The 72,089-nt window shown below is 45.9% G+C and overlaps 1 long non-coding RNA gene and 1 pseudogene across 1 annotated transcript; one reads left to right on the top strand and one right to left on the bottom strand.

The window, feature by feature from the left end:
* The first annotated feature begins 11,075 nt into the window (after positions 1–11,075).
* On the top strand, positions 11,076–19,889 carry LOC116269453. Its single transcript, XR_004176980.1, has 3 exons — positions 11,076–11,911; positions 15,175–15,282; positions 19,546–19,889. It is a non-coding gene; the product is annotated as an uncharacterized LOC116269453 (long non-coding RNA).
* A 40,153-nt stretch (positions 19,890–60,042) lies between these two features.
* On the bottom strand, positions 60,043–67,583 carry LOC110744127 (annotated as a pseudogene).
* Positions 67,584–72,089: the final 4,506 nt, after the last annotated feature.

Consider the following 72,089-nt stretch of genomic DNA (forward strand, 5'->3'; position numbering starts at 1 on the left):
ACATGTGCATAACGTGCAGGTTTGTTACATATGTATACTTGTACCTTGTTGGTGTGCTGCACCCATCAACTCGTCATTTACATCAGGTATAACTCCCAATGCAATCCCTCCCCCCTCCCCCCTCCCCATGATAGGCCCCGGTGTGTGATGTTCCCCTTCCCGAGTCCAAGTGATCTCATTGTTCAGTTCCCACCTATGAGTGAGAACATGCGGTGTTTGGTTTTCTGTTCTTGTGATAGTTTGCTAAGAATGATGGATTCCAGCTGCATCCATGTCCCTACAAAGGACACAAACTCATCCTTTTTGATGGCTGCATAGTATTCCATGGTGTATATGTGCCACATTTTCTTAATCCAATCTGTCACTGATGGACATTTGGGTTGATTCCAAGTCTTTGCTATTGTGAATAGTGCTGCAATAAACATACGTGTGCATGTGTCTTTAGAGCAGCATAATTTATAATCCTTTGGGTATATACCCAGTAATGGGATGGCTGGGTCATATGGTACATCTAGTTCTAGATCCTTGAGGAATCGCCATACTGTTTTCCATAATGGTTGAACTAGTTTACAATCCCACCAACAGTGTAAAAGTGTTCCTATTTCTCCACATCCTCTCCAGCACCTGTTGTTTCCTGACTTTTGAATGATCGCCATTCTAACTGGTGTGAGATGGTATCTCATTGTGGTTTTGATTTGCATTTCTCTGATGGCCAGTGATGATGAGCATTTTTTCATGTGTTTGTTGGCTGTATGAATGTCTTCTTTTGAGAAATGTCTATTCATATCCTTTGCCCACTTTTTGATGGGGTTGTTTGTTTTTTTCTTGTAAATTTGTTTGAGTTCTTTGTAGGTTCTGGATATTAGCCCTTTGTCAGATGAGTAGATTGCAAAAATTTTCTCCCATTCTGTAGGTTGCCTGTTCACTCTGATGGTAGTTTCTTTTGCTGTGCAGAAGCTCTTTAGTTTAATGAGATCCCATTTGTCAATTTTGGCTTTTGCTGCCGTTGCTTTTGGTGTTTTAGACATGAAGTCTTTGCCCATGCCTATGTCCTGAATGGTACTACCTAGGTTTTCCTCTAGGATTTTTATGGTATTAGGTCTAACATTTAAGTCTCTAATCCATCTTGAATTAATTTTCGTATAAGGAGTAAGGAAAGGATCCAGTTTCAGCTTTCTACTATGGCTAGCCAGTTTTCCCAGCACCATTTATTAAATAGGGAATCCTTTCCCCATTTCTTGTTTCTCTCAGGTTTGTCAAAGATCAGATGGCTGTAGATGTGTGGTATTATTTCTGAGGACTCTGTTCTGTTCCATTGGTCTATATCTCTGTTTTGGTACCAGTACCATGCTGTTTTGGTTACTGTAGCCTTGTAGTATAGTTTGAAGTCAGGTAGCGTGATGCCTCCAGCTTTGTTCTTTTGACTTAGGATTGTCTTGGAGATGCGGGCTCTTTTTTGGTTCCATATGAACTTTAAAGCAGTTTTTTCCAATTCTGTGAAGAAACTCATTGGTAGCTTGATGGGGATGGCATTGAATCTATAAATTACCTTGGGCAGTATGGCCATTTTCACGATATTGATTCTTCCTATCCATGAGCATGGTATGTTCTTCCATTTGTTTGTGTCCTCTTTTATTTCACTGAGCAGTGGTTTGTAGTTCTCCTTGAAGAGGTCCTTTACATCCCTTGTAAGTTGGATTCCTAGGTATTTGATTCTCTTTGAAGCAATTGTGAATGGAAGTTCATTCCTGATTTGGCTCTCTGTTTGTCTGTTACTGGTGTATAAGAATGCTTGTGATTTTTGCACATTAATTTTGTATCCTGAGACTTTGCTGAAGTTGCTTATCAGCTTAAGGAGATTTTGGGCTGAGACAATGGGGTTTTCTAAATATACAATCATGTCATCTGCAAACAGGGACAATTTGACTTCTTCTTTTCCTAACTGAATACCCCTGATTTCTTTCTCTTGCCTAATTGCCCTAGCCAGAACTTCCAACACTATGTTGAATAGGAGTGGTGAGAGAGGGCATCCCTGTCTTGTGCCAGTTTTCAAAGGGAATTTTTCCAGTTTTTGCCCATTCAGTATGATATTGGCTGTGGGTTTGTCATAAATAGCTCTTATTATTTTGAGGTACGTTCCATCAATACCGAATTTATTGAGCGTTTTTAGCATGAAGGGCTGTTGAATTTTGTCAAAAGCCTTTTCTGCATCTATTGAGATAATCATGTGGTTCTTGTCTTTGGTTCTGTTTATATGCTGGATTATGTTTATTGATTTGCGAATGTTGAACCAGCCTTGCATCCCAGGGATGAAGCCCACTTGATCATGGTGGATAAGCTTTTTGATGTGTTGCTGAATCCGGTTTGCCAGTATTTTATTGAGGATTTTTGCATCGATGTTCATCAGGGATATTGGTCTAAAATTCTCTTTTTTTGTTGTATCTCTGCCAGGCTTTGGTATCAGGATGATGTTGGCCTCATAAAATGAGTTAGGGAGGATTCCCTCTTTTTCTATTGATTGGAATAGTTTCAGAAGGAATGGTACCAACTCCTCCTTATACCTCTGGTAGAATTCAGCTGTGAATCCATCTGGTCCTGGACTTTTTTTGGTTGGTAGGCTATTAATTGTTGCCTCAATTTCAGAGCCTGCTATTGGTCTATTCAGGGATTCAACTTCTTCCTGGTTTAGTCTTGGAAGAGTGTAAGTGTCCAGGAAATTATCCATTTCTTCTAGATTTTCCAGTTTATTTGCGTAGAGGTGTTTATAGTATTCTCTGATGGTAGTTTGTATTTCTGTGGGGTCGGTGGTGATATCCCCTTTATCATTTTTAATTGCGTCGATTTGATTCTTCTCTCTTTTCTTCTTTATTAGTCTTGCTAGTGGTCTGTCAATTTTGTTGATCTTTTCAAAAAACCAACTCCTGGATTCATTGATTTTTTGGAGAGTTTTTTGTGTCTCTATCTCCTTCAGTTCTGCTCTGATCTTAGTTATTTCTAGCCTTCTGCTAGCTTTCGAATGTGTTTGCTCTTGCTTCTCTAATTCTTTTAATTGCGATGTTAGAGTGTCAATTTTAGATCTTTCCTGCTTTCTCTTGTGGGCATTTAGTGCTATAAATTTCCCTCTACACACTGCTTTAAATGTGTCCCAGAGATTCTGGTATGTTGTATCTTTGTTCTCATTGGTTTCAAAGAACATCTTTATTTCTGCCTTCATTTCGTTATGTACCCAGTAGTCATTCAGGAGCAGGTTGTTCAGTTTCCATGTAGTTGAGCGGTTTTGATTGAGTTTCTTAGTCCTGAGTTCTAGTTTGATTGCACTGTGGTCTGAGAGACAGTTTGTAATAATTTCTGTTCTTGTACATTTGCTGAGGAGTGCTTTACTTCCAATTACGTGGTCAATTTTGGAATAAGTACGATGTGGTGCTGAGAAGAATGTATATTCTGTTGATTTGGGGTGGAGAGTTCTATAGATGTCTATTAGGTCTGCTTGCTGCAGAGATGAGTTCAATTCCTGGATATCCTTGTTAACTTTCTGTCTCGTTGATCTGTCTAATGTTGACAGTGGAGTGTTGAAGTCTCCCATTATTATTGTATGGGAGTCTAAGTCTCTTTGTAAGTCTCTAAGGACTTGCTTTATGAATCTGGGTGCTCCTGTATTGGGTGCATATATATTTAGGATAGTTAGCTCTTCCTGTTGAATTGATCCCTTTACCATTATGTAATGGCCTTCTTTGTCTCTTTTGATCTTTGATGGTTTAAAGTCTGTTTTATCAGAGACTAGTATTGCAACCCCTGCTTTTTTTTGTTCTCCATTTGCTTGGTAAATCTTCCTCCATCCCTTTATTTTGAGCCTATGTATGTCTCTGCGTGTGAGATGGGTCTCCTGAATACAGCAGACTGATGGGTCTTGACTCTTTATCCAGTTTGCCAGTCTGTGTCTCTTAATTGGAGCATTTAGTCCATTTACATTTAAGGTTAAGATTGTTATGTGTGAACTTGATCCTGCCATTATGATATTAACTGGTTATTTTGCTCATTAGTTGATATAGTTTCTTCCTAGCCTCGATGGTCTTTACATTTTGGCATGTTTTTGCAATGGCTGGTACCGGTTGTTCCTTTCCATGTTTAGTACTTCCTTCAGGGTCTCTTGTAAGGCAGGCCTAGTGGTGACAAAATCTCTAAGCATTTGCTTATCTGTAAAGGATTTTATTTCTCCTTCACTTATGAAACTTAGTTTGGCTGGATATGAAATTCTGGGTTTAAAATTCTTTTCTTTAAGAATGTTGAATATTGGCCCCCACTCTCTTCTGGCTTGGAGAGTTTCTGCCGAGAGATCTGCTGTGAGTCTGATGGGCTTCCCTTTGTGGGTAACCCGACCTTTCTCTCTGGCTGCCCTTAAGATTTTTTCCTTCATTTCAACTTTGGTGAATCTGGCAATTATGTGTCTTGGAGTTGCTCTTCTCAAGGAGTATCTTTGTGGCGTTCTCTGTATTTCCTGGATTTGAATGTTGGCCTGCCCTACTAGGTTGGGGAAGTTCTCCTGGATGATATCCTGAAGAGTGTTTTCCAACTTGGTTCCATTTTCCCCCTCACTTTCAGGCACCCCAATCAGACGGAGATTTGGTCTTTTTACATAATCCCATACTTCTTGCAGGCTTTGTTCATTTCTTTTCCTTCTTTTTTCTTTTGGTTTCTCTTCTCGCTTCATTTCATTCATTTGATCCTCAATCGCTGATACTCTTTCTTCCAGTTGATCGAGTCGGTTACTGAAGCTTGTGCATTTGTCACGTATTTCTCGTGTCATGCTTTTCATCTCTTTCATTTCGTTTATGACCTTCTCTGCATTAATTAGTCTAGCCGTCAATTCTTCCACTTTTTTTTCAAGATTTTTAGTTTCTTTGCGCTGGGTACGTAATTCCTCCTTTAGCTCTGAGAAAGTTGATGGACTGAAACCTTCTTCTCTCATCTCGTCAAAGTCATTCTCCGTCCAGCTTTGATCCGTTGCTGGCGATGAGCTGCGCTCCTTTGCCGGGGGAGATGCGCTCTTGTTTTTTGAATTTCCAGCTTTTCTGCCCTGCTTTTTCCCCATCTTTGTGGTTTTATCTGCCTCTGGTCTTTGATGATGGTGATGTACTGATGGGGTTTTGGTGTAGGTGTCCTTCCTGTTTGATAGTTTTCCTTCTAACAGTCAGGACCCTCAGCTGTAGGTCTGTTGGAGATTGCTTGAGGTCCACTCCAGACCCTGTTTGCCTGGGTATCAGCAGCAGAGACTGCAGAAGATAGAATATTTCTGAACAGCAAGTGTACCTGTCTGATTCTTGCTTTGGAAGCTTCCTCTCAGGGGTGTACTCCTCCCTGTGAGGTGTGGGGTGTCAGACTGCCCCTAGTGGGGGATGTCTCCCAGTTAGGCTACTCAGGGGTCAGGGACCCGCTTGAGCAGGGAGTCTGTCCCTTCTCAGATCTCAGCCTCCGTGTTGGGAGATCCACTGCTCTCTTCAAAGCTGTCAGACAGAGTCGTTTGGGTCTGCAGAGGTATCTGCTGCTTTGTTATTGTTTACTGTGCCCTGCCCCCAGAGGTGGAGTCTACAGAGACAGGCAGGTTTCCTTGAGCTGCTGTGAGCTCCACCCAGTTCGAGCTTCCCAGCAGCTTTGTTTACCTACTTAAGCCTGAGCAATGGCGGGCGCCCCTCCCCCAGCCTCGCTGCTGCCTTGCCGGTAGATCACAGACTGCTGTGATAGCAATGAGGGAGGCTCCGTGGGTGTGGGACCCTCCCAGCCAGGTGTGGGATATGATCTCCTGGTGTTCCTGTTTGCTCAAAGCGCAGTATTGGGGTGGGAGTTACCCGATTCTCCAGGTGTTGTGTGTCTCAGTTCCCCTGGCTAGGAAAAGGGATTCCCTTCCCCCTTGCGCTTCCCAGGTGAGGCAATGCCTCGCCCTGCTTCAGCTCTCGCTGGTCGGGCTGCAGCAGCTGACCAGTACTGATCTTCCGGCACTCCCCAGTGAGATGAACCCAGTACCTCAGTTGAAAATGCCGAAATCACCGGTCTTCTGTGTCGCTGGCGCTGGGAGTTGAAGACTGGAGCTGCTCCTATTCGGCCATCTTGCTCCGCCCCCCCCACCAGCATTTTTTAAAAAACCTTTTTGATAATGGCCATTCTAACTGGGGTGATATGATATTTTATTGTGATTTTAATTTGTATTTCTCTGGTAATCAGTGATGCTGAGCATTTAAAAAATGTACCTGTTGACCATTTGTATGCTGTCTTTTGAGAGATGTCTATTCAGCTCATTTGCCCATTTTAAAATCAAATAACAATAATTATTATTATTTTGCTGTTCAGTTGTTTGAGTTCCTTATGTATTCTAGATATCTTGTCAGATAATGGTTTGAAAATGTTTTCTACAATTCTTCAAGTTGTCTTTTCACTCTGTTAATTGTTTCCTTTGCTGTACAGGGGCTTTTTAGTTTGATGTAATATCATTTGTCTATTTTTGCTTGTTGCTTATGCTTTTGAGGTTTTCTCTGTAAAATCTTTGCCCAGACCAATGTCTGGAAGCATTTCCTTTATGTTTGCTTCTAGTAGTTTCATCATTTTAGGTCCTACATGTAAGTCTTTATTTTAATTTTTTATATGGTGAGAGATAAGTGTCTAGTTTCATTTATTCTGCATGTGGATATCTAGTTTTCCTAGCACCATTTATTGAAGAAACTCTCCCTTCCCCAGTGAGTGTTCTTGGCACCTTTGATGAAAATCAGTTGGCTGTAAACACACAGATTTATTTCTGGGTTCTTGTTCTGTTCCATTGACCTATATGTTTGTTTTCTGTTTTTATGCCAGTACCATGCTGTTTTAGTTGCTATGGCTTTGTAGGATATTTTGAATTCTGGTATTATGATGCCTCCAGCTATGTTCTTTTTGTTCATGATTGTTTTGGCTATTTGGGGTCTTCTGCAGTTCCATACAAATTTTAGGATTTTTTTTCTATTTCCATGGAGAATGTTATTGATATTTTAAGAGGGATTGCATTAAATCTGTAGATTGCTTTTGGTAGTATGGTCATTATCACAATATTAATTCTCCCAATCCATGAATATGAAATGTCTTTTCATTTTTTTTTTTTTTTGAGACGAAGTCTTGCTCTTGTCCCCTAGGCTGGAGTGCGATGGTGCGATCTTGGCTTACTGCAACCTCTGCCTTCTGGGTTCAAGCGATTCTCCTGCCTCAGCCTCCTGAGTACCTGGGATTACAGGCACATGTCACCACACCCAGCTAATTTTTGTATTTTTAGTAGAGACAGGGTTTCACCATGTTGGCCAAGCTGGTCTAGAACTCCTGACCTCAGGTGATCCACACGCCTCGGCCTCCCAAAGGGCTGGGATTATAGGCATGAGCCACCGCACTCGGCCTGTCTTTCCATTTTTTAATATCCTCTTAAATTTTTTTCATCAGTGTTTTATAGTAAAAGATCATACAGATCTTTTACCTTCTTGATTAAATTTATTCCTAGGTATTTGATTTTTTGTGTAGCTATTATGAATGGGACTGCTTTCTTAATTTCTTTCTTAGCTAGTTTATTATTGGTGTATAGAAACACTACTGATTTTTGTATGTTGATTTTGTATCCTGCAACTTTGCTGAATTCATTTATCTGTTCTAAGAGTTTTTTTGGTGGCACATTCAGGGTTTTCTTTTCTGTCTTTTTTCTCTTTTTTATTGAGATTATCATAAAACAACATCTTTCCTTTTCTTTTCTTTTTTTTTTTGTTACAGAGACAGAGTTTAGCTCTGTTGCCCAGGCTGGAGTGCAGTGGCGTGATTATAGCTGTCTAACAGCCTTGATCTCCTGTGCTCAAGTGATCATCTTGCGTCAGCTTCCCAAGTAGCTGGGACTACAGGCATGCACCACCACACCCAGCTAATTTAAACCTTTTTTTTTTTTTTTTTTAAATAGAGATGGAGTCTTTTTTTGTTGCCCAGGCTGGTCTCAAACTCCTTGCCTCATATAATCCTCCTGCTTCTGCCTCCCAAAGTGCTGGGATTACAGGTATGACCCACCATGCCTGGCCAAGCTTTTCTATATATAAGATGATGTCCGCAAACGGGGACAGTTTGACTTCCTCCATTCCGATTTGGATATCCTTTTTTTTTTTTTAATCTTGCTTAATTGCCCTGTTTAGGACTTCCGGTACTATACTGAATAGAAGTGGTGCAGTGGGCATTCTTGTCTTGTTCCAGCTCTTACAGGATCTTTTCCCGTTCAGTATGATGTTGGCTGTGCGTTTGTCATTTATGGTTTTTATTCGTTAAGATGTGTTCCTTCTATACCTAACTTATTGAGAGCTTTAATTATGAATGAATATTGAGTTTTATCAACTGCTTTTTCTGCATCTATTGAGATGATCATATGGTTTTTGTCCTTCATTCTGTTGATGTGATGTACCATATTTATTGACCTGCTTATATCAAATCATCCTTGCATCCCTAGAATGAATCCAGGGGTTCCATGGTCACTTGATCATGGTGAACGATCTTTTTTTTGGGCTGCTGGATTTGGCTTGCTAATGTTTTATTGAGCATTTTGCATCTATATTCATCAGGGAGATTGGCTGAGAGCTTTGGTTGTTGTGTCTTTGTCTCGTTTTGGTATCAGGGTAACCTTGGCCTCATAGAATGAGTTTGGAAGAATTCTTTCTTCTTCAATTTTCTGGAAAAGTTTGAGAAGAATTTGTATTAGTTCTTTACATGTTTAGTAGAATTCTGCTGTTAAGCCATTGGGTCCTGGGGCTTTCTTTGATGGGAGAATTTTATTACAGATTGAATCTTGTTACTTGTAATTGGTCTGTTCAGGCTTTTATTTCTTCTTGAGTCAATCTTGATAGGTTGTGTGTGTCCAGGAATGTATCCACTTCCACTGGGTTTTCTAATTTGTTGGCATATAGTTGTTTATAATAGTCTCTAATGATCCTTTGTGTTTCTGTGGTATCAGTTGTAATACCTTTTTCATTTTTGATTTTATTTATTTGAATCTTTTCCTTTTTTTTCTTGGTTTGTTTAGCTAATGGTTTGTCCATTCAATTTATGTTTTTAAAAAACACATTTTCATTTTGTTAATATATTGTATTTTTTGGCCTTAATTTCATTTATTTCTTCTCTGACCTTTATTATTTCTTTGCTTCCACTAATTTTAGGGTTGGTTTATGCTTGCTTTTCTAGTTCCTTGAGATGCATTGTTAGGTTTTTTATTTGAACTTTTTCTACTTTTTTGATGTTGGAATTTATTGCTATAAAATTCCCTCTTAACACTGCTTTTGCCGTATCCTGTAGGTTTTGATATGTTGTGTTCTTAAAACTTTCTTCTTAATTTCTTCATTGACCTATGTTGTTTAATTTTCAGGTATTTGTACAGTTTCAAATGTTCCTCTTGTTATTGATTTTTAGTTTTATTTCATTGTGGTCAGAAAAGATACTTGATATGATTTCGATTGTTTTACATTTGTTGAGACTTGCTTTGTGGCCAAACATGCAGTCTGTCCTGGAGAATGTTCCATGTGCTGATGAAAAGAATATGCAGTCTGCAGCTGTTGGGTGAAATGTTCTGTAAATGTCTGCTAGGTCCATTTGGCCTAAAGTGCAGTGAAAATCCAGTGTTTCTTTGTGGGTTTTCTGTCTAGATGATTTGTCCAATGCTAAGAGTGGAATGTTGAAGTCCCCAACTATTTTATATTGGAGTCTATCTCTCCCTTTAATTTAATTTATTTTATTTTTTCAGAGACAGGATCTTACTTTGTCACCAGGTGAGAATGCAGTACCATGATCATGGCTCACTGCAGCCTTGAATTCCTGGGCTCAAGTGATTCTCTTGTCTCTCTTGTAGCTGGGACTACAGATGTGTGCCACCATGCATAACTCAAAAAAAATTTGTTTTTAGAGATGGATTCTCATTTGCTTCTTGGCCTTTTGGCTATGATCAAATGTAGAGATGAAGTCTTGCTATATTGCCTAGGCTGGTCTTGAACACCTGGCCTTAAGTGATCCTCCTGCCTCAGACTCCCAAGTAGCTGAGATTATAGGCACAAGCCTTGGTGCCTGGCTACTGTATCTCCCTTTATATCTAGTAATATTTGCTTGATATAGCAGGTGCTCCAGTGTTGGGTGCATGTATATTAACAATTGTTATACCCTATTGTTGAATTGATCCCTTTATCCTTATATAATGACACTTTTGTCTCTTTTTACTGTTTTCGACTTAAAGTTTCTTTTATCTAAGTATAACTACTTCTTCTTGCTTCTGGTTTCTGTTTTTTTTTTTGAATATCTTTTTCTAGTCCTTCACCTTCAGTCTATGTTTCTGTTTTTAAAGGTTTTTCTTTGTCTTTGAGCAGTTTTATTCTGATGTGCCAAAAGTGTGGGTGTAGTATTCTTGTATTTATTCTACTTGGATGTCTTAGCATTTTTTGAATATGTGGCTCGATGTTTTTTGTTTGGGGAAAATTCATAGTCAATAATCTCTTTAAATATTATTTTTGCTCTATTTTCTCTCTCCTCACCTTCTGAGACTTTAGTTACACATATGTGATGCCTTTTCACCATGTTCCAAATCTTTAATTTTGTCTTCCTTTTTTCTCCTTTTGTTTCAGCTTGTATGTTTGCTACTGATTTTTTTAGCTAATTCTCTCTTCAGCTGTGTCTACTCTGCTGTTAAGCCTATCTATCCATTTCTTAATGTCAGTTATTGTGTTTTTCAGTTTAAGTTTTTCTATTTGATTATTTTTAAAAACATATGTAAGTTCTCTTTGAAATTCTCCACTTGGAATTAATTTTCTTTTTTTTTTTTTTTTTTGAGACGGAGTCTCGCGCTGTGGCCCAGGCTGGAGTGCAGTGGCGCGATCTCGGCTCACTGCAAGCTCCGCCTCCCGGGTTCACGCCATTCTCCTGCCTCAGCCTCCTGAGTAGCTGGGACTACAGGCGCCCACCACCGCGCCCGGCTAATTTTTTGTATTTTTAGTAGAGACGGGGTTTCACTGTGGTCTCGATCTCCTGACCTTGTGATCCGCCCGCCTCGGCCTCCCAAAGTGCTGGGATTACAGGCGTGAGCCACCGCGCCCGGCGGGAATTAATTTTCTTTAACATATTAATGACATTTAAAAAAACTCTATCTGAGAACTCCCATATATAAGTCACCTATAAGTCCATTTTTATTATTTAGTCTTTCTCCGGTTTTTGGTCACTTGGTCTTATCTCCTGGTAAGTCTTATAATTTCTTATTACATGCTGGACATTATGCATAAGAAATTATAGTGCAGATTTGAGGCTCCAGGTAACACTTTCTTCCTCCAGAGAGGATTTTCTTTTGTCTCATGTCAGGGTCAAATCATCTTAATCTCATCTTGGATCAGGCTGGTTTAAATTTGTGCTTCAGCTTTTGCAATGGCTGATTTATTTATATATTCTAGAAATAAGGTTAGGCCTTATTTTAAAACTATATCCCATCAGGAGTCCCAGTGGAAAGCTGGAGATGCTTTCTAGGTTCCTATGCTTATGCCAGCCTAGAAGTCTTTTTTTTTCTTTAACCCTGAGTCCCAGGAGACTGCTGAAATCTCTGCTCAGCTTCTGGATCCTTCAACTATTTGTGTGCAAATCTGCAAATTACTTCTGGAGAAAAATGCAGTCAGATGTCTGCTTCACATGAATGATCTCATTTTCTTCATGATCTTTGTCTTCATTTCCCTGTTAACTTTTCTTCATTTTCAAATCAGATTTCCTAGTTGTTTTTGGCAAGAAGGCTGGTCTGATATGAGTCAATCCACCATATCCAGAAGCAAAATTAAGAGTATGGACTTTGAAATCAAACTTCAAGGATTCAAATCTCAATATTCCATCATTTACTTGCATTGTGATCATGAGCAAGGTATTAACTTTTCTGAGCCTTAGTTTTCCTATCTCTAAAATGTGGATAATACAGTAGCTACCTTACAGGGTTGTTGTGATAATTTAGAATGTATGTGTGTGTGTAAACTTAGAAAAGTGCCCAGAACACTGAGATGCAAAAAAATGCTATATTGGTGTTTGCTATCATTATTTTTACTTGACTAAATTTTCTTTCCAATTATTTTCCATTGTATAATTTCAGTGACACATCCTTAATGGCCTCCACTGGCTACGGGATAAGGTCCAAACTCTATATCTGCTGTTCTCAGTCCTGGTAGAATAGCAGGGTAATCTGTGGTGCTTTTAAAACTCTTGAGAACCCAGCCAAACCAGGCCAATTACATTAGAGTTTTTGAGATAGGATCTAAATATCAGTATTTCTAAGAGATCCCCAGGTGATTTCAATGTTCAGCCAAGATTGCAAACCTCTGGCTCTCAGGATCACTAACAGTCTAGTCCCAACCTATCTTTCTAACCATAGTTCTCCTTTATCCCAACATGGGCATTTCCTTGTAGTGAGCCTATTTATTCAAGGTCCAGACTTCCACCTATATGATCTCCTGGTGGCTCATGCAAGGCTCAGAAGCTGATGGTTTATCTCTTCTCCCCTGCTTCCATGGTGGTGTGGATGGGAACGCAGGCATGAACCTCTGTCTTTGTCCCTCCCTCCTGGCCTTCATTTCTGATTCATCATAACTTGAATCTGTTTCACAGCAATGTTTGCCATGTGTTCTTTTGTTTTCTGTTCTTCTTCCACTCCTCCTTCCAGACCTTTTGTTGAAGACTTTTCACCTTTCTCTGTCCAAGACTAAGACATCCCCCATTCCTCACTAGAAACACACTTTTCATCTGTTTCCCTGACATTATCAACTGGCAGCATGGCATGGTAACTAGCTTCCAAACATAAGGCTGGAGAAACCTGGCATACCCTCAGGAACTGACTTTGGCCAACATCATTCTCATTTCTACTTCTGTCTCTTTGGGCTACCTCAGCAGCCTAGAATATCTATTCCTTCCCGTCTCTCTGCTAATTTGCAGTCTATTCCACCTCAGAGTTTTGCTTCTTCTATTACGCCTACTAAGCATCTCCAGTGCACATTGTTCTTCCACTTTTCTCATGCTTCTACTCACCCTGTCTATTCACAATTTTAGGTTCAAATTATATGTTCCAATGGAGGACCTGGAAACACAGTAGAAACTCAATATTTAATTCTTCCTGGTTAGACCTACACAGAATTGTCAAAAAAAAAAAAAAAAAGCCTAAGCTGAAAATTCCCAAAACTGATTTTCAAATCATCATCGTTATTATTATTATTTGCCTTAGAAGTGAGGCACATGTTGCTAAATGTTAGGGAGCTCTGGGGAGGAGCATGGGTTGGTAGGAATAGGATAGGGAATTGTACTCACTTTCTTCTGCTGCATAACAGATGACCAGAACCACAGCAGCTGAAAACAACATCGGTTTATTGTGTCTCAGCTCTGTGGGTCAGAAGTCCAGGTGGCTTGTCTGATTTCTCTGTTTTGGATCTCACAAGGCCAAAATCAAGATGTTGGCCAGGCTGGGACCTTCTTGGAGGCTCTGGGGAAGAATCCATTTCCAACCTCATTCAGGTTGTTGGCAGATTCAGTTCCTGGTAACTATGGGACTGAGGTCCCCATCTTCTTGCTAGCTAGGGGGTCACTCTCAGTCTATTGAGGACAATCTGAGATCCTTCCATGTGGCCCCCTTAATCTCAGCAACAGAGAATTCCCATGCATTGAATTCTCCTGACTTATTTTTCTGCTACCAGCTGGAGAAAACTCTCTGCTTTTAAAAGGCTTGCCTTACTGGGTTAAGCCCGCCCAGCTAATCTCTATCTTAAGGTCAACTGACTTGAGTCTTTAATTATATCTGAAAAATTCTGGCTGGGTGCAGTGGCTCACAGCTGTAATCCCAGCACTTTAGGAGGCCAAGGCGAGTGAATTGCTTGAGCCCAGGAGTTTGAGACCAGCCTGGGCAACATGATGAAACCCCATCTCTACAAAAAATATAACAATTAGTTGGGCGTAGTGGTGCGTGCCTGTGGTCCCAGCTAATTGGAAGGCTGACTTAAGGTAGGAGGATGGCTTGAGCCCAGGAGGCTGAGGTTACAGTGAGCTGAGATCGTGCTACTGTCCTCCAGCATGGACAACAAAGTGAGACCCTCTCTTAAAAAAAAAAAAAAAATTATCGGCGGGGCACGGTGGCTCACACTTGTAATCCCAGCACTTTGGGAAGCTGAGGTGGGCTGATCACGAGGTCAGGAGTTTGAGACCAGACTGGCCAACACAGTGAAACCCCATCTCTACTAAAAATACAAAAATTAGCTAGGCGTGGTGGCAGGCATCTGTAATCCTAGCTACTCAGGAGGCTGAGGCAGGAGAATCACTTGAAACCATGAGGTGGAGGTTGCAGTGAGCCAAGATCATGCCACTGCCCTCCAGCCTGGGAGGCTGGAAGTCTGCCCTCCAGCTAGACTTCATCTCAAAAAAAAAAAAAAAGAAAAGAAAAGAAAAAAAAATTTCTCCACAGCAGTACCTAGATTAGTGTTTGGTTGAATAACCAGGGTATGGGACTCTTGGGGAACCATCTTTAGAATTTTGCCAACCACAGGACTGATGAAGCAGAAAGCCAGAGAACCAGTAAGGAAAGGACCACTTAGGTTCAGTGGACCAGTGGCTTGCAGAGCAAAAAGCACCCTTCAGGATCACCTAATCCAGGGCTTTTATTCTTTGGATTGGAACACCAATACCTAGAGAGGGGAAAGGAATTTATAATTAATCTTCTACACATCCATCCTGGGCCAGATGTTGTACTAAATGCTTACAGAGAATATAGAGATAAATAAGACCCAGCATCTGTCCTTAGGATTTTATTACCCATGCATCCAAGGTCCATGGAAGTGTATCTTAAGAAAACAGCTTACTTAATCCTTGGAAATTATAGAATTGTGTGCTAGAAATGGACCTCAGAGATCAAATGTTCCAGTGTTTCTTAAGAATAGAAACAGTGACTTTAGATGACGTGTAGACCAACATTTTAAATTGTGATCATAATGTCTTTATGTTAATGTTACCTTCTACTTATGGCAAATGATGCTATTTCCCCTGTATTACAATGACATAAAGTTTCCTTCTGCCCTCTTTCCCTCACTCTCTCTCTTTTCCTTTTTTCACCTTTTTTCAACTCATAAACCTCCTGAGTTTATGGAACACTTACTGTAGAAGACAACAGAAGATGGTACTTAAGGCTTTGGCTCTGGGAAAAGAGATACCTGGATTCTGATCCTGATGCCTCTCACTTAAACTCTACAAGTCTCACTTTCTCAACAGGTAAGTTAGGAGAAATCTATTATTTCAATGACATCATGTGAGAAAAGTGCTTAACAGAGGGCCCGAAACATTGTAAGGATCTAATAGATGTTAGCAATTATAAAATTAACCCTTTTCTGGTCCAAGGGGAGAGGGGATTTCTGCTAAGGGGAGCTGGGCCTTGTTTCCCTGACCTCTCTGGGGAGTGGCAGCAGTGCTCAGGGCCCTCATCCCTCTCCTTCCCTCTCCTGGGACTTTTGAGAGTTTGGGAAGGTGCCTGAGATCTGGAACTTTCTGGAGAGAGAGCAAATGGATACAAAAAGTAAAGGAAGTAATGGAAGATGTCGCCATAGGGACACGCCTGTGGGAATTATCCATTCTTTAGGGAAGCAACAAACACAGATTGGGCACCAGCAGTGTGCCCTGCTTCGAGAATCTTGCCAGGAGTGAGGCAGCTGCAATGGTTCCCATTCTGTCTCTACCCTAAGCCTCCTCCCAAGTCACTCTCACTCTTTGCCTCCCTCTCTTTATTGAAAGAGTTGTTGAAATATCTCCTCCCTGTGAAATATCTTCTTGCTCTGTTTGGAGAAGGAAGGTGTTTCTCTCGTTTTAAAAAAAGGACTTCAGGTGGCCGTCAGAAGAGGGAAAAGAGGGCTAGAGTCAGGCATTCAGATGGCCAAAGGCACCAGGGTCACTTGGCAGTAGGTGAGAGGGGAGCTTTGGAAAGAAGATGGGAGAGCCTCCAAAACACTTATTAGCTCATAAAATGTCACCTGAGACAACCTCTGAATGTTTAGAAAACTGCTTAGTATATGCCGCCAGTGGCAGTCATTCAAGGTGCTGTGACACGCTGGTGGGGGAGATATTTTGTCAAGAGCTAAAGAGAGAGCCCAGTGATAGGTGCCTATTCTGCCAACACACAGGGCGGGTGTCTGCCAGCGAGGAGCCAAGCCACCTGTGCCTTGGTGATGCCTTCAAGGAGGCAGAGTCCCTGGGGGGAAAGGAGATTGTGGGGCAAAGGTGAATGGTATGGTAGAAAATGGCTTTATACATCTTGATGCTATTTAAGTTATGGAGACATAGCCTATAGGTCTTCTGCCAGCCAACCATTGATTCGTCATAGGAAATGGGTTGTGAGACTCTCTGGTTCAGAATGTTTTTCTGGGCCATCTCTCTGCTTAGACCAGGGAGTGGAAACAAGTGACATAGATTTAAAATAATAATAATCAACAGGGCACAGTAGCTCATGCCTATAATCTTTGGGAGGTAACGCGGGTGAATTACTTGAGCCCAGGAGTTTGAGACCAGCCTGGGCAACATGGCAAAACCCTATCTCTACAAAAAATACAAAAATTAGCTGGGCATGGTGGTGTGCGCCTGTTGTTGCAGCTACTCAGGACACTGAGGTGGGAGGATCGCCTGGGCTGCAGTGAGCCGTGATCACACCACTGCACTCCAGCCTGGGCGACAGAGTGAGACGCTGTCTCAAAATAACAACAATAATAATAATAGTCACACATAGTGCAGTGAAACAAGACTTTCAGCTCCACTGAGGGAGTGTAAATTTGTCTGGTCTTTCTTGAGGCATTTGGGCAGTATCAAAAGTCTTAAAAATGTTCATACACTTTATCCCAGCAATTCCACTTCTAGGAATGTGTTCTAAGAAAATAGTTGGACAAGTGCACGAAGATCAGCATATAATGATATCCTTGAGAGTTTTGTTCACAGTCGTGAACAACTGAAAACAACCAAAATATCCAGCAATTAGAGATTGGGTAATAAATGAAGGTAACTTCATAGAATACCATGCATCTATTGAAAAGGACACTGCTGCTGTCTCTTTTTTTTTTTTTTTTTGGAGACAGAGTTTCACTCTTGTTGCCCAGGCTGGAGTGCAATGGCATGATTTCAGCTCACTGCAACCTCCACTTCCCAGGTTCAAGTGATTCTCCTGCCTCAGCCTCCGAAGTAGCAGGAATTACAGGCATGCGCCACCAAGCCGGGCTAATTTTTTTTTTTTTTTGTATTTTTAGTAGAGATGTGGTTTCACCATGTTGGTCAGGCTGGTCTCGGACCCCTGACCTCATGTGATCCACCCACCTCGGCCTCCCAAAGTGCTGAGATTACAGGCGTGAGCCACCGCACCCCACCTCATATTTATTGATAGGGAAAGATGGTTGTAATATTTTACGTGAGAAGAGCAGATCTCAGGACAATATATTCATTCTGATCCTATTTTTATAGATAAATGGAGATAAATTCCTCTGTTTTAGTCATTATTTCATTAAAGGTGACTTTTTTGCTGAGACTGCACCGTGTGGACACCCAGTTTTACACAGGTTACTGCTCCAGATTAGTTTATAGTGCCATGTTGTGAAGGTTACAGTTAGACTGCGTACATTACTTTGCATAGTGTCTGATACATAGTAGTGCTTAGAAGTAGAAAAAGTATTACTTTCAAAAACTCTCTCAAAGTTGTAAAGAGACTGCCCCTCTAGGACAGCTTGGTATTTTAATAGAATAGAAACTATAATATAAAAATTGGCAAAGTTTGGTATCCTGAATACATGTAGTTGATATGATCTCAGCCTTGAAAAAATAGTACATGCACCCGTAGGAAAAGTCTGTGAAAATATAAATAAAAATGTTAACAGCATTTGAGTAATGTTGGATCATGAGTGACTTTTGTCTCTTTTTTTTGCTGTAACACACCAGTCTCATGTGAATAGAACAGACAAGTCTTCGTTTACGTCTTCCTCTTCACTCAAAGTTTTTTTAAAAAGACTTTAATTACTGATATAAAGTAAAACAATTACTTGTGGGTTGGCTGAGAATTGCTAGAAATTAATAAATAGTTTGGAAATATTTAGTAAATTCTAATTACTTAGCAAAAGTAATTAAAATATTTATAAGCGAACACCCATAAACCACCACCAAGCAAATACATTACTCAATAAATGGTTTAATTAGTATTTCATTACTAGAAATTAATCTCAGTAACGAAACATTACTACAAATTACATGTAGGATAGACAACTTATTTTACTGCTATTAATGATTTCAATTACTAAGTTTGTGCAAGCCTAATTTCTTCCCGCTTCCCCCACTCCCTCCTCCCGCTCCCACGCAGGCAAGTTCCCACACACTGGGTCTGAGTTAGGATGTTTGGGGCTGGTCTGGAACTGCATTGTTGGGAATCCCTGGCACACAGATTAACAATTTCCCTTGGCTTATTTCTTGGTTGTCTTGCTGAAATACAGGCCCTGGGTGCCTCTTAATCAGCTAGAATCAAACTCCAGGGGCTGGTGGGCTTCTTACCACAGATATACTCTCCTCTGGAATCTTCTAAATCACTTGGCTGCAAGGATCTATTCCCTCCCCTCTCCTGTGCCAAGGCCTTTCTGGCACTGGCTTGTATCCCTGGTCCACCTTCTAGGCTGGGTGGGGTGGGGTGGGCCGGGCTACTATCAAGTCATCAGAGGATATTGTCATGCAGATTAGAAAAAGGGGTCCCATAGTATTCCATGGTGTATATGTGCCACATTTTTTTAATCCATTCTGCCACTGATGGACATTTGGGTTGATTCCAAGTCTTTGCTATCGTGAATAGTGCCGCAATAAACATACGTGTGCATGTGTCTTTATAGCAGCATGATTTATAATTCTTTGGGTATATACCCAGTAATGGGATGGCTGGGTCATATGGTACATCTAGTTCTAGATCCTTGAGGAATCGCCATACTGTTTTCCATAATGGTTGAACTAGTTTACAATCCCACCAACAGTGTAAAAGTGTTCCTATTTCTCCACATCCTCTCCAGCACCTGTTGTTTCCTGACTTTTTAATGATTGCCATTCTAACTGGTGTGAGATGGTATCTCATTGTGGTTTTGATTTGCATTTCTCTGATGGCCAGCGATGATGAGCATTTTTTCATGTGTCTGTTGGCTGTACTCATAGGTGGGAACTGAACAATGAGATCACTTGGACTTGGGAAGGGGAACATCACACACCGGGGCCTATCATGGGGAGGGGGGAGGGGGGAGGGATTGCATTGGGAGTTATACCTGATGTAAATGACAAGTTGATGGGTGCAGCACACCAACATGGCACAAGTATACATATGTAACAAACCTGCACGTTATGCACATGTACCCTAGAACTTAAAGTATAATAATAATAAAAAAAAAAAAGAAAAAAAAAAGAAAAAGGGGTCCCTTCCTCCAGACAGATGCGGTCACACACCATGGTGGATTTCAGCTCTCACTTGTTTTTTTTGGTCAGGTTCCCCACGAAACAGACTCGGGATTTGCATGCAGGAGTCTTATTGGGGAACGCTTTCAGGAACTACCACCCCTGTATGGGAGCGAGGGAAGCAGGACTGTGCAGAAGAAGTTGAACAACTCCATGGAAAGCTCTGAAGCTGGGAATCATCCTTCCAGAATGTCTTGAATTGAGACAATGGGTGGGGATTGTTATTTCAAATTGTTAACCACACAACGATGGCTTGGCAGGTGACAGCCCAATGACCACAGCCAATGAGGATTTAATAGGGGATTTCATTACTAGTAACAAGTAAAGCTGACACTGGGGATAGTTCTCAAAGCAGTGCCTCCCGGTGGCGGGGTGGGGGGTGGGGCAGGGGGCGGAGAGTGGAGAGAGGGTTGTGGGTGTGGTTTGCTGCTGGCTTTGATAGCTTTGGTGCACGAGTTGTTGTTCTGCTGGCACTGGGGGAGGTGTTGCTTTTGGTGTTAGAGTGAACCCTTGCTGGGACTTCTGCCTAGACCATAAGCTCCAGAAGGGCAGGCTCATGTGTCATGGTATCCCCAGACCTTAGCCCAGTTCACAGCTCCATTAATATTTGCTGATTGAATGTATAAGACTAAAGACAAACAGTCACTTAAATGCATTCATGTGAACTTGATACACTTGACGAAGGGAAACAGAGAATCTGATCTAATCTGAGCGGTCAGGGGAGGCTTCTCCAAAGACGTGACGCTTAAGGAGACCCAAGGACTGGGTAAGAGTGAACCAGGCAAAATGGGGGGCAGGTGGTGCTTCCCAAGCCTGCCCTGGACAGGCATTCAGCGTTGCCACCTCCTGTGCGTGTCTCCCAGGAGGAAACATAACTGAAAAGGCATGCTCACTGAATTTCTCCTGTTATCTGTTGCTGAAATGTATCCTTTGTCCGTATCACAGCCTTATCTTGTACAGGATTCATGTGTTCGCGAGCTCATTTCCACCAGAACTCAGCCCAGGCTGCTGTGGGATGGAATCACCTGCACCTGGATGTGCTTTCTGGACTGGTACATACAGGCAAGGCATCACCGCTGGAGGTAGAGGGGGCCTAACCCTGGGTTGCCCAGGGAGGGGTTTGCACACAAATGCTGCGTGTTGTGGAGGAACTGAGGGTGGAAACAGCTGGGCCACCCCACACCTAAGCCCGTGTTTCCCATCTGTCCTTATCTACTCTGCACCCACCCTTACCGCTCCGGGCTTGTCTTGACTCCCCACTGCCCTAGGACTGTGGCCTGTTCATTTCATTTCTTCTCCACACCTGTTCAGGGGGCCTCCCCTCTCTGCAGTGACCCTCTTAATGCACAAAATCCACCCAAATCCCCTCATTGGAGCCCTGCCCAGCGACTCTAGGTCCTGCTGTGCTCAGCCCTCCCTGGATTTCTACGGCCCTCAGCAGCAGATTCTTTAGGGCAGAGACTTGGTTTGTTTGAGAAATCCCATGCCTGGTGCCAGGCCTGCTCCAGAGCACAGAGATTGGGAAAAGGCTGCAGGAGAAGCTGAGCCCTGAAAGGAAACCCAGTATGCCCACCTCTGTTACACGATGCCCTGGTGGGTGCCAGGCCTTGTGAATTGTGCCGGAGGTGACATCTGCTGGGCCTCCCCATGCAGGCAGACTGTGAGGGGGCCACAGGCTTGGCTTCAGCTGGTGGTGGCAGGACTGGTGGTGGAGGGGAAAGGAAGAAGGAAAGTTCACATTTATCATGTCTGGGACTTTGCCTGCCTTGTCCTTAATCAGTCTATAGCTAATTAGCTGCCTCCCCAGCTTGGCAGAGCACCATTAATCACCGAAGGAGAAAGCCAGCAGCAGTGCCGTGGGGCTCAGGGGAAATCAGGCTCCTTGGGTGGGCCCTTCTTGTCTGTAGCACTGAGACGGCCACAGAGGCTCCTCTCTGAGGGTCCCTGGGGTGGCTGGGAAGGGGCCTTGGGGCCCTGTGGCAGCTGAGATGACTGTCAGAGGAAAGGTATGGCATCTCTTCTTCCTCCTTGCTTCAACATTCCACTTCCGTTCATGGTGAAAATGTGCCTAGCCCCAGACAAGAAATTCCAGACTCCCTTGCAGCTAAGGAAGACCAGATGGCACAGCTCAGACCAATGAGGCATAAGCTGAAACCTTCAGCCTGGCTCTAGGAAGTCTTTTCCTTTCCTCATGGAAGACATTGGATGCCGCTGGTCCTGCCCCTTCTTGCCCTTTCTGCTTGCTGCCTTGAATGAAGACTTGAAGGCTGGAGTTCCTGCAGCCATTAGCCTCTATGAAGGAAAGACCAAGAGAACTGTAGTGACACTAGCCCTGACATTGTTGCTGATAAACCAATGCCAGTAACCATTCTACCTCTAGATTTTGTTATATGAAAAGAATAAATCTCTATTTGTTTAGGCCACTATTGGCTGGGTATTCTGTTACCTGTAGCCAAAGACATTTCTTTCTTTCTTTTTTTTTTTTTTTTTTTTTTTTTTTGAGACAGTTTCGCTTTGTTGCCCAGGCTGGAGTACAGTGGCACGATCTCGGCTCACTGCAATCTCCGCCTCCCGGGTTCAAGCGATTCTCCTGCCTCAGCCTCCCGAGTAGCTGGGACTACAGGCGCCCGCCACTGTGCCCGGCTAATTTTTTTTTGTATTTTCAGTAGAGACGGGGTTTCACCGTGTTAGCCAGGATAGTCTCGATCTCCTGACCTCGTGATCCGCCCGCCTCAGCCTCCCAAAGTGCTGGGATTACAGGTGTGAGCCAACGTGCCCAGCAACATTTCTAATATAGAGGGAATTCTGGTTGGTGCCAGCCTCATTGCAGAATGTCCAAGGTCCATAGAGTACTTCAGACATCCCCAAGCTTCGCCAGCCATGGGGCATGAGAGAGGCTATAGTGGTAACAGTAACCCAGTGTCACCAGCTCTGCCCCTCCAGTCATGTAGCCTCTGCACTTCTTTGTTCTTTAAAGTCTCATTATCTAACCCCTTTAAGCCACCCATGTCATGAAGAAAGTTTCAGAAAGTATCTGGTGTGACATTGATATATCAGTGATGTTAAACTCTATGCAATGGAGCACCTGGTAAGGCAAAAGTAGATTTTCTGGCAGATAAACAATGTTTCCTCTCTTAGTTGTGTGACTTTGAGGTAAGTAGGCAAATGCATTGCTCTGGGAAAGGGGTGTGACAAGGAATGCTGTGATGCTGAGCAGGTTTGGGTGTGCAGAGCTGGTCACAGAGGTTGGGATATTTCACAGGGGCCAGGCAGTCTCCTGGCAGGACTGAGATCAAGACCCTGACTGATCTTTACCTGCTGGGGTATAACGTTACTAGAGCCTTTCTGATGAACTGAGTCAGTCTCTCTAAGACCCTTTGGCATGAAAAGGTAGAAAGGACCCCGCAGTGGCTCACACCTGTAATCCCAGCACTTTGGGAGGCTGAGGTGGGTGGATCATGAGGTCAGGAGTTCGAGACCAGACTGGCCAACATGGTGAAACCCCGTCTCTACTAAAAATACAAAAATTAGCCAGGCGTGGTGGCGGGTGCTTGTAATCCCAGCTACTCAGGAGGCTGAGGCAGGAGAATGGCGTGAACCCGGGAGGCGAAGATTGCAGTGAGCCAAGATCGTGCCACTGAACTCCAGCCTGGGTGACAGAGCGAGACTCTTTCTTAAAAAAAAAAAAAAAAAGAAAGAAAGAAAAAGGACCCCAGAGGGGAGCTCACCATCAGGAAATGGGGAGTGGGAATAGGTGAGCCAAGTTGATATCGGGCTTAGATGTTTGTTATGGGGGCTGGCGCCAGCCCAGCATGTGGCAGGGTAGAGATGCTCCTGGACCCAGGCGTTCCATGCTGTGGGAACAATGGCTACACATAGGAGTGTGAAATAAAGGAATTGTAGACTGGAGCGCACAGTGGGGCTCCACTGTGCTGTGTGCATCCAGGCATCTGGAGCACAAGAGCGTCACTTGCTGGTGGATATGGAGGGGGGTCAAACTGTGAGGGATCAGTGTTCAACAGTAACCTCTTGTGGCAGCCGACTGATAAGACTGTTCAGTTCTGTCTGCACCTGGCTTTTAGAAACAGCAGATCCTAATGAAAAGAGTAAGTGTCTCTTGTTCTTGGACAGTTTGGAGGAAGTGAGGTGAGGGGAGGAAGATCCTGAGAGGTAGAGGTAATATAGCCCAGTGGTTAGGAGAATGGGCTCTGGAGCCAGATGGCTTCAGTTTGGGTTCCTGCTCTGCTACTTACTGGTTTACCTTGTGTACAGGTCTGGCTTCACAGATGTGAAGGGCCCTGCCCTTAAATAGATCCCTATGCTTGGCTTGAAGTTTAGCGTCTCAAAAGTCTTAGTAATTTTTGAACAAGGGCTCCCTATTTCCTCCCCTCTCCTTCCCTCCCCTTCCCGTCCCTTCTCTTTTTTCCTTTCCTTTTCTCCTTTCCTTTCCTTTCCTTTCCTTTCCTTTCCTTTCCTTTCCTTTCCTTTCCTTTCCTTTCCTTTCCTTTCTTTCTGTTCTCTTTCTTCTTTTCTTTTTTTTTCTTTTTTCAGGGTCTTGCTGTGTCACCCAGGCCAGAGTACAGAGCTGCAATCTTGGCTCACTGCAGCCTCAACTTCCTGGGTACAAGCAATCCTCCTGCCTCAGCTCCCCCAAGTAGCTGAGACTGTGGGCACATGTCACAACGCCCAACTAGTTTTTTGTATTTTTTTTTGTAGAGATGGGGTTTTGACCTGTTGCCCAGACTGGTCTCAAACTCCTGAGCTCAAGTGATCTGCCTGGCTCGACCTCCCAAAGTGCCGGGATTACAGATGTGAGCCACCATACCCAGTAACCTCAGCCTCTTTGAGTAGCTGAGCCTACAGGCGTGCACCACCACACTCAGCTAATTAAAAAGATTTTTTTGTGTGTGTAGAGACAGGGTCTCCCTATATTGCCCAGGCTGGTCTCAAACTCCTGGACTCAAGCAATCCTCCCGCCTCAGCCTCCCAAAGTGTTGGGATTACAGGCATGAGCTGCCACGCCTGGCCAGGCCCCCCATTTTCATTTTGCATTGAGTCCTGCAAATTACATAGCCAGTCATGTCTGGGCAAACTATTTACTTCTCTTATGCCTCTGTTTTCCTATCTCTAAAACGTATTTTAAAAATATTATCTGCCTCGGAGTGTTGTTGTGAATATTAAATGAGTTATAGACACATAAAATACTTAGAGCAGGGTATGGCATGTAGTAAGCTCCGTGTAAGTGTTAGCAATTGCTATCATGCCTATTAATTGAGGCAAGTGAGGACTCTGGCAATTAATTTGCAAAATACAGGGATGTGACTACGTTCATGTCTCCAGCTAGTGAAGCAGATCAGATCAAGTACATAGGGAAACAATGAAGGAGAGGAAAATGTGACCCCTCGACTTACTTCTCACACCAGAAGACATGCCTCATTAATCCCACATCCATCTGGGCCCACGGGGCTGACAAGAGAGGAGAACGCAGAAGCCCGAGAAGTGTGGAGTCAAGGCCAACCTCCTGCCGGAGGGGCTGGCAGCAGAAGTCAGGCATGGCTCAGGGGGGTGGGATAGAGCACCTCCTGGAAGCAGCCTGCGTCCTCCCCAAGGGGCCAGGCTAGGGGGCAGGCTGTCCTTAACTCAGGCCTCATTGCCCTTCCCGAGATGGCACCGCAGTCAAAATGGGGGGCCCAGCCCCAGCCTTCTCTCCCCTCGAGCCTGTCTCACATTTCCAGATTGAGATCAGAGGACAGGATATTGTGAAGGATGGTTTATTATGATGATTATTCTAAATAAGCTTTTTGTTGACACCTAACATACACACACAAAAGAGGAGAAATAATAGGTTCCCACCTCAAAAATCCTCCCAAATACTGAGGTCAAGAAATAGGACATCCTGGAAGTCCCCAGTGAGCTCCCCGCCCAGTTACTCCCTTCTTCGCAAATTCACCACTACCTTTCCTGTTGTTATTATTATTTTTGAGATGGAATCTTCCTCTGTCCCATCTCGAGTACAGTGGAGTGCAGTGGCACGATCTTGGCTCACTGCAACCTCCACCTCCCCGGTTCAAGTGATTCTTTTGCCTCAGCCTCTGAATAGCTGGGATTACAGGCTCCCCCCACCACACCCAGCTAATTTTTGTTTTCTTTCTTTCTTTTTTTTTTTGAGACAGTCTCGCTCTGTCATCCAGGCTGGAGTGCGGTGGCACGATCTCGGCTCACTGCAACCTCTACCACCCAAGTTCAAGCGATTCTCCTGCTTCAGCCTCCCCAGTAGCTGGGATTACAGTCATGTGCCACAATGCCTGGCTAATTTTTGTATTTTTAGTAGAGATGGGGTTTCACCATATTGGCCACGCGGGTCTTGAACGCCTGGCCTCAAGTGATCCGCCTGCCTCAGCCTCCCAAAGTGCAGGGATTACAGACATGGGCCACTGTGCCCGGCCTAATTTTTGAATTTTTAGGAGAGACAAGGTTTCACCATGTTGGCCAGGCTGGTCTTGAACTCCTGACCTCAAGTGATCTGCCCAACTCAGTCTCCCAAAGTGTTAGGATTACAGGCGTCAGCCACCGTACCTGGCCCCTATTACTTTTTAAAACCATTAGATTTCACTTTTCCTAATTTTTTAATTTTTAAAATTTCAAATCTATACAATAAATTGGAAGACTAGACTAGGAACACCTATATATTCACCTAATATACCAGTTGTTAACATATTGCTATATACTCTCTCTCTCTCCCCCTTTCTGTTTCTCTTTTTTCTCTCCCACCACTACACATTTTTTGAATCATTTGAGAGTTATTTGTAGACATTATGACACCTTATTTCTAAATATTTCAGCACACATCTCCAAAGAACAAGGGCATTTGCAGAGTGCAATTACCACACTCAAGAAATTTAACATGGCTACAATGTAATATAAGTTTATATTCACATCTCCCCAGTTATCCCAATAATGTTCTTTATGGATATATATATTTTTAAAATCAATAATCCAATCTTGGGACACACTTTGCATTTAGTTGGATGTCTCTTCAGTCTTTTTTTTTTTTTTGAGATGGAGTCTTGCTCTGTCGCCCCGGGCTGGAGTGCAGTGGCTCAATCTTGGCTCACTGCAAGCTCCGCCTCCCAGGTTCACACCATTCTCCTGCCTCAGCCTCCAGAGTAGCTGGGACTACAGGCGCCCACCACCACACCTGGCTAATTCTTTGTAGTTTTAGTAGAGACGGGGTTTCATCATGTTAACTAGGATGGTCTCGATCTCCTGACCTCATGATCCACCCGCCTCAGCCTCCCAAAGTGCTGGGATTATAGGCATGAGCCACCACACCTGGCCAGTCTTTTTAAATGTAGAACAGTTCTACATTTACAAAAAATCTTTCATGACATTGACATTTTTGAAGCGTATAGGCCAGTTTTGGGGAATGTCTTTGAGTTTGGATTTGTCTGTTTCTTCATGATTGAACTCAGTTTAAACATTTTTGGCAAGAATGCCGCATGAGTTTTAATGTTAACCTTTTTTTTTACTTATAATTAATTTATTATTAATAATAATGACTGCAATTTATTGAGTGTCCATCATGTGATGTGGGGATTATTGTGTCCATTTTACAGATGAGGTAACTGAGGCAGAGAGTGGCTAAGTACTTTTCGCAAGGTCACATAGAAAGAGGATGGGCCGGGATGAGGTCTGTCTGACTCCAGTGCCCATGCCCATAACCACTGCAGCCAACTACTGTAGTGGCAATCACTACTGCCAGTGACGGCTGGTCCCATTGGAAGGAGACCTGAGGCTGTGCCTGGAGGCAGGGCTTCCACTCTGTTCTCTGCAGAATGCCAAGCTTAGCCAGGGCCAACCCCAGAACCCGGGTCCAAATTGTTTATTGAACAAACAAATGAATGTTTGTTCTGTGGACAAAAGTTAGCATGGAGTCCATGGACCAGTGTCACCAGAGTCACCCAGAAAGCCTGTCAGAAATATGTATCTGTGGGCCCTGCTGTCAACCCACTGAATCTGCAATTCAGTTGGTGGGCCCTGAGGATCTAGTGAATTAGGTTCGCCTGATGATCCTGATATAGACAACATTAAGTGAAAAGAGCAAATTTTAGAACAGTGCATACTGTGTAATCACATATGTCTCTTTTTCCGTTTGAAGCTTATGTGGTTACATGTGGATTTACAGTTTCAGGAAGGACACTAGAAAACTGTTACCAATATTCACCTCTGAGGAATGGGGCTGGGAGCCTGGAGGGCTGGAGGAGGACTTTACCTTCTACCTTATGCATTATTAGATGTGACACAAGTGATAAATTAATACATTCTTAGTTGTAAAAAATTAAACATTGCAGATAAGCAGGGTCTATATAATTTATCACAGAAACCGAATGCTTTGGGGAGTGCAAGGCAGTGCTGTTGTTAGTTACACCAGCAACAGAGAAAACAGAAGCCATCCTGGGCAAACCGGGACAGGTGGTTACCCTGCGAAACCTGAAGTCCCCTTCAATCCTCCCATCTGGTTACAACCACCCCCAATCGGAGGTAACCACTGTTATCAGCTTGATGTGTATTTTGTAGACCTTTTAAGTACAATATGTAGCCATTGAAAGCGCTTTGGCCTTTCTGTTCTTGTTTTTTTGAGACAGGTACTCTGTCGCAGGTTGGAGTGTGGTGGTATGATCATAGCTCACTGTAATCTGGAGCTCCTGGGCTCAAGCGATCCTCCTGCCTCAGCCTCCTAAATAGCTGGGACTATAAGCACACACCACCAGGCTTGGCTGTTTATTTATTTATTTTCTAGAGACAGGGTCTCACTATGTTGCCCAGGCTAGTCTTGAACTCCTGGCCTCAAGTGATCCTCTCGCCTCAGCCTCCCAAAGTGCTAGGTTTACAGGCATGAGCCACTGCGTCCAACCTGGCACTTTTTCTTTTTACATAAATAATATCACGTGAAATATATCAACATGCAAGCTGTCTTTTCTCACTCAGCAGTATGTCTTGGAGATTTAGCCATGTCCTGCCACATGGAGCTACTTCATTTTTTTGAGCAATGCATGCTGTATAGCATTCCACATCTGAATCATCTACATGCTCTTGCGGACGGGTATTCAGGTTGCTTCCAGATCTTTGGAATGATTAATAGTGCTAATGATCATGATTATGGGGATCTTGTCTCAACAGTGGAACAACCTGGTATCCATCAGAAGTCAGCCTAACGTTAAAATATTATCAGGAGGTGGCATTTTTTTTTTCTTTTTTGAGATGGAGTCTCATCCTGTCACCAAGAGTGGAGTGCGATGGTGTGATCTTAGCTCCTGCACCCTCTGTCTCCCAGGTTCAAGCGATTCTTGTGCCTCAGCCTCCTGAGTAGCTGGGATTATAGGCGTGCACCACCATACCCGGCTGATTTTTGTATTTTTAGTAGCGATGGGGTTTCACCCTGTTGGCCAGGCTGGTCTCAAACTCCTGACCTTCAGTGATCTGCCCATCTCGGCCTCCCAAAGTGCTGGGATTACTGTTGCGAGTCACCATGCCCAGCCAGGAGGTGGCATTTTTGAGCCACAACTGAATTTATGCACATGGTCCCTCACTAGGCCTGAGGACTCTCCACTTTTCATATCCAGGGAAGATACAGATGGGGTTCAGAAGTGGGGCTCTCCCCAGCTTCACCATCAGAAGATCCTCAGAAGGTCTTTGGCCTCTCCAAATCTTTCCTGTAGTTGAGGTTTAGCAGAGGCTCCCAGGAGAATCGACTCCTCCATTCTCACTCCTTATTCCTCATCTTCCCTTCCCTCTACTATTCATGAGGCTCTTTTACTTACCCAAGGTGGCATTTGGATATGGTGGAAAGAGCCTGGACTTTATAACGGGACAGACTGTTTGATTCCCAGTTCCACCATCAACTGGTTGTGTGACTTTCAGTGAATTGCTTTACCTCTCTGGGCCTCCAGTTCTTCCCCATTTTACAAATGGGGTCATATTATCCACCTCCTGGGATTATGAGTTTATATGCTGGATAACAGAACAGGTCATGTACATGCCCCTTGCCGCCACAAGGTGAGCGCTCCCTAAGTGTTCACTCTAGTCCCCTTTCCCCTCTCGCCATTGTTCTATGTGGATTAGTGCCACTCCAATATTGGAATGTCTATGGGTGCTCCAGAGAGCAAGGATTGTCCTTCTCCCCATTTGCCACTAACTCCAGTCTTCCCAAGCCCTGGCACAAGTTTGGGGCACATTTGGAGCCCCCAAAAGGAGGTAAAGATGCAAAGGGGCTGCTGTAGGGGCCAGGCTTTGTCTTTATGCAGGGTCCTGGGAGGGCTACCCAGCAAAGGACAGAGAGGCAAGGCCCTGCCCTCGGATAGATCTCTGCCTTATGGGATTTTCAATCTGATAGGAGCAATAGTTCCTAACCCTGGGGTCTAGAGACCTGGTCTTTTTCCCCAGGAGATCTCCTAGCCTGTTGGGAGGGGCCTAGTCAATATCCTCTGAAGCACCTCGCCTGATGAGGGAGACTTGATTTGATATCAATTCTCAGGAAGTTTCCAGGCTGATGGAGGAAACACACTGTCATCTGGAAAGCCTTCCCAAGGTTCGGTGAGGACTTCCACTTGACATGAACCTCTCTTCAGGCACCACTTCCCTATGTATGAATGCATGCTGGTCTCAGCTGGACTGAGTTGCCTGAATGCAGGCATATTATCTTACTTTTGGGACCTCTGGTCCCAGCTTGTTGCTGGCCATCTTGAAGAATGCTTGGAGATTGGGCACATTCTCAGGGGCTCCCTATCTAAAAAAGAGTCAGGGTCCTTAAATAACTCAAGGGCACAGACAAAGCAATTCAGAGCATGAGAGTGAGTGAGTCATCAAGGACAGCTGAGAGTACGGCATGGACCGGGAGGGGCTGCCTGGGCCTAGGGCAGAAGGACCACATGGGAGCCAGGCCTCCGCCTCCGTCAACCACGCCTGTCTGCACTGCCTTCTGGAAACTGCTACAGGTCTGTAGGTGGTGTTTTAGAGGAGCACCTACACAACCTCTCCCCATGGGAGCTGTGTGCCGAGCGGGGGCACCTCTGTACTCGTAGGAGAGGAGAAAACATGTCAGACCCTGAGTTGACGGGCAAGTCAAAACTGCTGGTTAAATGACTTTAAAGTAGTGGCCATTTATAAGTTAATGAAAGAGAAAATAGGCACATTATACATACAGATTTGTCCTTAATGAGGGGAAAAGGCATTGTTTACTGATGTTCAGTTCTAATTATCCATGCACAAGGCTAGCTTTTTTCCAGCAGTGCCTCCATTCTCCCGTCTTCTACCACGTTCTTTTAACCCCTTCAGTGCCCACCCGGGCTCTCACTCATCCCCCAGAGCATCAGGTTCCAGTGCTGACTGAACGGCCAGTTCCTGGCTGACTCTGTGGAGACCCTTGACCCTGGCAGACAGCACAGCAGCTGCTTGTGTCCTCTACTCTCCTCAGCTGAGCGGCCAGATGGAGGACAGCACAGCCAGGACCCTCAGGGCAGCCACCCTTGGAAGGAGGCAGAGCTCAGGGGGGTGCCAGGGAAAACCCAACTGAGGAAGCAGGTAGAGTCTGAAGACTGCGAGTCAGGGACTCTCCAAAAAGCCAGGGCTCGGTAGAACCACCCACCAGTCCCATCCTTTGCAGTTCTTCTGAAACTATCAAGAAGGGAGGGGGCTCCCCTGGAAAAGGCAAACAGCAGGGTACCTCCCAAACCGGCAGCTCACTGAACCATTGCTAAGGTGACACCCGTCCATCCTCACTTCAGCATAAGCAAATGGGAGATCACTCTGGGATGAATAGATAACCCCTTGCTGCCCCATAAGCTCTCCTCTCACCCCCAGATTGATCCCAGCTTGCTAGACACTGCTTGTCCTCAGTGGGGGATAAACAAGCAATAGACACGAGAGTGGAACATGCATGACCACTCCTGCCAAAGTGAGCTCAGCGTTGGCTCAGCTTGGGAAATCGGCAAGGAGGAAAGGAGCTACTCGCTGAAAGTGGGGTGGGGAAGATGGCTTGCTGCCCCAAACCCTCATCATCCAGTGGCACATTTGAGCTGTCTTCGGGAGACTGTGCTGGGAAGGGATTTGGCTTTTCTTTGAACTTTCTGGGTGAACAGCAGTTCTAACTTACTGATACTCAGAATGCATTCTCCACTCTGCCTTGGGAAGCCCAGGAAAATGCGGCAGTGGCTACAAGTGGCGGTGGCAAAACCACTACCTCCATGACGACGAGACAAGAGAACACGGGGTTACCCACGACACAATTTTGGAGGTTTGATCAAAGAGGGAAATTCCCGATTGATTAAAAAGGCAGTTGGGCAACATTATGCCAATAAACGTGAAAATTTAGACAAAATGGACAAAGTTGTAGAAAAACACAGATTACCAAAACTGACAAAAGAATAGAAAGCCTGAATAATCCTATAACAATGAAAGAATTTGAATCCTGCTGGGCTTGGTAGCTCACGCCTATAATCCTAGCACTTTGGGAGGCTGAGGCAGGAGGATTGCTTGAGGCCAGGAGTTCAAGACCAGCCCACACAGTATAGTAAGACCCTGTCTCTACAAAATTAAAAAAATATATATTGGCTAGGAATGGGGGCGCATGCCTGTCCCAGGCTGAGATGGAAGGATCACTTGAGCCCAGGAGATCACTTGAGGCTGCAGTAAGCTATGATCATGCCACTGCACTCCAGCCTGGGAGACAGAGCAAGACCCTGTCTCAAAAAAAAGAACAAGACCCTGTCTCTAAAAAAAAGAGAATGCCGGGTGCGGTGGCTCATGCTTGTAATCCCAGCACTTTGGGAGGCCGAGGTGGGCGGATCACGAGGTCAGAAAATCCAGACCATTCTGGCTAACATGGTGAAACCCTGTCTCTGCTAAAAATACAAAAAATCAGCCGGGCGTGGTGGCGGGTGCCTGTAGTCCCAGCTACTCGGGAGGCTGAGGCAGGAGAATGGCGTGAACCAGGGGGCAGAGCTTGCAGTGAGCTGAGATCGCGCCACTGCACTCCAGCCTGGGTGACAGAGCGAGACTCCATCTCAAAAAAAAAAAAAAGAACTTGAATCTTGAATGAAAGATCGCTGCACAGAGAATGCCAGGCTCTGATAGCTGCCCTTCCTTTATTGTTATTGGACATCTGCTGCTATTCATTTTTTTTTTCTTTTCTTTTTCTTTGAGATGGAGTCTCACTCTGTCGCCCAGGCTGGAGTGCAGAGGCATGATCTTGGCTCACTGCAACCTCTGCCTCCCAGGTTCAAGGGATTCCCCTGCCTCAGCCTCCCAAGCAGCTGGGACTACAGGCATGTGCCAACACGCCCAGCTAATTTTTTTTTTTTTTTTTGTATTTTTAGTAGAGACAGGGTTCCACCATGTTGGTCAGGTTGGTCTCAAACTCCTGACCTCAAATGATCTGCCCACCTTGGCCCCTCAAAGTGCTGGGATTACAGGTGTGAGCCACAGTACCCAGCCATCTGCTGCTATTCGTAAAGCCAAAGCTTCAATCCACATCCTCCTCCTTATGCCTATTTTCTACACATTAAAACCTTGAGACAAGGAGAGTTAGGTTTTAATTTTCCTTCCCCTCCTTAAATCGGAGGAGACATCCTACAGCACTTTTTTTTTTTTTTAATAAAAACCTCCTATTTATTTGCAGATTGGAATGGGTAATCAAAATCATGATATTATTTATTCAGAGTCTTTGCATCAAGCTTGCCACTTATTTAATCTGCATAAGTGTCCTGCAAGAGAGACACTATGATCCCTGTCTGAAGCCTGTTCTCTTCCCGTGATACCTCCCTGCTGCCCCAGAACAAGCCTACTCCTCCCTCAGGGATAGGAGGGTCATGACTGAGTCCTGCTCACCCTCCACTCCCATCTAGCCATCAACATCTATGTCAGAGTTCCAGGCCCCTCTCCCTTGATGACAGTGCTTGGGAATTTCTTCAGCTGGTCAATGACCTTCTTACACAGCTGTCCCCAGAACTGAAACTAACATTGAAAGGTACAGTTGGCTATCCTACTTATGTATTGCTAGGTTAGAAAATACCCCAAATTTAGTGGTGTAAAACAACCATTTATTATGATTATAGGTTCTATGGGTCTGGAATTCAGATGGGGTACAGCAGAGAAGCTTTGTCTCTGCCCCACAGTATATGGGCCTCAGCTGGAAGATTCGAAGGCTGAAGGTGACTCAACTTTTGTGGGCTGGCATCATCAGAAGGGTTGTTCACTCATGTGTCTGGTGGGTGGGTCTGGCTGTCAGCTGGGACCTTAGCTGGGACTCTGGGCCAGAATATCTTATGTGTGGCCTCTCTTGTTAGCTTGGGCTTCCTCACAGTATGGCAGCCAGGTTCCCAGGAGAGAGTGACAAGTGAAAGTCACATTACTTCTTAGGATTTACCTTTGGCAGTTGTGCAGCATGACATCTGCTACGTTTCATTTGCAAGTTCTGCCCAATTTCAAGGAGTGGGGATGTCAAGATTCTAGAAAAGGGGGTGTCACTGGAGATACTACAGTGAACCTGTTTTAAAATTTTTATTTATTTTATTTATTTTTTGAGGCAGAGTCTTGCTCTGTCACCCAGGTTGGAGTGCAGTGGCGCAATCTTGGCTCACTGCAAGCTTTGCCTCCTGGGTTTACACCATTCTCCTGCCTCAGCCTCCCAAGTAGCTGGGACTACAGGCGCCTGCCACCACACCTGGCTAATTTTTTATATTTTTAGTAGAGACGGGGTTTCACTGTGTTAGCCAGGATGGTCTCCATCTCCTGACCTGGTGATCCACCCACCTCAGCCTCCCAAAGTGCTGGGATTACAGGCGTGAGCCACTGCGCCCGGCCTAGTGAATCTTTTAAGAAAGCATCACGTAGCTCATCTGCCTAGCTCAGAGGAAGCTCTCCAGGTGGGAGGGGTTGGGAGGTGCTCAGGGTGTTAGAATGTCATTCAGTCAGTCAGCACAAGTGATCAGAGTCTACCATGTGCCAGCTGCTATCTCCTCATGCCCCTGGTGGCCAATAGCTACACTGCCTTTCAGCCCCAGCCCCACCCAGGTTCTTCCGTTGAGGCCCGGACAGATTTGATCAAGACAAGAGAACTCTGGGCTTCTCTCCAGCCTCCTGGGAAACATTGCTGTGGGTCACTGTGGCTATAGCCCAGAGAATAACTCCTCCCGCTGGGTGCTGCTGTTGAATGGAAGGTTTTTACTCCCATTTCTCAAGGTGTAGGCATGTCAAACAGTTTCTATTTATTGAAGAAGAAAATAAGTTGTTTTTTATTTATATATAGCTCTTGTTTTTGTTCATCCCACAAGAAAAAACAGGGTTCCTCAATTGGAAGGAGGTTTCTGCCCTTCCGTAGGACAGAAATGGGAGAATCTGTGTATGAATTAGGTCACTGTGGTATAGAAAATGAAGTTGGGAGAGCTCCTCTAATCCTTTCTTTAGCACAGGAACATGGCTTGTATAGCTGGTTCACTGGCTATTATACTGGAAAGCATAATGAGTGGGTCAAGACAAGTGGAGGTATAGCTAGCACAATAATCACAATAGGGCCGGGCACAGTAGCTCACACCTATAATTCCAACACTTTGGGAGGCAGAGCTTCGAGGATTGCTTGAGCCCAGGAGTTCAAGATTAGTTTAGGAAACATAGTGAGGCTTCGTCTTTACCAAAAAAAAAAAAAAAAAAAAATTAGCTGGGCATGGTGGTGCACGCCTGTCATCCCAGCTACTTGGGAGGTTGAGGTGGGAGAATTGCTTGAGCCCAGGAAGTTGGGGCTACAGTGAGCCAAGATGGCATCACTGCATTCCAGCCTGGGCAACAGAGCAAGACTGCCTCAAAAAGAAAGAAAGAAAATAATCACAATCATAACCAATATATATCATATTCTGGGCTCCGAGCATTTTATACGGCATTGTGAAAACGATATTAGTACCTTTCTGATAGCATTGTTAGCAGATTAAATGGGACAAATGAGAAAAGTAAAATCTCTAAGGCCCAGAGATGTTAAGTAATTTGCCCAAGAGCACACAGCTAAGATGTGGTAGAATTGGGATTTGAATCCAGGCCCATGGGCTTCAGAAACTGTCCTCTAACATTGGGCCATGATATGCAGCTAGCAGGCCTTGTAGCTTAAAGGGAGAGGCAGGAATTGGAATATAACGGGTGAGGCACGCAGGCGCTGGGTGTTGGATCTCTCTTGGTTAGACACCAAAGACTCATTCTGAGTCTCCCCATCTGGAAATGAGTTTTCCCATCTGGAAATGGGGATAATACCCACCCGAATGAGTTATGTAAGGCACTAGCACAGCACTCCAGACCCAGTGGGTGCTCAGTGCACTGTTGGAGAGTCCCTTTCCTTTTTCCCTTCCTCTATATTTTGCCGTGGGCCACTCTATGGAGAGGACTTTCCTGCCCAGGGAACAGGGAGATGGCCAGGATGATTTTGCTATCTGTGGCAACTCTAAGGGAACCCTGGTTCCCTAAGCTTTTGCTGGATGTCAGAATTCCAATCCCTCTCCACTGTGCTTTTTTTTTCATTGGCAGAACTTTAAATGATTTTATAAAACTGCAAATGTACAAGGTAATTGAGTCTTCTGTTTTATTACCCTGAGCTGCCTGGACCTTGCCCGGCCTCCTCCTCACTCACCGAGCCGCCGGAATAAAGTTGGAAGTGTTTGCGCTGGTAATATATAGGACTTAATTAACCTGGCCTTTTATAGCATTTCCAATGGAGGGTTGGAACGAACTTCGAGGCAGCCTGAGAAAGGGAAAGGGGGGCCTAGGGTGAGAGCGTGTATGTACATACAACACTTGATGTTGGTTTTTTTCTTCTGTTCTTTTCTCCAGTACTTTAATCAGCATTTAATGACCCAGTCGAAAATTCATCGTTTGGACCCAAGCACTGGTGGGAAAGGCAGTAGGGGAGGCCTGCCTTCCTCTCTCCCTCCCGAGTCCTACAGCAGGCCATGGAGTGGTGAGCGAGTTTGTACCGTGCCAGCCACATTCCCAGAAACTTCCAGCCGAGGTTAATCCTGCTCCTCTTGGGTAGGAGACAATGAATGGATATTAACAAATGGATTCCCTGTGTTGGCTAATGCCACTCCCTACTCAACCTAGGATGACTCCAATGGTGCATGTCCCCATTCCCGGGCCCCAAGGCTGCGTTAATGTGCTATCCTGACTGCCCCTTCACCCTAATGTTCCCACTCCTTTCCCCTCCCAACACCAAGCCATGCCTGAACTGGACACCCTTCCATACCAACCCAGGAAAAAGTGATTCAGCTCCGGTCCACCCTGGGTGCAGCAGTCCTTCTGCCAAGATGCCTTCATGTCATACAGCTATTATTTTCGGGAGGATTCCAAGTGAGGGCAGTCAGGGTAAGTGCCTCTCACCAGCTTCCTGCTCAGACCATTGCTCCACATACCCTAGCTCATAAATCCTGCCCCCAACCCTGCTGACTGGTTACATCATCCCCAAACCTCATGCAACAATTCGATTTGGAAATAAAAAGGCAGGTGTTAATTGACTCACTCCCTCTGCCCCTTTGCAGTGCCCCTGACCCTCGATAGCTTTTAACCTCGCAGTTAATAAAAGTTTTGGGCCCAGTCCTAGCACAGTTCCTCATTCATTCTTTCATAACGTCAGCAAATTCTTCCTGAGTGAGTGTAACGCACAAGTCATTGACCAGAGCCTTAGGGAAGAGGGTTAGGTGGCTGAAGATGAGCAAGAAGCATTTTAAGTATTTCATGCCTTAGGAAAGCCTGCAGAGGAGGCCTGCAAATAATGCAGATTTGGGCAGCAGTCCTGTGGGCCTCCAGAGAAGCCAGAGTTTTAGAAGCATCTCCCACTCTTGAGTTGACCACTCTTGAGTTTGCCTGTTCAGCACCTATCCCTCCTGCAAGAGCACCCAGATTCTTCTTTGGAGAACCCACATCTTCACTAAATCTATGTGGTTCCAAATGTGGTTGAATGTCTGGGGGCCCCAGGAGTCAGCCCATGAGTAGAGCTAGCCATTCAGGGCAGGTTAGGCCCCAGCCACAGGGATCATTTCAGCCATGGCCATGAGGCTCGGGCTGGGCCAGTGAAAGCTATTGCTGCAGCTCCTGGTAAGGAGGAGCTCTCTTTTTCCACTGGGACTGGCCAGAAGTAAGCCTGGAGCTGCTAGTAACAATCTTGCCCTCACTTGGGAGAGGCTTCATGAACCTGAGAGTGAAGCCCATCACTTCATTTGCTCCCGAGGGACAGCCTCTGACTTCAGGTCCCTACTGTCTCCTGCCCCGCAATGAGAAGCTCTTGGTTTTTAGGTGTATTTATTACCCAGGCCCAAGAGACTCTCTGTCTCCCTTCAACTAGTCTGTGCCTAAGCAGAATATCAAGGAAAGCGGAGCTAAGAAATGGAAAGAAAAAGATGGTTAAGGATGTTGGGTGGCTGCCAAAGGTTTCTTAACCTCTACTTTTACTTTCCAACTCAAGGATGGGCCAAGGAGACATGGTCCCCGCCTCCCGCTACTTTCCCGTTTGTGATAGAGCCAGGGCAGTTCAGGGTCAGGGTCTGGCCGTGCATCATTTGGGGGGCCCTTGTTTTTAAGGTTTGCACTTGTGCGACTCTGAGAGTGAGTGCCTCCTTAAATTTTGTACCCTAGGTTCATCTCTCTTCTCCCTATTCCTGGCCCTGCTTAGGCTGCTGGAAGTCCACCCCTATCTGTCCCTGAACCCAGTCTGAAGAATTTAGAGTTGATCGCCATTATCTTTCTTCCCCCACAGGTGGGCTTGGTCCATTCTCTAGACTTTGGAAGATAATGTTCCATAGAGGCCTGTTCTGAAGCTTTACCAGGTCAAACCGGAGAAGAACCCAACAACGTAACTCATCCCAGCCTAACTATCCTTCAAGGGCAATCAACCTACAGCATCCAAGCACAGAGAAATCAAATCCATAGAGAATCTTCAAATTAGGCTCAGAATCCGTTTGGGACACTGGATTTACTGTTATCAGATCTTAGTTGTGTTCATATATGATCTGACATACCTTAGAGTGAGAAGATATTCTTCCTAGGCTCAGACTAGTTGAAGGTAGAGAGAGAGAGAGAGAGAGAGAGACCCTTGGGTGTGGGGAGACCTCCCCTGGGATAATACACACACAAAACCAAGAGCTGCTCACTGTGGTGCAGCAGACAGCAGGGGCCTGAAGCCAGAGGCTCTCTCTGTGTCCTTGAATACAACGCTTTACTCCTCTGACCCCTGTTACCGTGATTTGGAGAGGCAGACAATATAGTATGGGCTCTGCAGGCAGGGAGGTCCAGTTATAATCCCAGCTCTTACTAAGTTGGGTAAGACTCACTCTGAGACTTAGTTTCTTCTATCATCTCTCAATAGAATCATAAAGGTACTTTCTTGTTAGTGTTGTTTTAAAATTCAGTAAAATAACGAAGGCTTAGCACAGGGTCTGATGTAAATTTTCAATGAATTATTGTTGTCAGTTATTGTTCTAGAAAACAAGAGGGCATATTAGATCAAAAGTACTGCCAAGCATTGAAATGCCAATTCTAGATCCAGTTTCAGTCCTCTGAGAACTGATATCATTGTTTTCGAGCCATTCAGAAACCAGTGTGAATTGAACACCTAGTATGAGCTCTCTGGGGGAAGAGCCAAGTCCTACATTTTCGATCTTAAGGGATCTTCAGTACCTCTAGCCCAAAGCAGTATCTCCATCAGGATTCCTCTCTGACAGTGTTCATTTCTTTTTTCTCAATGGATGCCTTAAAAAAAAAAATCCAGCAAGGAAATCTGTACTCCTCAAACACACCACTCAGGTGACCATTAAATCATTTACATTGTTAATTTCTTTCCATATGTGTGTCTTTTTCCCTAGTTACATCATTAGGACCTTGAAGGCAGGAACAGGTCTTAGGCTTCTTGATGCCCCCATAAATCTAGGTACAGAGTGGGTCCCTGGACATCAGCATAAGGCCCATGAGCCTGATAGCTGCCCAGGTGGGTGCTGTGTTCCCGGGGCTGGGAAGGACAAAAGAGAGGGCACTAAAGGGGTTCCTGGGAATGAAGAGGTCCTTTGACTTTAGAGGGGAGCCCATACACTTTTTGGACAACTGTAATAATCAGGAAGTTCTTCTTGGGGCAGCAGCAGCCAGAAAGACCTGGGGCATTGGGTTGACCAAAGCCCTTCCCAAGGCTGCAGTGGCCTGAGCTAGTTAGCCCAGCCTCCCTACCAGCCCCAGGGCTGCAACTGAACAGTGTTGGCTTCTTAATAAAAACAGGACCAACGCAAAGCCCTAACTTCACTGGAGAAATAGCCCTGCACCCTTCCATCCATTAACATTTTGCACCTTAATGCGGCCATATTTTCGGAAAGCCGATTCGTATTGGCTGAGTAGCTTATTGGTATGCAGCTCTGGTTAGGGGTGGGGGATCCTGGGAGGGGGCACTCTGCAAAGGGGATGTAATTAAGCCTCAGAATGTTCGATATATGCCCCAAAAGGGGGGCAGTACTTAGAGGACGTAGAGCAAGAGTGATGGGCTTGTCCGAAAGGTTTGTGTGTATGAAGGCTTGACCATTTCTGGGAAGTCCCACCGTGATGGCCACCTTGTTCACCCCCAGTCCACACCAGAGGAGAGCCACCCACTCACCCTTTGGGTCTCTAACTTCGAATTTCCAAAGCAGACCCTATCAGGCAGCTCTTCTCAGATAAAATACATCATCATTTGCTCCATTAGAAAATAAATGTATGGCTATATTATGGGATTTGCATTCCATTACCTTGGTTTGCATGCCATAAAACATTTATTACACCCTTGGGCTAAAGTCTTAATAATGACTGGGTGTGAGGCACTAATGTGGTGCTGGTCTTGCTCAGGAACCAGAGATTAATGCCTTTTGATGTCACTCAGCTAATAGTTGTGCTCACCAATTTGTCCCATCAGAAGACATTAGAGTCAGGCCCTGTGTGAGGGTGGGGGAACTACTGCTCAGCCTCAGCAGCTTCAGCTGGGAATCGAAGCTCCCCGTTCCTGCCTTCCTACCTGGTCTTGTTCAAAATGGTTGGCATGAAATCTCAGAGTTCCCCCTCTTCAAAGCCCATTCCACTTCTACCCCCACCCCAGCCTTGGCCAAGTCCCCACCCCTGGGTGTGAAAGCTACAAGGAGGGGTTTGAATGTCTGCCCACATGTCAGACAGCAGCGGAGGTGGCAGGAGTCAGTGTGTGGGCATGTGTGTGTGTGTGTGTATGCATACACACACACACACACACACACTTTTCCCTTCCCTGTAAAGGAATTGCTTTATCAGGCCTGCCAGCTATGGATGCCCAGCAGCCCAGAAGAGGAGGCTCCAGTCCACCTTTACCCCACAGCTAGGTCTAGTCACAGCACCCAGCCAGGGAGACAGGCCCAGGATGGAGCTGAGCAGACCCTTTGGGGCTGTATTGTGGGTCTTTCTTGTCATCAGCTGACTTGGCTGGAGCAGCCCCTGCGGCCAGGCCTTGGGGAATATCCTCTTGTGGGTTGTTGTGATTCTCTGTGGGGTCCAGGCGCATCCTTCTCAGAGACTGGAGATGCCCCCCACCTCTTTTGCTCAAAGCCATGGCCAGGAAGTGACCAGTTATCTAACCCTTCTGTCTCTGTTTCTCCATGTGGAAATGCTGGCATTTAGTGTATGTGTGTATGCGTGAGCCAAGGGTGCTGTCTGGATCCTGCAATGTGCAGGACAGTCTCACTCAGCGAATAATTCTCCCGCATTCCATACAACTTTTGAAATGCCCACCTAGGTCGCTGTGAACTCCGCAGCCCTAGGGGGCACTATTCATTTCCATGATGAAGTAAATGGCTGTGCAGTGTACAACCTGCACAACCATCAGAGGGGTCCTAGGTTTGACAGTCACCCCAGTGGAAAAACCTGTTTACAGTGACTAGAGCTCTAAACCTAGCTGTTCTACATATAAGCACAGAGTATTTTTGCATGGCTGTAATATACACTGGATTTTCTAGGATTGCAACTTTTGTGACAATTGAGAAGGAAATTGTCCTCTGTTCTGCACAGATCCTTACCAAGAGTTGTGCACCATTTCAGAAACCACCATTCATGCAGCCATACTGTGGCCCTTAAGTCACCAGGACACTGACCGCACTCCCGCTGGGTGGGTCTGTCTTTAGGTGCAAGCATTCCACTTTTTCATTATTCCTGAGCATTTACATATTGAAATACATATTTTATTATAACTGACTTTCCTTTGATTTCTCCTTTACCTTACAGCTGGGTCAATATATTGATTTTTTAAAAATTCCATGGATAGGTTGCTTATGTTATCTCTGCTTTCCATTCTGAGATAATAAATGGGGCGTGACAAACCTGGTAATAAAAGAAAGCTGTGGGTCTGATGGACTGGGCGCTGAAGCCAGAGAATTCCAGCCTTGACATCGCTAGGAAGCCTATTCTGACTACTTTTACCCGACGCTCCTACCCAAAGCCTGCTTTCCTTCCTCCCTGAAATGAAGTACTTCATAATGCCTACTTTCTACTTTTTTTTCCTTGATCATCTCAGGGACAATCCTGTCAACTGTGCCCCAATAAACATGAAAGCTCTTCAAGGACAGTCTTGAGGTGGTCACTGTTCATGGCCCTGACCAGGCCCTGGAGTAAAGGACACTAGCTTGGCCTACTGACCTGAAATACACAAGTCTGGCAGTGGTAGGGCCCCTGGGAGCAGAAACCAGAGACAGGCACCCACAGCAAAGTAATACAAAGTCCAGAAAGCCCCAGCTTGAGAGAACTGGGGCAAATAGAGGGCCCCAAGACTCTAGAAGAGATGTTTCATAAGTCTCATCAAATTAGAGACTAATTAGAAAAAAAATTCATGGGAAATCATTGAAAAACAAGTAAACCATCCAAAGCCTGAGACTGTTTAAAAATAGCTTATTGGAAATCCAAAGACAGGACATGTTGAGGAATGGAAAAAACATCTTGTGTGGTGAGATGGTGACTTTAAAGCGACTTCTGTGGCAAAGAGGCATCCTTTGCAAACGGGAAGATTGGCCAAGCTCAGAGAGCAGGTTTAGGTAAGTTAATGGATGATAGTGCCATAAAAGTTTATTGAGGGAAACTTGGCTCCCCTTAGGAGCCGCACTTGTGATATCTGGGGGATGACTGCACATTCCCAAGGCAGAGTCCTTGTGTCCTAACCTGAGACAGACCATGGGCCCAGAACCTGGAAGGAAGGAGGCACTGCTGGGTCTCTGGTTATTTCTAGGGGTCCCCCATATGGATGCGATAGTCCATCTCAGTTTTTCTTTTTTTAAATTTGAGACAGAGTCTCACTCTGTCGCCCAAGCTGGAGTGCAGTGGCGTGATCTCAGCTCACTGCAACCTCTGCCTCCCGGGTTCAAGCAATTCTCTGCCTCAGCCTCCTGAGTAGCTGGGCGTACAGGCATGCGCCACCATGCCCAGCTAATTTTTGAATTTTTAGTAGAGATGGGGTTTCACTATGTTGGTCAAACTGGTCTCAAACCTCTGACCTCGTGATCTGCCTGCCTCGGCCTCCCAAAGTGCTGGGATTACAGGCGTGAGCCACCACGCCTGGCCTCGTTTCAGTTTTTCAAAGAAAGAAAAAGGAGAAATGATCAGATTCGTGCTGCATGTTTAGAAAGTCGATTTTTAAATGTGTATGTATTTCAGGTCAGAAGAATCATGAAAGAAAACCCAGTAGGAGTCTAGTGGGTTGACTTCATCACTGGGTTCCAGACACTGTCTGAGTTCATGTCCTCGCCCCCCAACTACATAGCTGGATGACCTTAAGCAAGTTACTTAACCTATCTGTGCTTCAGCTTTCTCTCCTCTGGAATGGGGTTAGTAATATTACTTTGCTGGCTTATGAAAATGAAATGAGTTAATATGGTATATGAAAACGCTTAGAATAGTGCCTGGCCTATGGTGAGTGCTCAGTGTCTGCTTAGGTTGTTGTTACTCTCAAGAAAAGGGCCAAGTTGCATTAGTTCCCACTCCCTTCCTGCTGATTAACCAATGAAGGGTGGCTCTGGGAACATAAGGGAGGAATCAGGGCAGGCATACGTGCCTCTCGCTTTCCCAGAGGAGCCCCAGTGAGGAGGTCAAGTGCCCTGGTCCTGGTTCTAAATCCACTGTTTAGAGTAGCAAGTACATTTGAAGTGGAGATTATCCCGTTGGCTGCAAAGCTTCAGCTAGGTAGGTGACAAGGAGTGACTGTGTCACTATATAGTTAACTACTAGGTAATCTGTGCCCCCCAAAACATTTTGATCAGAGAACATTGTGCTTAGGAGGAATACTCCCTCTAGGCCTTGGGAGCAAATAGCTTTGAGCTCTTTTGTATATACCATTGCTTGATAACAGCTGTGGGCTCCATCCTATTCAGGATTCTGAATCCACATCCGGATGCCAGGGGAAAGGTGCCAAGATCAAATAATTAGTGATGTCAGCTAGGGACACAGGAGACAAAAGTGTCAGCATTGGCTGGAGAGTAAAAAATCCCCATCTGCTCATAAAAGCCTGGCTAGAGGTAGCCTGGGTTCCTAGAAGTGGCACCCACATCCCGAGCAATGCTATGGCAGGATGGTGATTGGCTGCTACCAAAAGGCAGGCAACCTGACTTTTCAGCTCTCCTCCATCAAGCGTGAGGACCCTTGGTGCTTCACCCCACTTAACCGCTCTGCCTCTGTGTCCCCACATGTAAGTGCCTCAGAGGGACATCCAAGGGGTACTGGAGAAACTGTATGATGTTTGAACTGTACAAGGTCCTGGAGGTTGTAGCAGACACAGTGCTCCAAGGCCTTTGCCCTTACCATGTCTGTGCTCCGAGCCTGATTCCAGCAGCCAGCATCTGCAGTTCTTTGCCTGAGAGCTTTCTCTAACCTCTGATGTGCCTTTACAAGGCAGGTTGAAAGCAGTCCTCAACCAGTGACCAACTCAATCCTGTGGTCAACCAGTGACCAACAGATCATTGTGTAAATATCCTAACTCTTTCATCCCGTGGATGAGATAACTCTGAGATGTATGTTCTCCAATGTCTCCCAGAGTTTCCCAATGGGCGAGAGCTCCAGGTACCCGTACTGCTAGCTTGCTTAATATACCTCTTACTGGGTCCTCCCCTTTCCTGATTCACTTCCCCCTCCTGGGGTCACCTCCCAAATCCTCATCTCAGAATCTGCTTCTGCCAAACTAAGGCAGAGGTTAGCTGGCTGCACCACTTTGTGTTACTGAAGCGAGATAATTGCCAACACACTTGCCCACCAGAAGGGTCCTATGTGCAGGGCGTGATAAGTATTCACCTAGCAGGGCCTACAAACAGCCCAGTAAGAATCAGAACATTTGCATCATTAGGAAGAAGTTCCCTCCCCCAGCTCAGGAAATTGTCTCTTTGCCCCCCACCCAGAAAATCTTGTAGCCTGTGATGAGACCTCCCTCTCTGGCTTCTCTCTCACCAGCTGTGTGTTCCTAACAACCCCACCCACGCACTGGAGCCTCTCTGACTTGATATTGCAGGATGCTGTCACTTGAAATTAATTGCAACTAATTAAAAATGATCCGGTTAGGACAATTGCACAATGGCGCTCCGGAGACTGCTTCATTCCCAGAGGTTTGGTGGCGTTTGCGGCTGCTGCAGCCCTGGTCTGCCGGACGGGGCCATACATCATCATGTCATTTTACATTGTTATTTCTCTGAAAGCAGCAATTTAAAAGAGTCTCAGATGAACCTTGAGCAACTTCGTGCTAAAAAGAAAAATGTTACTGTCCAAGATCTGTAAAATATAACATATAGGCTCAAAGAAGCCTCTTGACATGAAAAGCGGCCTTAAGTTTGTGCTGCGATTTGCATATAATATATAATGTTGTAGTAAAAGGATCCACAAAGCAGAAGGCGGCTGTGGAGCATCGATCCTAGTCCCCTTTGTTCAAACTGGGTCACCTACTGTTCCTGGTTATTATTTTATCACAGCCATTCCTCACATAAGGTGACAGGACAGTATCTAACCTACAGGGTTGCGGGGACTGCCACACCTCCCCCTTATTTAGTGGAAGACCCAAGGGTCCTTCTTGGCTCTGATTCTGGAAGCATTGCAAGTCCTGCTTGGCCCTGCCATTTTCCAAGCTGATCCCAGGAGCAGTAATCCTGTTAGGAAGAGCCACTTATTGGGCTTGGGGAAGGCCCAGTAAACCTAGAGTTAGGGCATTGAACCTCGATAAGCATCTGGAACGCCTCCACACGTCACTAGGAGTGAATTCAGGCAGCTCAAATGAATTTTGACCCCATGTCCTTGAGCTACAAATCATTCCTCTTAGGCTACCCACCTCCCTCTCTAGCTCTGTGGTCTCCATGGTGCCCTTCAAACCTCTCTGCCTCAACAGTACAGGGGAGAAGCAGGCATTTGAGCAGAAAGGGGTATGTTCCAAGAGCATCTTCCACAATTATTCTTCTAATGCTCTGTGGCTCATTCTGCAAGCTTAAAAACTAAGTGGATTTTCAAGGGTACTAATAAGAATAACAAATCTCTGCAAAATAGAAAGAGAAAGCTTCAAAAATAAAAAATCAAGATCTTTAAAATTAAAGGTCCAGGAATAGACAGATAAGATGAAAGGAGAAAGAATAGTAAACAGATATGCAGATAAATCTTATGTAATTATTAAACTTTGGCTCTGGGCTTCCTGGAGGCCAAAGCAAAGAAGGAAAATAAGACATATGATTACTTACAAATGTTATGCAGTTTTTAAAGAAAAAGCAGACCACCTTCTTAGCAGAAACAAGGTTCTTTTGCACTGACCTCATGTGGGTCATATACCTGGCATCACCCTCCAAACACCCTCATAGTTAAGGCTCGTGGAGATCCCTGCATTGGAACTGGATGACCTGGCAAAGCCAACTCTCTGGGAAATCCAGGAGATGTGCATCAAATATGTGGTTCAATAATGGATGGTTTCATTCAGGGGTGAAACTTTAATACTGGAAAAGTGCAAAAACTAACTACAACCTGATCTCCGAATTATTCTCCATACAAAGTGTTTCTTTTGGCTCTGATTTTATTGGAAGCTGAGCAGCAAATAGTTTAAGGTTATAGTTTCAGTCAAAGACTGGAATGCAGGTATGCCACATGACTGAGAATTGGATTTAGATACATCAATTATAGCACATCTGTACAGTGGGATACTATGCAAACATTAATAGGAACAAGGGAGATTTTACATGCTGTTAGGAAAGTTTGTTTTTTTTTTTTTTTGAGACAGAGTCTCGCTCTGTTGCCCAGGCTGGAGTGCAGTGGCGCGATCTCGGCTCACTGCAGTCTCCGCCTCCTGGGTTCACGCCATTCTCCTGCCTCAGCCTCCTTGTAGCTGGGACTACAGGAACCCACCACCAAGACCAGCTAACTTTTTGTATTTTTAGTAGAGACGCGGTTTCACAGTGTTAGCCAGGATGGTCTTGATCTCCTGACCCTGTGATCTGCCTGCCTCGGCCTCCCAAAGTGTTGGGATTACAGGCGTGAGCCACCACGCCTGGCAGGAAAGGTTGTTTAAGATACATTATTAAGTGGGGGAAAAAAAGCAAGTTGCAAAACAGTGGGTATAGTATGATCCCACTTGTATCAAAAATTAATAAAACATGTGGGCATAGAAAATTTCTAGAAGGATACACAAAAATTGGTAAGTGTTTAACTTTGGGTGAGAATTTTATAGCTTATCCAAGCCCTCCTTACTATAATTATGGATTGTTTTTTGATATGGTTTGGCTCTGTGTCCAGACCCAAATCTTACCTTGAATTGTCATAACCCCCATAGGTTAAGGGTATGACCAGGTGGAGATAATTGAATCATGGGAACAGTTTCCCCCATGCTGTTCTCGTGATAGTAAGTGAGTTCTCATGAGATCTGATGGTTTTATAAGGGGATTCCCCCTTTGCTTGGCTCTCACACTTCTCCTTCCTGCCATTATGTGAAGAAGGACATGTTTGCTTCCCCTTCCACCATGATTGTAAGTTTCTTGCGGCCTCCCCAGTCATGCAGAACTGTAAGTCAATTAAATCTCTTTCCTTTACAAATTACCCAGTCTCAGGCAGTTCTTTATAGCAGCGTGAGACCAGACAAATACACTTTTAGATTTAAAAAATAGTTTTTGAAAAGCTAATTGAGAAAACAATGCAGTTTTGTTAAAAAGAATGAAGCATATTAGGGTTACTGAAGAAGTAAGATATGAAGGGAGAATCTGGATAGATATAAAGTGGTTATCTTGGTGGCCAGGCTAACACCTGTAATCCCAGCACTTTGAGAGGCCGAGGCGGGCAGATTACCTGAGGTCAGGAGTTCAAGATCAGCCTGGCCAACATGGTGAAACCCTGTCTCTACCAAAAATATAAAAATTAGCCTGGCATGGTGGTGTGTGCCCGTAGTCCCAGCTACTCAGGAGGCTGAGGCAGGAGAATCGCTTGAACCTGAGACGCGGAGGTTGTGGTGAGCCAGGATCTCACCACTGCACTCCAGCCTGGATGAGACTCCATCTCAAAAAAATAAAATAAAATGAAGTGGTTATTTTGGAGAGGTTAGAGTACAACAGACTTCCACATTCTAAGTTAATTTCTGTAACATTTTATTAAGTAGGTATTTACTTTTATAATAATTTTAAAAACACTAAGCCAATACTGTTAAGTTGACTCTCTTTTATGACAATGAAGAAGCCTAACCAAGACTTGGGCAAATGAATGGCCACCCTACCCCTTCAGGGCAGGGCCCAGGAAATAATCTGCCGGCAAGACAATAATTTTTCTTAAGAAAATAGTGGGCTGTCTATTCCGGCACACAAATCAATGAATGATCTTGACATTAACATTCTGGCCTCACGAACACGGATGCTCATCTGGGAAGGTGCTTGTGGCCGAATCCTGAGGCTGGGGTGCTTTACGTTTAAAAATTCCCAGTTGGGCACGGTGGCTCACGCCTGTAATCCCAGCACTTTGGGAGGTTGAGGCAGGCAGATCATGAGGTCAGAAGTTTGAGACCAGCCTGACCAACATGGTAAAACCCCGTCTCTACTAAAAACACAAAAATTAACTAGGCATGGTGGTGCACGCCTGTAATCTCAACTACTCAAGAGGCTGAGACAGGAGAATTGCTTGAACCTGGCAGGCAGAGGTTGCAGTGAGCCAAGATCGAGCCATTGCATTCCAGCCTGGGCGACAAAGCGAGACTCCATTTCAACAACAACAACAACAACAAAAAGCCCATTGTTTCACAGTGAGATGCATTGGAACTATTAAGTAAATTTTAACAATTCTGGCTGTTTCCTTCCCTATATCTCTCCAGCCTGCAACCGCTTCAAGCGAAGCTGTTCTATGCTGGATGCCTCAAGGAAGAGAGGACAGCAGAAAGAGATGTCCTGATTTCGACTTTTAAAAGCCTAGCTCAAAGTGAGAAAAGTGAGGGGCAGGAAAAAGGGTCCAGGGAAAGAAGTAAAAATGACGTAAGAGAATATCTCACTGCCAAGACTAGCAAATGGGGACCTGGGAGGTTCAGAGGTGAGGATCTGAGAGGACCAGGACTAGCCCCGGAGGCATTGTGCCTGGAACGGAGACAGCATCCAGGGAGCTCCGAACTTCCTCTTAGAGAAGCTGAGTCAGCACCCCTGGTCCACAGAGTCTCCATCTAAGGGTTAAGATGTGGATCAAGTAAGGCCTGGAAGGCTGCAGGACTTCAGGAGGGAATATAGGAGGCCACTCAGCCTGGGACAGAATTGCTCAATGGTTTGAACCCAAACACTGGGAACACTCAGTAGAAATCTGTCATGGTTTGGCAAGAGTGGGTTGGTGTTTCCAGAGCTGACTAGATCCTTCTCTACCTCTTCTCTCTCTCTCTCTCTGTACCTGCTTCAGCCTTTCCTGTCACTGCCAAAGATCTTTTCCTGCTCCTCAGTCTATACAGCCTACCATGGCTGCTCTCAGACTTATACATCCGTGATTTCACACCCAGAGCCAGACTGACTTCTTTCTCGGGTCTCGGCCCCTTATTCCTGAAGCCATTTGTGATTGGCCCAGCTTGGATCAGGTAGGTGCCCATCAGGCATTCATCCCTGGACCAATCTGCTGCACATGGGGGTGGAGTCCATTGTATTAAGTCTGCAGATACTCCGATCTATGATGGGAGTGATGAGGTGGGTGGGGTGGGGTGGTCTCTGAGCAGACCAGGTAACTTCCCGAGGCTGCTCCTGAGAGACCATGAAAATCCCCCCTGGCTTTCAATGCTTGCCGTAACTACCATCTTACCTCTGCCACTGTCTGCTCAACATGCCTGCCGGCCTCGTTCAATTAAAAAGAGGGTTTTTTGTTGTTGTTGTTTTTGTTTTTGAGACAGAACCTCAGGCTCACTCTGTCGCCAGGCTGGAGTGCAGTGGCACAATCTCTGCTCATTGCAACCTCTGCCTTCCAGGTTCAAGCGATTCTCCCTGCCTCAGCCTCACGAATAGCTGGGATTACAGCTGCCCACTACCACTGCCCAGCTAATTTTTGTATTTTTAGTAGAGACAGGGTTTCACCATGTTGGCTAGGCTGGTCTCGAACTCCTGACCTCAGGTCATCAGCCCACCTTGGCCTCCCAAAGTGCTGGCATTACAGGCGTGAGCCACTGTGCCTGGCCTAAAAAGAGTTTTATTGTGTATTTTTCTTAATACAAAAGCAGCATATGTTCATTGTAGAAAGATAGACTCTTATGTGCCAAGAAGCACAAGTCTCTTGGATTCAGAAAATAAAAAAAGACGTGGTCCAGAGAGGGAGGTGAACAAGTAACTCAGTGACATTTATACTGAGCATTGGGATTGAGCTTGTCTACTCCACTAAAAGGCGAGGCGCTCCAGAGCAGAGACGGTATCCACCACGGCATCAAAATAGTTCAAAGTAGTGCATAGGTTTTCTGTAAGCACTTGCCTGACTCAATGAACGACTGTACCCCTAGGCTCATCCTGGCCAGGGTGGCTGGGAAATCCACTCAGCCTGGGACAGGATTGTTTAATGGTTTGAACCCAAACACTGGGAGCACTCAATACAAATCTATTGTGGTTTGATAAGACTAGGCTGGTGTTTTCAGAGTTGACTGCAAGATCAGGCTAAGCTACTGTGGGCAACAACTCCTAATCCAAGCCCGAGTTTCCTGGATTGTGTTCAGGTTTGGGAGAGTTCAGGGGGCATTTTCCCAACTGGAGCCCTCTTTGGGTTCCCATGGCACCCCGAACCCGTTTGTGTTACAGCCCCCTTAGACTCTTGGGAGCACTTTCTCATTCACACCTTGGTTTGCCCAATAGGCAGACAGCCAGAGAAGGCAAAGACCTTTTCTTGTTCACCCCTGTATCCTTGAGAGCTTCCTTCCAGAGAGACCCAGTGCCTTCCTTCCAGAGGAAGGAAAGAAGGAAGGGAGGCAGGAGGGAAGGAAGGGAGGGAGCCAATCTGCTCTTGTACACTGGGAAAAACGAACCTTTTCTTAAGGTGCATAAGCTTCGCCCCTCTTCAGGGTGGTGCACGCACCCACCATCTTCCGCGACTATCAGCTGCAGACGGCTCACAGCTCAGTCCTTCACTGGGCATTGCCCTTGGCTGCAGGGAACTGCTTTGCCCAAAGTTATGGCTCTATCTCTGTGGCCTGTGGCCAGTGACTGGCAGATGGAGGTAAAAAGGCCAGCCCTTTGTCTCAGTTAAGGACAACTCTGGGGGCCATCTCAGCTCCAGAGCATCCTGCAAGACTGGATGAGGTGTCTGCTGCAACCACATTTGGGGTCATTTTCTCTCCAGCCAGTCCTGTCTTCTCAGTTTCCTCACAGATGTATCTCCTGAGAGCACTCCCCAATAAACCTGCATGCACTTCCTCGTCTCAGTGTATCTTTCTAACCAAAGACATCACCTTGCAGACTCTGGGTACCCGCAGGATATCTGGAGCCTCCATTAAAGGCTGTGGTCACTCACCCACCTGGGACGCCCTTTCCTACAGACCAAGGGAACTCTGTGCACCGTTCTCAACACCAGACCATGTGAGGCTGAGGGAGAGGCAATGGAATGAGAGAATCTGGAAGCCCTGGGTTCTCCCACTGGTGAGCCGGGTGACTTAGGCAAGTCCATTAACTCCTCTGACCCACAGGGTTCTCAAATGCAAAACCAGGAGAGGAATTTCCGATCTCATAGGGTTAATTCAGAATTCATAAGTGAATGGGCTTTGCACAGTACAGGGCACAAAGTAGAAATACGCAAGTGTGAAAGTTTGGCTTTCAGAGCTTCCTGCCCATCTCCAGCTCCCTACCTTCCTCTATCCCCGCCCTCTTTCCACACATCATTCTAGGACAGGTGTGGCCAGCAGCAGAAAGGCCAACTGACCCCCACCAGGGGAACCTGTGACTTTGGAACTACTGTTGCTTTCTTTGGCTCTCCACAGCGACTTGGCATACTCTGAAATGTAAGTCACTTAAGGTCTATTAAAAGGCAAGTCATGGGCAGACACGGTGGCTCATGCCTGTAATCCCAGCACTTTGGGAGGCCGAAGGAGGTGGATCACTTGAGGCCAGGAGTTTGACGCCAGCCTGGCCAAAATGCTGACACCTTGTCTACTAAAAATACAACAATTAGCAGGCCATGGTGTTGCACACCTGTGGATCCAACTATAAAGTGGGAGAATTGCTTGAACCTGGGAGATGGAGGTTGCAGTGAGCCAAGATCACGCCACGGCACTCTACCCTGGGCCACAGAGCAAGATTCTGTCTCAAACAACAACAACAACAACAACAACAACAACAACAAAATGCAGGTCACGTCCACTGTTCTCATGGCTTCCTGTCTTTCTGACCCTTTTCTGCAACTGAGCCTCTTATTTTCTCCAGCCACATCAGCCTCTAGCTGTGTATCACGCATGCCAGATGGACTCCCACCTGGGGTCTTCGCACTTGCCACCCCCTCGTCCTAGAACAACTTTCCACCCGGCTCACTCCCCTCTCCTTCAAATTCTTACCCGAAGGTCAGAGAGGCCTTTCCTGACACCCCTGCCCCATTAAAAATCGCAAAACTCCCTGGCCCTGCCTATCCCAACTCTCCCTTCAGCACTCCTCACCATCCAGCATGCCATGTGGTTTCTTTATTCACTGCTTGTCTTTCTCCATTGGAAGAGAGGACAGTCTACTGTCTCACAGTACCTACAACAGCATCTGGCATGAAATACATGCACAATATATTTTGTTAAGTGAATGAATGAGCCTGTTTGTGTGCTTCATAGGCAGGTGAAACTGGACAAAGCAAATCCACTAGTGAAACCAGGCAAATTGATGCCAGCCCTTGGAAAAGGAGGGATAAAAGTCCCCAAGCTTGGCTAGAGTTTGTGCCAGGCCAAGACAGTACTTAGGATCTCTCCTGCCACCCCAACAGGGAGCTTCTTGAGGGCACGAGCCATTGCCCCACTATCTCTCTATTAGCTGCTCAGTGACCAGATCAGTCCCTGGCAAGTGGAAAAAAGGCTGTGATCCGATGAGTTTGGGAAGGATTAAGTAAAGTTAAACAAGTTTCCCAACTCCAGGATTTTTCAGACCCCCCCACCTTTTTTTTTTTGATATGGAGTCTCGCTCTGTTGCCCAGGCTGGAGTGCAGTGGTGCAATCTCAGCTCACTGCAACCTCTGCCTCCTGGGTTCAAGCAATTCTCCTGCCTCAGCCTCCAGAGTAGCTGGCACTACAGGCACACGCCACTACACCTTGCTAATTTTTTTTGTATTTTTAGTAGAGATGGGGTTTCACCATGTTAGCCAGGATGGTCTCGATCTCCTGACCTTGTGATCCCCCGTCTCAGCCTCCTGAAGTGCTGGGATTATAGGCATGAGCCACCGCGCCTCGCCCAGAGGCTTTCATATGTAAATATAAGTTACAGGTCCAAGTGGGGGCTTATGTTTTGAAGTTTTCCAAATTATCTGACCATGGAATCCATCTTTCTTTTTCCTTTTCTTTTTTTCTTTTTGAGACAGAGTCTTGCTCTGTCCCCCAGGCTGGAGTGCAGTGGCACAGTCTCAGCTCACTGTAACCTCCACCTCCCAGGTTCAAGAGATTCTTATGCCTCAGCCTCTGTAGTAGCTGAGATTACAGGCCCATGCCACCACGCCTGGCTAATTTTTGTATTTTTAGTGTAGACTGGGTTTTGCCATTTTGGCCAGGCTGGTCTTGAACTCCTGGCCTCAAGTGATCTGCCCGCCTCAGCCTTCCAAATTGCTGGGATTAAAGACATGAGCCACTGAGCCTGTGGAACCCATTTTTCAAGGAGAGTGAAGGATCCACAGAGTATGCTTTGGGAAACAGTGGCATAACCTCACATCTATCCAAAATGCAAGGGATTCTGGAGGAAATCTAGTACTCCACTCCCTCTTCACAGAGGAGGAAGTGAGAAGTGAGAGAGGGAACCCCAGAGAGGGAACCGGAGGTCCTGTATGTCACAAGGCAGATCAGAAGTGAGGCCGGGGCTAGAATCAGCCATCTCTAGCCTCCAGAACATGTGCTGTTTTCAGTCCTGACTCTGGGGTTCTGGACCTTGGATTATCAGGCCTGATTTGCTCACTTGCTCTTAAGAAGTGCCGGAAACTTAAAAGTTTCGTAAAGTCCCACTGCTGATGTCACTTGCTGTTCTGACCTCCGCTTCCTGCCATGACCCAACTCTGGGCTTGTAATCTGTGCCTGGGAGCCCAATGTTTCCCACCTACACCTCCTTCCTTGTGTCCCTACCCCTCCTTGGCTTAGGTGTCATATTAGTCCATTCTCATGCTGCTATGAAGAAATACCTGAGACTGGGCATGGTGGCTCATGCCTGTAATCCTAGCACTTTGGGAGGCTGAGGCAGGCGGATCACTTAAGGTCAGGAGTTCGAGCCAGCCTGGACAACATGGCGAAACCCTGTCTCTATGAAAAATACAAAAAGTAGCCAGGTGTGGTGGCACGCACCTATATTTCCAGCTAGTTGGGAGGCTGAGGCATGAGAATTGCTTGAACCTGGGAGGTGGAGGATGCAGTGAGCTGAGATGATGCCACTGCACTCCAGCCTGAGTGACAGAGGGAGACTGTCTCAAAAAAAAAAAAAAAAAAAAAAAGAGAAATACCTGAGACTGGGTAATTTATAAAGAAAAGAGGTTTAATTGACTCACAGTTCTGCATGGCTGGGGAGGCCTCAGGAAACTTACAGTCATGGCGGAAGACATCTCTTCACAGGGTGGCAGGAGAGAGAATGAGTACCTTCCCTCGGGCGAAGGGGGAAGCCCCTTAAGAAATGACCAGCTCTTCAGTGAGAACTCACTCATTATCACAAGAACAGCATGGGGGACCGCCCCACGATTCAATTATCTCCACCTGGTCCTGCCCTTGACATGTGGGGATTATTACAATTCGAAGTGAGATTTGAGTGGGGACACAGAGCCAAACCATATCAGGTGTTCTCAAAGTGTGGTTCTGGGACCAGCAACATCAGCATCACCTGGGTGCTTGCTAGAAATGCAAACCCTCTAGATTCACCCCAGACCTACTGAATAAGAGACTCTGGGGGTGGGCTCAGCAATCTGTGTCTTCACAAGCCCCCTCTGGACATTGTGACTCAGGCTAAAGTTTGGGAACCACTGCCCTCAACCATACTAACTCAGACTATGCAGCTCCAGAGAAGGGCCTTTCCTGGGCCTTTCAGGCACCCAGTGACAAGGTAACCTCTAGGGCTCTTAGGAAGGATCATGGAAAGCCCAGGACACAGAATCTCCAGAGTTTCTTATAGAGCTCAGTGGGTTCCAGCCACTTGAACTTGTCACCACCTAAACCCTGAAGTTAATTTACTCTCTGCTTTATTTCATTTGTTGGTCTAATCGATAGCTGCAATTTTACAAAACAGACCTGGGCTGGGGACTTTCTCAGGGTCCCATTCTGAAATAAATCCTGGCAGTTGGTGGGCTATGTGACACATGCATCGGGTGTCGGGAAGCATCTGGGTTCTACCTCAGTCCATATAAGCTGAGGTGAGGTCTTTTTAGTGCATCAAGAGAGGTGCCTCTATTGAGTTCAATAGGTCCTTTTGGGGAATCCATCTGCTTCCCTCATTTCTATCCAGGTTGAAGTGGGCATGTGGGATTTTTGTAAAGAAACTGTAATCCCAGGGTTGCTGCATGGAATAATTCCAGGGAATGCCATCGTGCAATGCGAGGTCTGCATGGCCACACGTGGTGGTCCTGGGACACTGTATTAGTCCATTCTTGCATCGCTATAAAGAAATGCCTGAGAGTGGGTAATTTATAAAGAAAAGAAGTTTCACTGGCTCACAGTTTTGCAGGCTGCACGGGAAGCATAGCAGCTTCTGTCTCTGGGGAGGCCTCAGGAAACTTACGATCACGGTGGAAGGTGAAGGGTAAGCAGGTACATCTTACGTGGCCAGAGCAGGAGGAAGAGAGAGAGGAGGGAGGTTCCACACACTTTTAAACAACTGTCTCATGAGATAGTGAGATCTCACGAGAATTCACTATTCTGGGTGGCGGGGGTGGGCGGCAGGTGGGGAGGGATTGTGTTAAACCATGAGAAACCACCCTCATGATCTTATCACCTCCCATCAGGCCCCACCTCCAGCATTGGGGATTACATTTCAACATGAGATTAGGGTGAGGACACAGATCCAAACCATAACAGACCGTTATCCTCCTTGCTGTCACTCAGAAAAAGGAAAACCCCTTCTTTTCCACCCCTGACCCCCAACTGGCTTCACAGATGGGCAGGAAGCTCCTCGATTGTGCCCATCAGAAGGGTGGCTGGGTGAAGGTGGGCCACTATCTGCTCCCCACCAGGCACCACAGCCCTGGTGGTCTCCAGCTTGCATCTCTGGTCACTGTCTCAGCTCCCATGGCTTATGCTTCCTGGGGGAGAGCGTAGATAATCTGGGCACCCACCCACTCCGCACTTATCCATGACCCACTCACTCCTCCCTCCCTCCCTCAGCCCAGGCAGCAGTGCCCTCTGCTGCGGCAGCCCTCCATCCATCCTCGTCATTCAGAGGCCTCTGAAAGTGTGCCTGTCAATATAATGCACAGCCTGTTGAGGGGAAGTGACATTTTGAATAGTGGACACTTTTCCGGGAGCATTCATCCTAGGTCAGCCTCATGATAAATAAATACATTTGGCGTTCGAAGTCAGCAGGCAGGATACAGGGACCAGAACACAAGCACAGATGCACACACCATAAGGCTGAGTTGATGGGGTGGACGTAGGATGTGACAGAAAGGGAAAGAGGGAAGGCCCCACAAGCAAATTTTGGGGGCAATTTATTCGCTTTCTCCCTGGCACCTCTAGGGAAAACAGGAAGCAAAAGAAGCTGCAATTTCCTTTATTCCTGAACCACAAGAGGGTCCCTATTTCCTACCACCCCGTCTGTTCCTCACCTGTGCCTCTCCACACCCCCCGAACCTCAGTTCTGATCTTAATTACCCCTAACAGTGCCTAAACAAAGTATTTATAAGGCTTACTGTGTTTGTCTTCCCGTTCCTATTAATAAAGTCTGGGAATGTAGGAAAGAAATATGGGCTGGTGACAGGGTTTTTAATGGTGCCTCACCTTAAATGCATTTTAAAATATGTAAATCAATAAAAAAATTATTTGTAATAGCAGCCTAAGAGTGCTGGTTAGCCTGGCGCGGAGTGAAATGCATGCTACAAGCCCTATTACCATACATCCTGGGAGCTGTAGTTAGGATTAATCTGTCAAAGGGGATGGTTTAGTGTTGATGAATATGACATGTGACCATTAACGATGTTGATTTTATCTCCCGAGATTAGCATGATTTACTTCGGATGGATAATAATGTCATTTGCTTGATGCAGTAGATCTGTTTACGAGCTGATTAAATTGTAAGGCCTTGCCTCATTTCATGCTATTTGGTTTACAGCTTCATTACCACAATCACAAAAGCTGGGGAAATGTCCCACATTCCATGTCACAATAAATCACTGCTTCACGTTGCTGGGATGGATTTTAGCAGTTCTGCCCAGCACGGACCTTTCTTGGCTCCCCACTAATCTGTGATCCAGAATACATTAGGGGGATCTTCAGGAACACTGGAATGAGAGGGGGCAGGAATCCTCTTGGATCTTTTAATTGAGTGAGATTAAGGAAGTCCTTGAGTAATTAGCTGTAACAAATTACCTTATTATTTAGACAGTGAAGTCACTGTTTTTGTTGCAGGAATGATTATCATAAATACGCAGAAAAGTGACACTCGAGGAACCAGAGGGAAGCGTGGACACAAATTTCATTTTTGCCCTGTGATCCTTTGCTATAGGACAGAGGCTGTCCGAATATAAGGTGGGCAGAGGATCCTCGTCCCGTGCTTCTTCCAAGCGGGGTGGGAGGGGGTGCACACCACACACTCACAGCATGGCCTGCTCAGCACCTCTGGGTGGGAAGTGGCTGAAGTGGAGGGAAGAGAGTGCCTGGTAACATGGGTTAGAATAGAAGTGTGTGAACCAGACCTGCTCACTCGATGCCAACCCTGTGCCCAGACTGACCTGGCAGTAGAGACTTTCCCTTCAGTGCATGAGGGAGGGGGGAAGAAAACAGAGATGGAAAAGGCGGGGCCACTTACCCCTTGGAAGACTGGGGAGGCAGATTTAACACAGGCCTGAAATGACTGTCTCCATTTCCAGAATACCTAAGAGGTTTAGAGCGCTTACCACCTGCCAGGTCCTGTTCTCCCCAGTTATGTAACCCTGGGAGGTTGGGACTATTATTCTCATCCTATGTTACAGATGAGGAAACTGAGGCTCAGGGAGCAACATGCCCAAGGTCACACAGCCAGCCAGCTACAGAGCTGGAGTTTGAACCCAGGCAATGGGGGCCTGGAGCTGGGCGTGGTACCTATAAGCCACTGAAGCAGGCTCTAATGACTCAGGGTGAGGAGGGCACATTTTCAGGATTTCTGCTTCTGGCTCCAGAATTAAAGCCGGTAACCCCGAATGGGCCCTGTCTGGGAAGGATTTAGGATCAGCAATAATGAGGGGCACTGAGGCCAGGTCTCGAGTGGAAACTTTAGTAAGATTTTGCAGTGAGCAAAATCAAAGAGGATGTGAAACTGCTTCCTCAAGACTCGGCCTTTGGAAATAGAAAGCAATCATTTCAAAGAGCAAAGGTGGCTTCTCTGCATCTCAGCTCAGAATGTCCCTAAGATACCAAGGGATAAAGGGGAAAAATGTGGCCCCTGAAAATTCTGCAGAAGAGGTAATACTGTTTCAAAGCTCCATGCAATTTTACCTCTGAACTTGACACTTGGTCCTCAAGTGCCTGCACCCACTAACAAGAACCCATCATGAGCCCCTTATGGCAGTGACCATACAGACCTTGAATTGCATGATGGCATTCCCTGGAATTATTCAGTGCAGCTGAAATTATAGTTTCTTTATGAAAATCCCACACGATCACTCCAACCTGGAAAGAAATCCAGGCCCTCCAATCTCCATTCTTTCTTTTTCCTGTAATGAAACCCTGATTTGTAATTGATTTTAACAAAATAAAGACTGCATTATCCAGCCTCTCTTGTAGCTCGGTGGGTCATGTGACCGAATTCTGGCCAATAAGATGTAAGAGGAACAGTTGTGGCAACTTCTGGGATGTGCATGCGTGATTTTTGTTTGCTTGTTTGTTTTTATTTTGTTTTCTTTGAGACAGGGTCTTGCTCTGTTGCCTAGGTTGAAGTGCAGTGGTGCCATCACAGGCCACTGTAGCCTCAACCTCCCAGGATGAAGCAATTCTCCCACTCAACCTCCCCAGTAGCTGGGACTACAGGCACATACCACCATGCCTGGCTAATTTTTTTTTGGTAATTTTTGTAAAGATGCGATCTCACAATGTTTCCCGGGCTGGTGTCAAACTGCTGGCTTACAATCCCCCACCTCAGCCTTCCAAAGTTTTGGAATTACAGGCTGAGCCACTGTGCGTGGCCTGGGATGTGTTCTTAAAGGGAAGGGGTACACTTTTCTCTTCTTATTCCTGTTGGCTGAGAGGCAGGTGTGACAGCTGGCACTCATGCAACCAGTATGGACCATGTGAAGAGGATAGTTGAGCAACAAAGTAGAAGAACTTTGAGTCTCTGATAACTTTATGAATTTGCCATGCCAATCCTGGGCTGTCTGCCTCTAGATTTCAGTTGTGTGTATGTGTGTGTGTGCAGTCGGGGGACAAATGGATAAAGAGAGTTATTTTCATTTTCTGTCACTTGCCACAGAACCTAATTCTTCTTCTTCTCTTTTTCTTTTTTTTTTTTTTTTTGAGACAGGGTCTCCCTTGGTGGCCCAGGCTCGAGTACAGTGGCATGATCTCTGCTTACTGCAACCTCCGCTTCCTGGGTTCAAGTGATTCTCTCATCTAAGCCTCCCGAGTACCGAGTAGCTGAGACTACAGGCATGAGCCACCATGCTCAACTAATTGTTTTTTTTTTTGGTAGAGACAGGGTTTTACCATGTCGACCAGGCTAGTCTCGAACTCTTGACCTCAAGTGATCCATTTGCCTTGGCCTCCCAAAGTGCTGAGGTTATAGGCGTGAGCCACCACACCCAGCCTACAGAACCCAATTCTAATAAACAAACCCGTAATTCGGTTCAGCCATGAGCCAAAATGATGGTAGTCAAATACTCCCTTGAAGTATGAGGGAGTCATACTTTTTTTTTCTTCATGTTTCAATGGTATGTTTAATTAAACAAATGCTCATGACAGATTTTCACAACAGCAACAAATGTTATTTCACAACATCAAATCTTCCTTACTAAGGAAAAAATGAAAACAACAACAAGGCTGATGGATTTGGATTATTTTTCATGTTTCCTGGAGGTGAAACCAGTGTCCTCACTTGTTGTCCTCTATTTCCTCAAGTTGGAGACTATCTGTTTCCATTCTCCTTACCTCCTCTCTGGCTATGTGTCCCCAGAAGGCAGCTTGGATTTTGACAGCAGCAACCTCTTCTTTTTCCTTATCTTCCTCAGAAGAGTATAAGATGGTGACTGGTGTCTCTTCCTCCTTCCCAGATATCGGGGAGTTTTCTTGTTTAGGATCACATTTCTCAGGTGGTTCTTGCTCCTCGAATACATGGCTGTTCTAGAAGCGGTCTTCTACCTGAGTCCCCCATTCTGCTGGATCAAAAGTGGTTTTCTCTCTTTTCTCTAGAAAGCTCTCAAAATATGCTGCTGCAAAAGCTGTATATTATCCAGCTGCTCTCTCAGAATCTCGTGTGTCAGCCCTTCAAGAAGACTCCCAAATCCTTGCAGAATTCAGTAGTGGGTGTTGGAGAATGGAATCGACATCTTCTTGGTAAGAACTGCCTATGGAGCCTCTTCTTTCTCTGAGAGCTGGTGCCACTGGTCCAGTTTACTTCCTCCTCTGACCTCATGTTCTAGGGATGCATGATCTCTCTCTTCCAGGGCAATTCAGGACCAGCACTGTTCAGCCTGCATCCTTCTTTACTGATATCTGCCTTTCTTCCCCTAGGCTTCCTAACACACTGTTCTGGATTCTCTGGTTGAAGGTTCAGCTGTGGCTGCAGCTCTTGACTTGCTCTTGATGTCATGACACTGCGTTGGAAGTCCCAAGGGCTCATGGTCCTCATCATGTAACCTGGGAGAAGGTTGGGCTTTTACACATGAGTCCTCATGATTTTTCTCGAATGGATTCTTCCCCATCCCAGCACACACCTTGCAACCTCTTGACAGAGCACCCATCCATTTAGGGCTGGTGTAAAACTAGAACTCTCTGAGCAGCAAGCTCTATTCTACGGTGCTCCTCAGCCCCCATTCCTCCTGATGTCTGCCACAGGTCCAATCCTCTTCCTCTAAGGTTCCAGCTCCTCTTGCCTGAGCTTTCCCCAACTTCTGCTTTCTTTTCTGGAGTTTTCAGACCTCCAGGGTCTCCCAGGGCAGAGGTCATCCCACCTGAGCATGTATTGGTGACTGCAATCTCTGCCCCTCAGACCCCAGCATTTCCTGAGGTCTGTGGGCCGCCCAGTCATACTCTCACCCAGGCAATCTCAGAGTCATTTTGTGACTCAGCCGCTCAGTCTCCTGGTCACTTAGTCACTCAATCAGCTCTTTGGTAGTTAAATCAACTAACGACTCACATCCCTGGGCCCTTGGCCAGGTGCTCAGATACTTCTCACTCCGCCATTTCATTTGCTATCTGTTCATTGATCAGCCATTCACTGAACATGAATGAGCCAGCCCTGTGCTAAGTTAGTGGGGATAAAGAGACACCAGGTACAAACCCTGTCCTCAATCGGGGGGCTGCCAGTCTGTGTCCATCAGTCATTGGTCTGGCAATCTGTTGGCTGTTTAATTAATCTATTAGTCAATCAGCATGCCAGCTATTTGATCAATGGCCAGACCCTTGCCCTGGCAGGCACTAGTCCTTGTGCTGAACTCTCAGGGTGTGTAGTCATCAGTCCGTTCTTCAAAGGTGATTAGGAGACCTCAAAGCCTCCAGAAGGAGGTGCTCTGGAGCTGTGATGGAAGTTTAGGACCAGTCTGGTTCCTGTGGGGACTGTAAGGCCTGTGGGGCTTGCTCCCAAGGCAGACCTCAGCTCAGGTCCTGGGAGATGTGGGGCAGGGGACACGGTCTGCTCTGTGTGGTGGGTGATCCTGTCTGAGGACATTGAGGGCCCTGGATTCCAGCCCCTCTTTCTCCCTCCCTCCTGGTGATGGTGCAGACAGACACACACACACATGCACATACACACACTGATAATCTCACACATGCACCCACATACTCACACAACACACATAAACCCACGAACTCACATATATGATCGCATACAAATTCACAAACACCAACACACACACTCATACACACTTTTCCATATGGACTCACACAGGCAGAAGCACACACTCATATACACATATAGTGTCACTTGGGCTTGTCCAAAAGTAAATTTGTCTCCCATCACAGCCAGGCCCCCACAGATAGCCCCATGCCACATTCAGAGATAGGTCAAGTAGCACTCTTACATCAAGACAAGTGCCACATCCTCACTCCTGGGCCTTGCCACATCCTCACTCCTGGCCCCTAGCTGGGTAGCTACCCAGCCAGGCCCCTAGTAGGGACACAGCCCTGCAGCCCAGCACCCAAATGATGCACTGGCAATGGAGCCCTGCACACCTCCCCAAAGCCCCCACCTGGTTGGGGGCATGCTGAGTTTGAGGAACCCTGAGTCCCCACACTGGGGCCACATTCCCTCTTGAGCCAGTTTTCCTCTGAGGTCTCCTGTCCCTACAGGACTGGCAATGTCCCTACAGGACACGAGACCTCTGGCCACCTCCCTGTCCTCAGCCCCCTGGGCCTGCCAGTTGATCTCAGAGTCTTCCTCGCTAACCTTCATCCCTCTGCCTCTCCAAGTCTGATGTTCTTCCTCACACAGATACTCAAAGGGAGCTCGGACACCTTTCTGTCCTTGGTGCTAAGACCCCATGCTATCCTCCCAGTTCTCTGCCAGACCACCCCTCTCGAGATGGAGATAGATGAGGGATGGGGAGCTGGGAATGTCCTTTTGAGGGGGTTCCCTATGGGGCCAAGCCAAAGGCAGAGCCTAGGGGAGGGATAAAGAGGTGGCCTTCTTAGGGATCCAGAGACCAGCAAGGCAGTGAGCTGAGAACGAGAAACATGGATAGAGGGACTTGCTATGGCTGGAGAAAGGCCAATCAGGAGACACACAGGACGGTCACCCAGGTCACCCCTCTTCTGTATGGCTGGGATCATTCTCTTGGGATGGGAAAAGGGATTCTGGCCTGTCTCAGTTATCTACTGCTACAAGAAAAAGAGTCTCAAATCAAGGGGCTTAAAAACAAGTCCAACTTTTATTTTATTCACAAATTGGCAATTTAGGTGAGGCTTAGTGGGGAGGGCTCATCTTGCTCCACTCCATTTTGGTCAGCTGGGGCAGCCCAAAGGCTGGGCCAGGAGTTGTCTGAGCCTCGTTCACTCACGTGGCTGGCAGTTGACACTGCTGTTGGCTGGGGCTTCAGCTGGGGCTGTTGGCCAGAACACTCCCATGCGGCCTGTCCTGTGGCTGCACGGCTTCCTCACAGCATGATGACTGGGTCCCAGGGGTGCACATGTCCAGAGGAAACTGTTTCACTGGTTACAATTTAGCCTTGCAAGTCCCATAGCATCACTTCCACTCCAACCACAGGCCTGCCCACCTTCCCAGATTCATGGGGAGGGAACATAGACCCCATCTGTCGAGGAAGGAGTGTCAGCTCCATAGTGTGAGAAGAGTAGATGGGATATATTGGTGGCACCAACGACTGGAAAATACAACTGGCAGAATGACTGCTCTTCATAAGCCTTCCTCATGAGTTTCAGCCTCCACCCTTACTCTAGCTTTCTTCTTCTGTTTTTCTCTCCTTGGGTACACATCACTCACCCAGGTTTCAGCTTTCTCTTCTCTGTATACAATTCACAAATTTACAGCTCCAGCCCTGACCCAATGCAGGCATCAGAAACTCAAGCCATATAAAACTCTACCTCCCTACCAAAGCCTGCTCTCCCTCTAGAATTTCTTCCGAGTACCCAGGCATGGGTTCTACTCCATCCATTCCCCCATTTCCCCTGATACATGGAAAAATGAGAGACTGGAGATGAAGCCAGAACTACATTTTACAGCCTCTCTTGAAGCTGGGTGTAGCCATGTGACTATAAGCAACTTCTTTCTCACCTGTTTGAAAGGACACTGTGCACTTCTTCCTCCCTCTACCCTTCTGTGACTGGAATATACCCAGATTTGATCACAAGAATGAGCACAATATCCTAGGGGACAAAGGAGCTCCAAGATGGAAAGAACCTGGGCCCCTGAATGATATCATGAAGCAAAGTAGCCACAGAGACCATTACCTGAGAGAGAAACTTCTTTCTGATTTAAGTCCCTGTATTTGTTTTACCATTGCGTAGCCCAATACCTGAGTCTAAAGACCTCAGGATCTTCTTCGCCCTCCTGCTGTCCATTCTAGTTCAGCCATTCACCAGGTACAGTCCATTCATTCTGCCTTCTCCCTGCCCCCTGGAACTGTCCTTGCTGTGCCTGTCCTGCAGCTTCTCCCTTGCTTCCAGCTCTCACTTTCTCCTTCTTAACTACAAGACCTCCACATTGGTTTCTTTATATCCAGTCTCTCATTGTTCCATCCCATAATGTTCTTCCTCTGCTCAAAGACCTCCAATGGCTCCCTATTGCTTATTGAAGAACAAGACACCATCTTTCCTGCTTCCATCCCTTTGATCCTGCTGGTCCTTCCTCCTGGATCCCCAAATCTGCCGTTTTCTAGCCATCAAATGCCTACTCATCATCCAAGCCCAGATCAAGTGCTGTCTCCTCCCTGATGACTTTCACGTGTTCCTATTGGAGTTCATCCTGGGCCTCCACTGATTATATCCCTCATCACAGCCTGCCTTAAGGCAACAATTGTCTCTATGACCCACTAGACTGGACAGTAAGTTATTTGAGGGCAGAGACCATGTCCCGGTCATCTTCCCATTGCCTCCACGCCTAAGATAATGCTGTGTATGCAGTAGATGCTCAATATGTGCTTGCCAGTGAACACTCACTTTCCATGGCTGGAGGCTCACAACTCTGTCTGGGCACTGTTCTTGCTGCAGGTGATCAGGGTTGTCTTCCCTCTGGCCTTGAGGGCTTCCTCAGAGAATCCCGGAGTAACTGAGGGGTGCTGCCCTCCTCACACTTCCCTAGGGCCTGGGGAAGGAGCAGCTGTGAAGATTCTGTTTGCTCTGAGTGCAGACTCTGTGAGTGGAAGTGCACAGGTTTTATTGGCAAGGGCTTTAGAATGAGACAGACCCAGCTTTGAATTTCAGCCCCACCACTTTTTAGCTGTGGGACTTCAGGCATATTGCTTAACCTCTCTGAGACTCAGTTTTCTCTTTTGTAACATGAGTTTACTGTAGCTACTTATCTCCTAGAGGTCTTGTGAGGACATAAAAAGATAATATAGAGAAAGCACTACATATAGTATTTGGCATAAATAAAGTGCTCACTAAATGGTATCGATAATCATAATTCCAATTTCTTTCCTGATACTCTGTCTGGTAAGAGTGGATCAGGGCATGTTTCACACTAGGCCTGGTCCACTGGAATCCTTGCTGTCAGATGGAGGTTTCCCTATGGACAAGGGTCAGAGGATGTGCCTTGTCACAACTGAGTTGAGTTAGAGCTGGGTTTTGCTGGGTGCCCCCAGAAGGTGGAGGAGAGGGAGCAGGGCTGGTGTCCAGTGGGGTGAGGGTGAGGAGCTGGCTGTTTGCTAACCCCAAAGTGGCTGGGTTAAACCAGATCTACTGGCAGGTGCCTATAGCCAAGGGTACAATGTCAGGGGTAAGATATGGCAGACTTCAGGGGCTTCCAGGCAGTCAAGGGCTCTCTGCATCAGATGGGCTGCCAGAATCATCCCACAGTTCTCAGTTTCCTCTGGTGTAAAGGATCTGGATCTATGTGGGAGAAGGGGTCCAGGACCCCACATGAGCAGGCTTGGTTTCCAGCAGAGGAGAGGTACTGAGGGCAGTTGGAAGTGGCCCACATACAGTGGCGTCAGAGAGAAAGATTACACTCACCCTAAATATACCACACGCTAATCCTGGGGACAGCAGACCGTGTCCAAGTCCTCCTCACTAGCAGGGAGGGGCCATGATTCGGGGCCTGGACAGCTGGATCTGCAGGTTGCAGTCATTTGTACTAGAACAGGTAGGGCCAGTGGTGAACTGGTAAATGGTGAACAAACAGTTCTTTGGTGTTGGGAAAACTTTCATTTATAGCACTTGCCCATTGCTGTGGTGTAAATACTCCTACTATGGCTGATTTCAAGCTACTAACATAAACATCACTGAGTGACGAGTTGGGAAAAATGTGCACAGATAGCTGTTGGGAGCCAGTAGGAGCTGATTCCAGCACACCACTGGGTGGGGTCTGACACCTGCATTTGGGGAGAAAGGCAGATATCTGTGACTTCAGTGTACAGAGAAGTAAAGGTCACTATGCAGTGTAGCAAACAGTGAAAGGCACAAGAATAATAGACCCTGGAGCCTAATACCTATAACAAATCCCTGCTCTGCTACTTCTTGGTTGTGTGGTTTTGGGCAAGTCACTTTGCCTCTCTGTGCCTCAGTTTCCCCATCCATAAAGTGGGGCTAATGGTAGTGCCTCTTTCGTAGAGTTCCAGTGAGGTTGCACAAGTGTACACTGGGCTGTGGTGAGTTGACAGAAATGTTATTTATTACAGTTGATCACACAGAGTAGTTGGAATGTCCCATTGGTCAGAATAATTTAGAAAGGAAAACCCAGAGGCCCTCAGGGCATGTCCAAAGGCCTTGCTTTTTTATCTTTAAAATTGGATTTCCTTCAAGGTCAAGGATTTAAAATCTGCAGGCCCATGAACTACTTGAAATTAAGTTTCCCACATTGAGCATGTGGACTCGTTTCTTTGAAGAGGGCCCACAGCTTTCATTAATTGTCAAAAAAAGGTTGTGGTTTCTGCATCCTTCCCTCAACCCACAAAAGGCTTAAGAACTGCTGATGTGGATGGAACGTGTAGAATTCTCACACCCTAGGAATTGCCTAATTGCCCCGGAAGGGTTTTGGAGGAGAGGAGATGTTTGTAAAGTGTATGAAAGAAAAATGGCAGAGATGGAGAGACACAGAGAGTCAGCCGAGAACTCTGAGATGTCTCTTCCTTGTTGAGACCTAAGGCTGGAGGAAACTTCCAGCAACAGGACAACCAAAAGGCTCACATTCATGCTCAGTGCCTCTCCTGGTTCCTGCATTCTCCTTACTCCCTCTAGTTTCCCAGGGGCCTCCTCTTCTTTTCTGCAAGTCTCCCTCTCCTCCCAGTGCCCTCTTGGACCCAGCATAGGTATCCCCTGGGCCACCTCTTTGTAGGTGCATAGAGGCAGGGTTAAAAGTAACTCACATGGGCCAGGCGCAGTGGCTCATTCTGTAATCCCAGCACTTTGGGAGGCTGAGGTGGGCAGATCACTTGAGATCAGGAGTTAGAGACCAGCCTGGCCAACATGGTGAAACCGCGTCTCTACTAAAAGTACAAAAATTAGCTGGATGTGGTGGCACGTGCTTATCATCCCAGCTGCTCAGGAGGCTGAGGCAGGAGAATCGCTGGAACCTGGGAGGAGGAGGTTGCAGTGAGCTGAGATTGTGCCACTGCACTCCAGCCTGGGTGACAAAATGAGACTCCGTCTCAAACAAACAAAACAAAACAAAACTCGCTCACCTGTTGTTATGATTCAGTGACACCATTTGTCTTCTTTATGGTTGGATTTTGTTTCTTTCAGGCTTCTGTAGTTACACTATATTATTTAAGGCAGGGTCTGCCTCCGTTTTGGGTTGGAGGCTGTATTCAGGTTTTTTTTTTTTTTTTTTTTAATCAGTAACATGGAAGCAGGTGGCAGATAGGTTTAATATGCTTCTGCCTTTCCACCCAGCAGCTTTGATTTTCTCCTTTTTTCTTATTCCTCTTTATTTCCATCTCCCTTTCCCGGTATTATTCTTCTACTTCCTCCCCTCCTCCTCCTCTTCCTTTTTCTCCTCTTTCTTCTTCCCTCTTTCCCCTCCTCTTCCTCCTTCTCCTTCTTCTCCTCCTTCTTCTCCTTCTTCTCCTCCTTCTCCTCCTCCTTCTCCTCTTCCTCCTCAGGGCCAATCCTACTCTACATCATTGCATTGTACATTGATAGGCACCTAAAATTTAACTGAATTGCACCAACTCTGAATTACAACTCTGAGGGCTTCTCCAGCAGCACCCCTGCCCACTTTATCAACAAGAATTTATGTCTAAACGGCAGAAGTCACCATGCTATGACCCACTGAAGGTGGGCAACAAGAAGAGGGCTCTCTCTTGACTCTGGCTCTGGGTGATCCCACTCGTGGGGTGCAGGGGAGTCTGCCAATATTCTATTTCTACTCCTGCCCCTCTTAGTAACAAAGCCCTTTGTGTTAGTCAGCTTGGGCTGCCAGACAAAATACCACAGACTGATAAGCTTAAACAACAGAAATTTATTCTCACAGTTCTGGACGCTAGAAGTCCAAGATCAAGGTGCCAGCTGATTCTGTTTCTGGTGAGGGCTCTCTTCCTGGCTTTTAGATGGCTACCTTCTTACATGGCCTTTCTTCTGTGCATTGGTTGGGGGTGGGAGGTTGGTGGTATCTCTTCCTTTTCTTAGAAGGCCACAAATCCTCCCAGATTAGGTTCTACCTTTATGACCTCATTTAACTTTACCTTCTCAACAGCCCTATTTCCAAATACAGTTACACTGGGGTGTAGACCTTCAAATGAATTTTTTTGGGGACACACTTCAGTCCATAGCAGCCTTGAGTTTATCTGAGGTGGCAGTGTACCCAACTAAACATGACATTTCCCAGCTTCTCTTACAGCTATGTGTGGCCAAGTGACTCAACTCTACACAATGAGGTGCAGGCTGAGGAGTGGTGTGGCTTCCAGGAAGACCCATTCAAAGGGAGAGGGTCCGTTTTACCTCTTGTTCCTTTTCCTGTGGTTTAGAATGAGCTGATGGTGCCTGAGCTCAAGCAGCCATCTCAGACTCAGAGATGACATAAGGATGAAAGCTTCCTGGACTGGCAGAGCTGAAGACAGAAGGACCCTGGGTTCCTGGTGACCGAGGGCTCCCCCCAGCCTGGACTGCCCACCTCCAGTCTGGGAGATTATCTGTCTTCCATAAGCCACTATTTGGGAGTCTTTGTTATTGTCAGCAAATGCTATTTCCAGCTGATGCATGGAAGCTTACCTGGCTCTGAGTTTTGAGCGTCAGGCAAAGACATTCAAAGTTCCTCTAAGGCCACTGCTACTTTTCCTCCTACCCTCCCTTCTTTGGAAGCATAATTTTATCCAAGGAATGCCCGATTCATGCACATTTGTCCTCCCTTTGTTTTTTTTTCTTTCCTCTGCTTTCTCCTCTCTCCCTCCCTCTCTTCTTTCCTTTCTTTCCCTTCCCTCCTTCTAATTTATTGAACACCCACTATGTACCAGGTACCATGCTAGCTGCCATGATTAGAAGTAGGTATAGGAGATAATCCCTTCTCCCTAGGAACCCAGAATCCAGGCTTTCTGGACAACATAAAGAGAATATGATGGCAGGATACAGCAAAGGAAAGGGCATTAAATCTGATAAAAAGGGCCTGGGGGGTCCCAGAAGGAGGTCACACTTGGCCTGAGATCTAAAGTAGAACTTTTGTGTCGCTGGTAATAAGGAAAAGAGGGTGGAGGACAAAATCCCAGGCACAGTGACCAGCACAGTGTTACTTTATTCAGCTTCATCGCCTGTAAAATGGGGACAGTAATAGTAACATGAATAAGTGAATGCATGTACTAATAAGTGTGCAGTTCATGCTACTTTTTAATTTTATTCTTGTTGGCAATGTGCTGTTCACCCTGGTAGGCACAGCCCTGTATCAGTTTTGGAGACAAGCTTCACAGAGGACATGTGACTTACTTGTCCATGGTCACACAACTATAAAGAGGCACTGCTCAAAACCAAGTGTCCTGGTCCCTGGTACAGTGGCCTTTGTATCTCTACCCTCTGACTTTGCATTAAGTGCTGAGGGAACGTAAAGTGAGGGAAAGATCAGTGTGTGGTGGGGGAAAAATCTAGAGGGCTTCCTGGAAGAGGAGAGTATTGAGAGCATTTTGGTAGAAATGGAAAAAGGAAGGTATTCCAGGGAAGGAGTGTATGATAGGTGTCATCCACCAGGGTGTTAGAGGATGGGCTGGGGGGCTAGCTGGCTTTCAGAGGATTTGAGCTCTGAAGATTGGTCAGACACGAGGTAGATCAGGCAAACAGAGGCAAGATCAGAGGATGAACCATGATTACAGGCACCCTGATGGCCAGGTAGTGGAGTGAAGCTCTAAGACAGTGGGTCACAGGGAGCCACTGGAAGTTCTTGAGCAAGAGGGCTGGTCAAAATGAAATGAGACTTTTGGGAGAAAGGAAAGAAAGAAACCAACTTGTCTTTACTAAGAACCAGTATGAAATAGGCAGGAGGTTGGCCATTTTCAAATTTATTACTTAATTTGAGCCTCACTATAGCGCTATTAGTTTGGTATCAATGTCCCTATTTCATAGATGTGAAAACTGAGGTCAAGAGAGACTTACCCTTAGATATGAGTCAGTGGTGGAGCTAAAAGTTAGGTTAGACTGAACCTAAATCTGTGCTTTTTCCACTGCACCATGTGGCTTTATGCTGGTCTCACTCTAGGAATATCTGTTGTACTGTGAGTGTCCCAACTAAGGCATTTCCTAGCCAGGGCTCAAGTCTTTTAATAGCCCAGATATCCCCTGGGCTCACTCTGGGTCACACTGGGCACAGAGGCCTTAATACCCTTGGAACTTCTGGGGACTCCCAGCACCAGGTAGGATTAAGTGCTTGGCTTCCAGGTCTGATAGAAGTAGGTTCAAATCCAGCTATACTGTGCATGAACTGGAGAGCAATATGCTTTAGCTCACCGAGCCTCAACCCAGGTAGGGCAGCGGAATGAGCCCTGGATTGGGAGCCAGTCCAAGCATAGGTTGAAACCATAGATGGAAGTGACAAGCACTGAGGAGGTGAAATGGTGTCTTTATTATTTCAAAATAGAGTTGGAGGGGGTAGCGAGGAAATAAGGTTGCCCATGAGCTGCTCATTGTTGAGGCTGGGTGATGGGTTTATGGGGGTCGATTACACCATTCATTCTACTGCTCTGTTTGAAAATCTCCATTAATAAATAGACTGGGCACAGTGGCTCACGCCTGTAATCCCAGCACTTGAAGAGGCTGAGGTGGGCGGATCACTTGAGGTCAGGAGTTTGAGACCAGCCTGACCAACATGGTGAAACCCTGTCTTTACTAAAAATACAAAAAATTTAGCTGGGCATGGTGGTGCATGCCTGTAATTTCAGCTACTCAGGAGACTGAGGTGGGAGAATTACTTGAACCCGGGAGACGGAGGTTGCAATGAGCTGAGATCAAGCCACTGCACTCCAGCCTGGGCGACAGAGCGAGACTCTGTCTCAAAAAAATAAAATTAAATTAAAAAAGAAAAAGAAAAAAGAAAATCTCCGTTACAAAATAAAATAATAACAATAACACCAAAAACCTTTTGAAAACCCAGCTATGTTCACCACACCCTCCCCTAGCTGGAACAGCATCTCTGGTTCCCAGGTACTGTTCTGTTTTAAAACTTCATCAGGCAAGAGCAGCCAAGGTGAGAATCCCTGCTTATATCCCTCTCTCACTAGCTGTGTGACCTTAAACCTGTGTCTTTCCCCTGCTGAGCCTGTTTCCTCATCTGAAAAACGAGGTGAAGATGATTTTAAGTTCAAGGGTACAAGTGCAGGTTTGTTACATGGGTAAACTTGTGTCATGGAGGTGTGTTGTACAGATTATTTCATCACCCAGGTATTAAGTCTCATAATGGGGTGAAGATTCTAATGACCTCATGGAACTGTTGTGAAGTTTAAGTGGGATGATATAGGATCCCATGGGT

This window comes from Papio anubis, chromosome 11 (genome assembly GCF_008728515.1).
Source record: "Papio anubis isolate 15944 chromosome 11, Panubis1.0, whole genome shotgun sequence".
Lineage (NCBI taxonomy): Eukaryota > Metazoa > Chordata > Mammalia > Primates > Cercopithecidae > Papio > Papio anubis.